Here is a 70,781-nt window from a genome sequence, read left to right as displayed (position 1 = left end):
TATTTGAAAAAAGGAAAAGAGTTATATGTGATAACACTGTACTTTTTCACATTACTGAAGCAACAGACAGTAATAAAAATGTGCTTCTGTGATTTACAGCTAGTAAGTTAACTGAGTGTGTACTGTCATGAAATAACAAAAAAGTGAATAAAAATATAAGTCATGTTGAGGTATTATTTCAGTTTTTTTTAGATTAGAGATTAGCGATTAGAGGATCATCAGGGGGTCCTTTTGTCCCTCTGTGGGGGGATACTCCCACTAGGTTTAAATCTGGGACTCCTCACCATTTGACCTTAGAACTGAAGAAGCTTCTCGGATGAGAGGTGAAACGTCTTCAAGTAACTTAAAGAAGTCCAGACGCTTTTCTTTGCAAGCTCCTTTGACTACGATGACCTGGATGACTGAGAACCTTCACAGACATATTCAGTATTTTTGTTTTATGTCATTTTATATCTTGGCCTCTATATTGTTTTCAAGTTTTGCACGATTACTGACCACTTCAGTCACTTTATGGACCAAGACTATCAGTACAGCTAAATGACTTATGATTATGAAATTAATTAGCTATATAAAATTCTTTAAGCAGGCCACAGAGTTCTGTCAGTATGTTCCTGAAACACATCGTTTAAGACAGTTGATTTTGAGATTGCTAATTTAAGGTCATTTTAGGTCTTTAGGTGGAAGTAGGGGAAAAAAGGCCTTAAAACAATGCTAAACTGGGGGATTTTTTGTTTATTCTTTGTTTTTATTATTGTTCTTGTTAATACATCTTTGTCTGTCTCCCATTTTCACCTAGAGCCAGCTTAAAATCAACAAGACTTCTGGAAGGTTTGAATCTGCTTTAAGTGACAGGGCTAAACCCAGCACCAATTCGCTGCACATATACAGTACAGAAATAATGGGAATACAGTGTGCCCAGGAGGCACATGACAACAGGAATGTATCAAATGTGTAAATGTGAAAATCCAACAGACAAAAAAAAAATTTCAAAGAAAAAAAAAGTTTAGCATAGGCTGTCTTCTGTTGTCCCCCCTTAAAAATATAGAAGAAACTGCAGAAAGGCTACTTTTAATTACACATATGTATCTTTTGGCTTTTGAAAAGCCACACACACAATATTCAAGGAAGAATGTATTTGTAGGTACAGACTCTACATCCGTTACTCAAAAAATAAATAGTTAATTATAAAAAGTTGTCATCAAATATACAAATAAAGACAAAATTCTTGGGAATTTCCCCATTGCATTATTTGCAATAATGATATTTTAAAAACTTTGATATAGGATTGCCCAAGAACGTGTCTTTGAAAAAATACAAAGACAGCCTCTGAAATTGCAAAGCCCTGATTTTATATATTGTAAAAAAAATTCACGCCCTTCAAAGTACTTACTGTGCTATCTAATCTGCTGACCCATGGGTGCTTCTTTACCCAGACATTCAATCTAATCAGATTTAATTACTGAGGATGGAAACAAACGTTCAAAGTCTGACCACCCTTAAGGCAGCCTCTGTTTTTTTTAAATCTTATTTTACCCCAGAGTGCAATTTCCCGAAGGCCGTCCTGGACCCAAAGCTCCAGGGACGCTCTAACAAGCTCCCGATTAGGGCTGGATTTGCAGCTTGCTGAGTTACTGTCAGATTGGCATAAAGAGTGCACATGGGACCAGTGCAAGTGTGGTTCTGAAGGCCTAAATTTGTGAGCCCTCCTCGCCTGCCAAGGATAATTGCTTAATGAAAGTGAACAGCGACCCAAATCCTGGCAGAGAGGGCAAATGAGAGCTCGAGGTCTGTTTGCAGGGAAAAGTGCTGCAGAGATCCTTGAGAGTTTACCGCCCTGCAGAATGAACACCGGTTTCACTAAGTAGCTGACAATGGTGCAACGTAACTGCATATGGTTCCTCCACCTTTTTTCAACTGGAAGGTCTCGGCACCTGTTAGTTTAGGCAAACACAAACAAGCACCTTTTTAAAGGTTCAGATTGAAGAACATTTAATGTTGCATTTAACAGTTACAATGCAAAATGATGCAGTACTGCCATGCTTTATTTCTGTACAATCACGTTTAATAGAGCTGGAGTCAGGACTTTATAACTATAGTCAAACCAGGCCACAAAAATGTACTTTTAACAGATTTTTCCCTCTAATATAATTAATTATTCTAAGTAACGTGATTAGTTATGTAATTAGTTGTTTTCTTCTTTTATATATCAGCTATATTTTTAAGAGTTACTGTACATGGTTAGGAGTTCATTTTATTTGTATTCATCTCTAAGTATATGTGTGTGTATATACCTTTAAGTCCTAGGGTATTTAAAAATAACAGAGTAATACATTGTTGGTATTTCAAGTGCATTTTTTCCTGGTAATTAATTCTCAAAGACTTTTGTATTTTCTCTATTTTCACAAGAGTGGATGTCCCAGCAGATTCGCTCCAAAATATGACTCCCAGAAAGTGCAATTAACCCAAAAGGTACCTCGTGTCTGTGAAGGTTTGAAATAAAAGTGTCTGGAATTCTTTATGTTTCCTTGAAGACGTTTCACCTCTCATCCGAGAAGCTTCTTCAGTTCTACGAGCAACTGGGGGAAAGTCCCAGATTTTAAGCCCTGTGGGAGTTTTCCCTGGAGGGTCATGGACCCCCTGTTGATCCACTACCCAATCACACGAGCCAAGGCGTGAAAATGGGTGTAGGTCACAATCAGCCAAGGTTTCGGGTGAACCCATTGTGAAACCTAGCCCCACCCTATCATGTGATTTGCTGAGATCAAATGACCGAAGATGTGAGTGGGTGTTAAGGCACCTGGGAATGAATCTCATCTATAATCCAGTCTGGGAAGGGATCTCAAAATTGGATTATAGATGCCATTTATAACAGAGCAAATCAGCGCAAACACCTCATACTATGAAGCACGGTGGTGGTGCAGTCATTGAGTTGACCACGAATTCCTCTGTATACCAAAGTATTCTAGAGTAAAATGTGAGGCCATCTGTCCAACAGCTGAGCTTCGCTGAGGTCATCAACAGGACAACGATCGCAAGCACAACAGCATATTTGCAACAGAAGGACTGAAAAGGGAAAGAATCTGTTCTTCATTGGCTCAGTCAAGACATCAACTAGATTTAAATGCTGTGATAGGACCTTAAGAGAGGTGTGCATGCGTGAATACACACAAACCTCAATGAACAGAAGCAACATTAAAAAGAAAAGCAGGTCAAAATCGCTCCCCAACGATGTGAGACACTGATGAAGTCATACAGAAAACAATTATTTGAAGTTTATCGAGCTGATAAAGGCGGTTGTACAAACTGCTGAATCATGGGGTGCATTTAGTTTTTCACAGGACTGCAAAGTCCAGTAAATTTTTTCTTCTTTTTTCCACTGACTGTACTTTGTAGTCATTATACAGATTATTTTCTCACACATGTTCAACATGGAGCTTCTTGGTGGATCAGAAATGCTGAACTTTTTAAAAAACAAAACATTTATTTATTGGTTTTAACCGGTTTTACATGGTGCACCGTGAACATTTAAAATAAATAAATAAATAAATTAATTAAAAAAAACAAAAAAGACAAAAAAAAACCACAAACAAAAACAAAAACAAAGCAAACCATAACAGAAGGGAAGGACAGATATACAAATCAAGTTAGAGTTTAAGGCTGTTAAGTCCACAGTGTGCACGCTGCAGTTCTCCAGAAAGTTGTAGAATTTTGACCATATAGCCCAAAACTTGTCCAGTTTATTTCTTAATGTATAAGTTATTTTCTCCATAGATAGTATAGATGTCAGTCCATTAAGCCATTGAGATAGTCCACATATTTTTGGATTTCTCCAACACATAGCAATACAGCGCTTGGCTTCCAAAAGTCCAATCGTTAACAGAGCTCTATTGTTTGCAGCAGTTATAAAATTATTCACGTATATATTTAAAATACATATTTTAGGATTAAGTGGAATCACATCACCAATAATTTGACTCAACAGATTTATTACCTTTTCCCAAAAGATTTTCACATGTGGACACTCCCATATACAGTGAAATAAAGTGCCCCTGTCCACTCGACACTTAATACAGGTGTCTGGGATGTTTGAATTAAAATAATGCATTTTTGACGAATAAGATATTGTCTTGTTAACCATTTATATTGAAGTAGTCGAGATTGCACATTAATTGTCTGACTCTTGGCCAAGGAGCATGATTTATACCACTCATCATCAGATGCTTTATAACTGTGTTCTCTAGAGAGGAGTAGGTGGGGATTTCTAAGCTGTGTGGTTAAGATAAAATTTCTTAATTGAAGAAATTTTAAAAAATGTTTGACAGGAATAGAAAAAGTACTTCTAAGTTGTTCAAAAGACATAAGAGTATTATTCCAAATTGAAAAACCAAAATTGAAAACCTGCATTCGCCCTACAAGGAAGAAAGTTATTTCCAAATATCTGAGTAAACCTAGACAGTTGTATCATTTCTCCCAAGTAGTTATGTATTTCAAACCAGATCATTATAGTGTTTTTTAAAAGAGGGTTCTTAGTTTGTTTAATTAGTAAGGAAGGGGGAATTTTGATTTCTGTAGACTCCATAGAAACCCACACTGGAATTTGCTCATTAACAAAATAAAGCATTGCCGCTCTGATTTGAGCAGCCCAGAAGTACCACTTTAAATTTGGAAGTTGTAAACCCCCTCTTTCATAATGAAGGTATAATAATGAGATTCTGAGTCTTGGTCTTCTGTTATTCCAAATAAAGTTTCGGAATAGTTTTTGCAAATTTAAAAAGAAAGAGTTTGGTGGAGAGAGAGGTATTGATTGAAAAGGGTAAAGATATTTTGGCAAAATTGACATTTTTAGTATATTGATACGATCAATTAAAGATTTAGGTAGTTTCGTCCATCTGTTTAGAAGTGTAGTAACTGACGTCGTTAAGGAATTATAATTGGATGCCAGAATATTTTCAATTGAGTGAGTTAATTTCACACCCAGATAAGTAAACCCATGTTCAGATAGCAGAAAGGGAGTGTTGATTGGAGGATTTTGTCGTTCATTGTTATTCAAAAATAATATTTCGGATTTATCAAAATTTCTTTTATAACCCGAAAATGTACTAAATGTATTAATGAGACTTAATATGGATGGTATTGATTTGTTTAAATTAGGGCAGAACAGGATCACATCATCTGCATATAGGGCAATAAGGTGGTCAACATTGCTTTAATTCCTGATATGTTTTTATGATTCTGAATTGCCATTGCAAGGTGAACAAGAGAGGTAACAAGGGGCACCCTTTTCTAGTTCCACGATATAATCTGAATGGTGTGGAAAAAAGACCATTAGTTAAAATCTCTGCTTGAGGGTTGAAGTATATCAATTGAATCCATTTAAAAAATCTGTTTCCAATACCAAACTTTTTCAAAACTTCAAATAAGAATGGCCATTCGATCCTGTCGAAGGCTTTTTCCGCATCCACTGAGATTAACGCATTGTCTCTGGTCTCTTTTTTCTCATAAATGATATTCATGACCCTCCATATATTGTGAAACCCCTGCCTCCCCTGGATAAAGCCGTTCTGGTCTGAATGAATCATTTTAGGCAAGAGTGTCTCTAATCTCATAGCTAATAGTTTGCAAAGTATCTTGCAATCATAATTCAACAGTGAGATTGGTCTGTAAGAACTACAATGTGTTGCTGGCTTATTAGGTTTCAGTAACAAAGTAATTGTTGAAACATTAAGTGAAATGGGGAGAGACCCAGATTCAAATGATTCCTGATACATATCCAATAAAGGCTGGATTCATTTATCTTTAAATATTTTAAATATTTCTATTGGTATTGCGTCAGGTCCAGGAGTTTTGCCCCCTTTCATGTTCCTTATAGCATTAGTAAATTCTTCTACTGTTATATTAACCTCTAGTTCATCCATATCGTTTTCTGGTAGACTAGGAAAAAGCAGCTGATCCAAAAAAAAAGTTTGTTTTGATGAAAATGACTTTAAATGCTCAGTTTTGTATAGCTGTTTATAAAAAGTACAAAAGGAGTCATTAATATGTTTAGGATCAGCTGTGATCTGTCCTTCATCTGTAGTTATAGAGTTTATTGTTCTTTCAGCCTGAGCCTGTTTAATACACCAAGCCAGTATTTTACTTGCTTTTTCACCCTGTTCATAATATGACTGTTTCAGTCTTAGTAAACTTTTAGTAGCTTTATTTAATGACAAAATATTAAATTTAGCTCTGAGTTTATTTAACTCTAGAATTAGAGCATTAGATTTGGATATAAATATCTCTTCCTCAATATCTTTTATCTTTTTCTCCAAATGAACCAGTTCCATCCTAGATGCTTTATGTTTAAAGCTTGTAAAACTGATCATTTTCCCTCTCAGGAAAGCTTTAAAGGCCTCCCATTTTATAGTCGCCGTAGTCTGAGTAGTGTTATAAGCAAAGTAATAATCTATTTGCTTTCCAATGTATTCTAAGAATTCTGGATCCTTTAACCAGAAAGATTGCAATCGCCATCTAGTGGTAAATAATGGTAAGTTAGGTAAATTTAGTTGAAACGAAATGCTGAACTAAGAGCAGCAGAAACATGCCTGTCTGATCTCGTCTGACCAGGGCTGATATCTGACATGTGGCCCTGAGGCCTGAGAGAAACATGATGATGAATTTTTTCACAAGAAGATGTCCAACCTATATACACACTCCCTCTCTCCCCCCTCTTTGACGTTACATGAGCAGCTGAGTGACATTTTTCTTCATCATCACAGCTGAAATGGGGCTCTCGACCCGAAAACAAAGCTCAGCGTGCTCGTCACGTGCTGACACAGGCAAAAATGCAGAAAATGGAAAAAACTAATAGCAAAATATTGATGTTTAATCTCTTTGCAGAAGATGCTTTAGAAAATACTGAAGTATTTTTTTTCACGAGACAGTTGACAAACAGGAGAGCCAAGTATTCCCAGGAATTCTTAGATGAACACGAGAAGAGGAAATTTCCATTTGAAACTGCAAACATTCAAACAAGTCGAGGGCCCATTTAAAAAAAATTCTTTTTAATGTAACAATGGATCATAACACAGTTTTGCCCAGCTGTTTCAGTGCAGTTATTAAATTTAAGACTGTTGAATGGGAAAACCGGAGTAACGTTAGTGAGAACTTCAACATTATGCACTCCATACTGCACATAAATGCCACTTGTTTTGCACAATATCCAACTGCTGACCTCTGTATATTTTGTTTTTATTTAATTTTATATATATGTACACACACACACACACACACACACACACACACACACACACACACACACATGTATATATACATATTTAGTATACATACACTCTTATATTTGTACAGGTACATATATTTATTCTTATAATTCTCTGATTTTTTCCTTATTAGATAAAAAGGAAGGTTATCTGATGCCAGCCACATGAAAGGATGTAGGCATGACAAACACAAAGAATAAGAAAAAAGTTTATCAAGTTTAGTAATGCTGTACTAAAAGTAAAAATAAAATTAAAAACCTCCAAATACCTCAAACAAGTTTAAGTCATTTGGAGTTTTTTAATTTTGAGTGAGCTGAGTGAGCGTTTTGACATGCTCCATACAAAGCCATGGGTTCATCATAGGCCTACTAGTATAAAAAACAATTTTTTCCTCCTTACATGAAGCAACACTTTGGTGGACTTGCTCTCTGCCTAAAATCCTGACCGTCTTGAAAAATCTACTTCACGTTCATGTGGGGGTTATATCCCAGCTGTAAGAGTGTGAGATGCAGTGCACACCCTGAGTGGGTCACTAGTTTATTGCTGTGCACTCTCCCTCTAGCATCTGCAGGAAAAAAAATCTCAGTGGGTCCAGAAAGTGATTTTAAAAAGATTTTAACAACAATCGGAAACACATAACAAAGAAGGAAGAAGGAAAGCTGGATCAGGTGGCTCTGTCCTGTCCCAGAAGTTATGCTCAGGCTGCTGATGTCCTTCCCATGATGCACTAAGCATTTCATGTACACCTCCCATATGTTTTACTACTTCATGTTATTAACTTTCTCCTTTTTCTCCCCCAGAGTGGGAACATTCCTCTTCTTTTTCCTCTCACCCACCCCCCTGGTCCCCGATTATGATGGAGGTTTCTTCCTGTTAAAGGGGAGTTCTTCTTTTCCACTGTTACCAAGCCCTGCCCAGTGGGGGGATCATCAGATTGTTGCAGTTTTCTCTCTATTTGTAGGGTATTTATCTTACAATATAAATTGCCTTGAGGCAGCTATTGTTGTGAATTGGTGCTATATAAACAAAACCAAATTGAAACGGAGTACCGTGCTTTGGCACCAACAGTTGCAAGGTTTACACATGCATCCTGGGATGAATGTTGGTGCTTCTTGGAGACGTTGTTTTATACTGAAAATTTGTTCTTTTTCTGACATTTCTTTAGTTTTAGTTGAAAATTGTAATTATTCCTTTCCCAGTAATAGAACGACTTATTTAAAATAATTGGATTATTTGAAAAATGTATCTTACAGACCCAGAAACAGCCATGACCTTCTGTCTAAATGTCTTAAAGAACTATTTTAGGACATGTGGAAAAACTGGCAAAAAATCTTGAAACCTTGAATCTATTTTTTAAGGATTTGATAAAAGGAAGTGATAAAAAGATCTGTTCATCAGTAAAAACAGATAAGGGTTCTTTAAAGCTCAAATATTTGCTTGTCCAAGTAATGTTGACATTATTTTTTTTTCTTTAATTTCCATTGGATTTATGTAGCCACATGCTTTGTAATATAACACCAATAAGGAAAATCTGACTTTAGATGAAAAAAGGCAAATCTGCAGCTCCTCTAACTTTAAGAGGGACGTATATTATCAATTTCAGCACATTCTTTAGCTGCTGTTCACTCTCATTACCTCCATAGTGTTTTCAGCTGTAATTAGAAAGAAATAAGAAAATAAAATCTGCTCAGTGATAAATAAATAAATAAATAACAGAGTTGGGAAGTCTGTGGTAAATGGTGGAGCAAACATCAACCCTTGTGTATTTTATACTGGGCCTTGTCACATTCTCTTGGTCTGAAACAAGTTGTTGTTGCGCCTCTCCCTTTACATACTTTCTTCTGTTTGAACAGTAGAAAGTGGGTAAAGGCTACAGCAGCTGGGTGGAGCTTCTTTGCTTCTGTGTGCCTGAGATAAACGTATTCCCTTACAGTTAATAATCTACAGAGCCAAGAGTGGAAACACTGAAACTCTGGAGTGTTTAGAGCTGTCTACAGCTGAGGCTCACATGGCTGTACACACAGCTTCAAATGAAATTTCTACCATGTTTGAATTCAAATATTCACCATTGTATGCTTTTTTATATTTTAGAATATACTGACAAGCACAATAGTTTCACTATAGAGGTTTTATATTGTGGTGTTCACAACACAGTGACAAGGAGAAAGCACAACAGCTAACTTCTTCTGCGTCAGCTGCTTATGAATTGGCCCTTTGATTTTCTGGATTCACATGGTTATCAGCTGCTATGAGTGGAGTCATTGTGTTGATTCAGTCTTAGAGTGCGACCTTTGTGAGCGTCGAGCAGTGCAGGGCTGTTTTTATTGTTGCAGCAAAGCAGACATGATGATGAACAGGCAGAGGAAGCTGCTGAATTTGCCCAGGAGCACAAGCACATACGTGTGCTGAGAGAGTTCAGGGGCATCTTCTCGGTCATGTTTTCTTTGGTTTCATCTTTCTACATCTATTCTTTCTTTGTTTTGTCTCTTTGTTCCTTCTGTTCTTATAGCTGCTTTTGTGTCTTTCTCCTTTCAGGAGTTTTGTATCTCCCCCTGTGATCTGTGGGCTTTGTATGTCTTTGTGCTCATTTCACATTAACATTTTGGATGCTTAAATCTCTTTCTAGGAAATTTTGGTAGGCCTTGGGTTTGGTACACCTTTTCAGTTATCTAACTAAATAATAATGATTATGCTAACCAGTACTGGACATGGAGATGGACAGGGGCATGCCCAGAGGGGGGCGTAAAATATGATTGGTTCCTACTTATGCCCTGCTCAAGGAATGCTTTTGGACTGGAGTACTGCTAAATGTGCAGTATCCAGTGCCCACTAGATGACAGCATAGATAGAATCATATTGAAATTTAATGAGAACATTTAGTTAGGTTATTTTACTGAACTACAGATTTAACGTACTTCAGTATTCTGCATCTACTTCTCTAAAATTTGGATGCAAATGTTTTACTTTATACCCCATACACCATTTAATTTAAAGCTGTAGCTAGTAATTTATTATTTGCACATTTGAAAGTAAAAAACTCTAATAATTAATTATGATGTATATAAGTAGTATTTACATTAATGAATCCAATATTAAGGAGGATTATGGCTTTTACTCACCCGCTTCTTTCACCACTTTGCAAAACAGTGTTGTTCACATGTATAACACTATTTGTGGGAGTGTAAAAGGTCGCATATGAGCTCAGAAATCATGACCAGTGTTTGACATACCGGTTTCGTTCTCTTGATGTTAAATAGTGTTATTCTTCACCCCCCCCCCCCCCCCCACACAAAAAACCCCGCAGGATGTGGCAGGATGGGTTAGTTTCGATTATGCATGTACATCCGTCTCCCCCGTACTTTGAGGTGGTGTGTTCGAGTTCATTTGGAAGGGAAACGTGGATAAAAAAAAGAGAAAGAAAAAGAAATCTGATAAATACTTGGCTGAAAATTGGGGCATTTTCAGGAAAACACGGTGTACAATAAACACTGTATCATAAAATTCTTTACGATTTAAGGGGGAACATGTTTGTTGTGTTTTCATTAAGAAAAGTCCTTTCAGTCACCACTTTTATTTTCCGATAACACTTGAAGGCAGCATCAGGAAACCAGTTGATCAAGACGAGCAAGTTGTTGTTGTTGCCTGAACGTCAAATGTCGCTACTAAACTTTTTCACCCTCCTTAACAAACAAAAGTCAGCTGACTGTCGATGATCCAAGGTGTTACACAAACAGGTGTGGCTCATAATGTGGAGAAATGAAAACGAAACTTAACATTTGTGACCGGGCAGTTTAATTACTGAGTGGGTACGCAGTTATTTCAGCAGGTCCACTCGAGGCGTGGTATTGGGAGCTTGTTAATTTCTACAACAGCTGGACTGCGGGCTTCAGATCCATCCTGTTCTTGTTTCCTTTGCGCAGATAAAGGTGAGACCTCCGCGAGGACCTGAACACAACACACAGAGAAGAAGAAGATGTCTGAGGCAAGGTAAGGCGGCTCATGGTGCACGGAAAACTTTTAGAGTGCATGTAGTAAAATACATATATGTACTGATTAAGTGACAGACTAGAACAAAACACGGAAGAAACTATTTTAAAGACACACCCAGCGACTTTAAAAGAATCGTTGGAGGAACAGGACCACTTTACTTCTACGTATCTACTCTTTCACTTTAATCAGCTGCAGTTCCGGTTACATCCAAGTTTTCATGTTAGATTTAATTTTAAAAACTTGTGATGGGACTGCTGGTTTTTACACGAAAACGTGTCTCTTTGTTAGCAGTTAGACTTTTAGTCTTTTTTCATATTTTAATCTTTTAAACCTAAAAAATGTACAAATATGCAATGTCCCCTCCCAAAAAACATATCTTTGCTTTTTTCTTTCTTTTCATCACAATGACTCCTTACATAAACGTTTGGAGGGGCTATAGAAAAAATTTATACAGAGATGTATTAAAGGACAAAGTTTGTGGTTAAGTCATAAACACTGCAACTGTAACAGACATGATACATGAGCACTGTTGCATTAATATTAACAATCTGCTAATGAGTGTGCTGCTAATTAATATCCCAGGTGTTTTTCTACCACTCTAAACATTGAGGCCTGAAGAAAATACCTCTAGGGCAAAATGACTTAGTCACATTAATGTTACCTGCTTATGCATGTCTGAAGTCGGGCTTTATAATAAGTAATAAAAGTCCCATCAGGACAGGAATTGGGTGACAAATATTCAAGTTTAAATAAATTTGAAACGGATGAAACAGAATATCCACAGTACACACCCAAAGAAGAAGAAGAGCTATATCTTCTGTTGGTGTACAGCAACAGCACCAGGACAAAACAGAGGAAATGTATAAAAAAGAGAAACCACAGAATTGCAGTACACCATTTTATTAAAACCTGTCCTAATAACTCCATTTACTGACCCATAGCCTTTTGTAATTTGGCGCCATCTAGTGGTTATATTATAAAAAAACAGCTACTAAAATACAAAATAGGGACTTTCAGGCCTTTGTTGGTACAAAACCAGTTTGTGTATCTGAGCTAATAAAAGTCCACAACTGGGAGACCCTTTGTTAATCAAACAATGACAAACCCTTGCTGAGGTTTAGTTGCATGTTATTTAAAAATCTCTGTAATAATAGTGCATTTTTAGAATAAAGACAAGAACTAGAACAATAGACACAATATAACAAACCCCAACTGTGTAATAGTATACCTACTAAAAATGGTTCAAAAAGTTTTCAAGTACTTAAATTACAAAACAAACATATAAATGTTTAAAGGGTACATTAATACCAAATCTACATTTTTACCATCAGTCTTAAGCAGGAGTAGGACTGTCCTTTGGTGCCAAAGAGTGCTGACACTTGTTGTCATCTTTTGCTTTCCCCTGGGCACTGTTATCACTTAAAACCCCCCCAAAAAAACAACCCCGTTATCGTTACTTCAAACTGACTATGAAGAAAGTCTATATGATTATTTTGGATCCTGCATCAAATCCACAGTGAGACATCTGTGTAGGTGTAGGCTCTCAGTCATCCAGGTCATGGTAGTGGAAGGATTTTTTTTTTTTTTTTTTTTTTTTTTTTTTTTTGCCTGTCCCATTTGGTTCTTTAGCCGTCAGAATTGTTGTCTGAAGACCAACAAGGATACCCAATGGATTTACTTTGCCAAATGGTCATCACGGCCTTGCCGTATGGGTCCATTTGATTAACCTTTGTTGTTATTATTTATTTTATTTTATTTTCAGTTGTTACAGATGGGACAGACATGACTGAGGGATAGGAAAGGGAGAGGAAGGAAAAGAAAAACAGAAGGGAAGAGGGACAGTGCGAAAGGGCACTTAAAAAGAGAAAGACAATCCTGTGAGATGTTAGCCCAAGATTAAACAAAGATTCTTCCACAAATTGAATTTTTGGTACAAAATCTCTAATATTAGCTATTGTGGACAAAGTGCCTACCCACTTAGCACTACTAGCAAAACAAAATCTGAAGTATTTTTTGGTTTGTGTTGGACTCTGTGCTGTGCTGTACATTTTAAATAAAAGTGTTTAAACTATTAAAGTTGTTATGTAGTGCACTTTATACTGAGCTCTGCGACCGAGCTGTCATGTACAAGTTTTGTTTGAATTCCCCTAGAAACCTCACAAACAGATGATGCTTTGTGTTACAGAAAGGAGCTACAGGAGGCCTTGTGCCGCTACACCACAGACACCCTCACCTACATCCACACAGTGAGAGCATTCTGTGAGATGTTCTCTAAATGGATGCTCTGGAGAGACACCGAGGTAGAAATGATGAGGGATATCAAAGATAGACTTGAAGCACTTGACCTAAACGTCAACCATGTTACTAAATCAGAGGAAAAAGGTAAAGCCTTTGTGGAGTATATGAAGAGCAAGGTGACTGTGAATGTAGACAGCAAGCGTGTAGAGCTGGAGAATGAGCTGACTGAAGTGTTGAATGACACTGCAAGTGGCCTGGAGAGTCTCAGCAGCTTCCTGGATGCAGTGGAGAAGCTGGCAGTGACCTCGCTGCATGTGTTCACGGAGAACCAGGTGTTACAACTTCCAGAAGGGATCAGTCCTGAGTATGTTCAGGCTGTCATCTTGGCTGCACGAGTGATCTGTCCTCTGCTGCTGGAGTTTAAAAGAGACGACAACGTCTTCTTCCTTCCCAAACTCCAGAATGTGGAAGTGCTGGCATATCAGCTGGACAGATACATACAGACCTCCAAGACAATCTGTGAGAAGTTGGACAAAAGGTAAACAAATAAATGATATACAAAATATTAAGGAATTTTGCACATTAAGTATCATCTATTGTATAAAATAAGTTGACCTGCGTTCTTCACAGCTGCTTCAGTGACTTTGGTCTGAAGATGGCTGTAGAAACTGTGGTTGATCTTGATGTGGATTTGTCTGAGGATGACGTACAGAGAATGCTTGATCACGTAAATCAGCTCGATGAGATCAGGTAAGTTTTTCTGTTCCCAAATATGTGTCAGTGCAGAACTTGTTTTTTCTTTTTTTTTCTTCATCTCAGGGCTCAGATACTGCTGGTGTCCTACAGGCCTGCATAAGATGTCCTTTGATGTTGGTGCTGTGACGTAGACATTGCCGCTGCAGTGAGACCGGTTTCACTCCTAGTGCATCAGGGGTCTTGAACTCCAGGCCTCGATGGCCAGTGTCCTGCAGGTTTTAGATCTCACCCTGGGCCAACACACCTGAAACAAATGATGAGTTCATTACCAGGCCTCCAGAGAACTTCAAGACAAGTTGAGGAGATAATTTTGCCATTTAAATCAGCTGTGTTGGATCAAGGACACATCTAAAACCTGCAGGACACTGCCCCTCGAGGCCTGGAGTTCGAGACCCCTGATAAACATGCTTGCCTGGACACTACACTATACAAAAAACGATGTAGCTTCTGGATCTGAAAAGTGAAGCCATTGTAGATGTTTCTTAACCTCCTAGGACCTGGCGTCCACATATGTGGACATAACAATTTGGGTTGTCTAGACCAAAATACAAAATTTTGCTCTACAAGGTCCTGATATCCACTTACGAGGACATTATACTGCCACTGCTCTATCAAAATTTAAAACGAATGTCCTCATATGTGGATCTCATTTCTCTCAGAAACAAAAATCAGGTAAAAAAAAAAAAAAAAATCAAGTAATTCTTTGTTTTTTACATTCACCAGGTCCCAATCAGCCCAAATAGCAAAGAGAAATTAAAAATGCATGACTTGAAAGAGTTTGGGTCGTAGGAGGTTAAACCTCTAGTCTTGTTCATGGGCTGCAGGGAGGACTTATATCCCTGCAACCAAAAAAATGTTTTGCAGGACACGTGACATGTTTTTGTTGGTCATGTAACCTTAAAAACTAAACCTAAATATTGTTAATATTGCAATAACATGGTGACATTTTAAAATGTGTCACCCCACTAATTCTTTTTAAATTTCTTCTCTCAGGATGAACGAGCAGTTCCGAATGGTGTTCTTGTTCCAGGAGGAACCGTGCCATGGGTTCATTAGTGAGTTCGACAAGCGACAGCCCACCATGCTGCAGTTTCTAAAGGAGCTGGAGGAGACAGCTGTTCAGTTAGACAAAATGAATAAGGGGGCAAAGATTTCCAGTGTGGCAGGCAGCTCCGTGGGGGCAGTTGGAGGTGTGCTGTCCATTGTTGGTTTGGCATTAATTCCTTTCACAGCAGGAGTTTCTCTAGCTTTGACAATGACTGGAGTCGGGCTGGGAATCACCAGTGGAGTCAACAGTGTTGTGACCACTGCAACAGAGGTTGGAGTAAATGCTACACAACGAAAGAAAGCCTCTGAAGTCTTCAAGAACTTTATGGAGGATGTACAGAGTCTCCAGAGTTGTCTGGAGGAGGTTACCAGTCAAACCATCGCCAAACTGGACGCACTTGACATAAATATAGTTGTGGGAGTTGGCAAGATTGCCAAAAACGCTGGTGCTATTGGAAAGGGTATTGATGCACTTGTTGATAGCGCTTCTGCTGTTAAGATGTTACAAACTGAAGAGCTGCTCACGAGTGCTGGGAAAGTTGTGGCTCAAGAAGGACAAGCCTTACGTAATGCACCCAGGGTTGCTTCAGATATCCCAGATATTGGTCAGGCAGCAGCCAAAGGGACCCTTGCACTCTCCAAGTCAGCAAGAGCAGGTCTCATTGCAGTTAATGCTCTCTTCCTCGGCATGGATATTTTCTTCATCTGTAAAGACAGCATCAGTCTGGCTAAAGGCAGCGAGACTGAAGTCTCACAATTTATCAGAGCCAGAGCTGCACTTTGGAGTTCAGAGATCGACTCATGGCAGAAGATGCATGACTCTCTGAATGAAGGTTTGCCAACATCAGAAAAAAAGAAGGCTGTTCTGGAGATTCCAATTTATCTGGAGATGGAGGTGAAGAAACAGAGTGAAGCAGAAAGGGTAGAACCATCTGCTGAATGATTAAAAAAAAAACTGCAATGAAACAGTTGTAAATTACTGATCACTGAAGTGCTCGACTCATGCTGATTGAAACTATGATCAGATCATAGAGCCGTTTAATGTGGAAAATGTTTGAAAGCAATCGTCAGACTGTAGGTCTTTTCAGTAACAGCACGCAGCGAGGCATCCTCATGCTGTAATTACATTAATTGCCAATAAGCCAACTGAAAAAAAATGTATATTCTAGAGTTGTGATTACTGCAATATCAAGTATCAGAGAAAATATCTGTCAATGCCAAATTTGAATAATATATGTGATTTGTACATAATTCTGCTGAACATTTTATTTGCACAGTGAAATATAAAACCGTATTAATAACATTATTTAATCAAGTATGCAATAAAATAAAAAAAATAATTACTTCCAGATATAAACTTTTTTTGTAATAGTTCTGTTATTACACAGTAATTACACGAAGTTCTGGTGCATAGATTTTAGAACAGATGAAATATTCTTGTACCAGTCTGACCAGTCTGCTGTGTGTGTACTGCACTGGTAATTTAACAGCAGCACTAATCACATGTAATGATCATAATGTAAATGTAATCTGTTTCTTTTTGTATAAATACTTGTATCCTTAAATTGTCCCTCTGTTGATATATAAACTTTTAACTGATCCAATGAAATGTGTTAATATCCAGAATTGTTTTAGTGAATATGATTAAAAAGCTATGCCTGTGGTCGATGATAGGCAGCAGATACTAGATGAAAACTCTAAAACAAAAAACAAAACAAAAAATAGATGTTGTAGTTTTTCTTGTTTAAGAATCAATATTTTACATAAAAATAGAATTTAAATTGTTGTCAGAACATTTAGTTGGACTCTCTGGTAATGTGATAAACATGGATACCTTTTCCAGTGGCCTCTTACACATTTGCAAGCTTCACTTATAAAACATGTCACAGTTGTAATTACAGTTTCAAAAGCAAATATATGATGATGAAATCTTCCAGATGAAGCAAAACAAAATTCCCACAACTGTGATGCTCTTAATTTTATTGCTACAGTATTTAACAAGGTCATTATTGGTATATGTGCATATTGTCCTTAAAGTAAAACAAACAGACAAATAAACGTACAAGTAAAACCCACTTTTAGTCAGTAATTTGATGTGACAGTTGAAAATGTAAATTCCAACAACCAAAAACTCAGCAGTCATTGTTCTTGCTGAACGTGGTGCTGAGATAAAAGTACAAGGAAAAACAGAGTGAACAGAAAGTGAGTCAAAGAAAAAGAAATACAAAGACAGAGGTTATCAGAAGCAGATGTGGTTGTGGTGGGTGAAGAAACTGCTGCAAGATGCTGAAGCAACAATTTCAAGTAATGCAAGTATTGCAATATGTAACAACAACAAATGTTTCTCAGTTGAAAGCAAAGATTTCTTTTAAGATTTGAAATAAATTCATAAACTAATATATTTGCATGTATGCACAGTTCTGGTTGGATCCCAGCTGCTGTATCATCAGTAATGCAATAAGTTGCACTGTTCCTCCTCTTATGTTAGGTGTTTTACAGGATAATCAATGTTTCACGTAATTCAGTCAGTCATATGATAAAGGAACAGGAGCGCAAAATGCAAACAGGGATTAGATGGTTTACAGTTGGCTGACATCATAGAAGTAGACACCTTTTTAAATCTGTTCTCACACCTAAAGCAACCTGTTACACTTTTGTTTGGTTTGCAAGCTTCAGATTAAAATCTTCCCACAGCTGTGGTTACAGCCCGAGAGGCAGAGATCTGATATAGGCACATCCTGCTGAAGATAAAGTAAATTCAAACAATGGTGAAAGTAAATTTTTTTATCACATCGTGTTTAACATGACTATTACTGATATAACCTCACAGGTACACCTTGTTGTTACTACGTTGGACCCCTCTTGCCTTCAAAACTGCCTTAATTTTTGTAAAAAAGTAAAGAGGTTTTGTAAGCCACACATTGCTTTAATCAAGTACATGTACATTTAAACATGGTTTTAGCTGTCAAAGAGCAAAACAAAGAACTGAATAACAATAAAAATTCACAGATTTTATTACTTAAAATATATATATGAAAAAATGAAAAAACATTGTTTTATTATGTTATATATTTATATCTCCCCAGTGGAATCAACAGTGCTGTGACCACTGCAGCAGAGATTGGAGTTAAACGCACACAGAAAAGCAAAGTCAATGATGTCCTCCCGAAGTTCATGGAAGATGTGCAAAGTATTCAGGATTGTCTGGGAGAGGTAATCAATCAACCAACTGCTGACAAAGAAGTGGGTTTTTATAAAGATATGTGCATTGGCTTTAAACAAGTTGGGTCAGTTGGACTGAGGATTCGATCACTGGTTAGAGATGCTTCAGATGTTAAATTGATAAAATCTAAAAACCTGATTACAGGTTGTGGTAAGATGGTGGCCCAGGAAAGTAAAGCCCCCAAGATGGCCTCAGAAATCCCAGAAGTGGGTCTGGCAGCATTCAAAGGGTCACTTGCTCTCTCAAAGACAGCCAGAGCAGCTCTCATTGCACTCAATGCTTTCTTTCTTGGATTAGATATCTTTTTCATCTGTAAAGACAGCATCAGTCTGGCTAAAGGCAGCAAAACTAAGATCTCACAATTCATCAGAGCAAAAGCTGCACTTTGGAGCTCAGAAATAGACTCATGGCAAAAGATCTGTAACTCTCTGAATGAAGGTCTGAAGACAGAAGACAAAAAGAAAGCTTTCCTAGAGATTCCATTTTATACAGCAATGAAGAGACAAGTACAGAAAAAAAAACAGTCTGTGTCTTTTGAGAACAAACAAAGGGACAGAGAACTGAAATTCCAATTTTTTTTTTATTTAATTATGGTGGTTCTAGGAGGCTTATTAGGGTTTGCTACATGGGTCTGTGATGCATTTAGCAATTAGACATGAGAGTACTTAAGGTGAGGCCAAAGAGTATAAAAGTGTGCCACTTTGTCTTTGGTCTTAGTGGCTAGTGTGTGGACCTATGTGGAAATTCTGACTGATTCCTTGAGCTATACTCTCTTTCTTGGTCAGGACCAAAGCTTTGCTAACATCTTTCTTGTTGCTCTCAGAAATAGCAGCGTAGCAATATTAATTTAGACTTTGTAATAATTTGTTTTGTTTCTGATTCTGATTAAGACAGCCCATATAAAAGAAATAGTAAAAACTTATATGATTTACTCATGAAAGTGTCCACTTTCTCATTACTTTCATATATTGTTTTAGTAAATATCCAAAACATACAAGTTTCATTATATAATTTTTCAAGGGATCTTATATCTGTTTTCACTCTTGTATGCTTTTCATACAAGTTTCACACAAGACAGATACAAACTTTATAAGATTTATATATATCTTTTCCATATGGGAGACAAGTTCACTTATAACTTGTCTTTCTCTTAAATATTTACCCACCAATAAAAGCAAAAACAAATAACAAATATTTTATTTCAACAAATATATAAATCTCTTTTCCACCAAGGATGGACCCACTGGGACAGTTTGGCAGTATCCTTTGCGTGTCTTTAGACTTGGACTAGTGTCCAAAACACTAGATCAGCAAAAATGTCAGAATATACACTCTTTTCCTCATTAATGATGCCTAATGATGAAAAACTAAGGATTCTACACTTGCCATTTTATCCTTTTATAAAGAGTTAGATTTTTAGAGAAAAACAAATTAAACTTTCATCTGATCAAAGTGAAACATAAATTTGAGTTATAGGGTAATCGATCAGTAAACAGACAGGACTGCATTAGATGGGAAAACTGAACCACAGTGTGCTCCACTGTTTTCTAAATGTATGCTATAGTGCAAACGTCATGCAGCAATACATTTTATTAATAATATTACGGAGATATAAATGATATAAATGTGACAATGAGAAGATGAATCATATCAGAATTTTTTCCCTTTTTCTTTTGTGAATTCTGTGATTAAGTTTAAAAACTGGAATCTGCTTTTCAAAGCTTTGGTCTTAACTGATTACAGGCTGTTTACGAGCTGTGATTTTTGGTCATTAGTTTGTTTCTTTTTTTGAAATTGTATTCGCAATGTGTTTTATGCTTTACTATTTTCATTATATAGCAAGTAACATTAAGTAAAATTCAAATTATCTGTACGGTACGCGGATTCTAAATTTAATACAGATAAATCTTATAAATTTTGGAAAATTATTTTTTTCATTAGATTAACGGAATTAAGACTGGACTTCGGTCTTCAGTACTGTTTGGAGGGCTGCGTGTGCCCCAAGACTCCTGGGTCCTCTGTCTGCCTCTGGCACCTGAGGAGCATTATTGAGTACAAACACAAACACTAATGCACATGTTTACCATATTTTTTTCATTTCTTTTTCAGGTATTGCTTGTTTTTTGTAGTAATCGTGAGCGAGATTAAAGAGATCAGCAATAAGGTCGTCATCATACTCAATCATATCCATGCCGTGCCATATCGCACCATCGGCCCCTCTGGCCAACACCAGTAGGTGGTAGAGTAAAGTGTCTTGCCCAGGGACACAACGACCAGGACAGAGAGCCCTTCCGGTTACAGATGTGCTTCCCAACCCCCTGAGCCACGGTTGCCCCATCATATAAGGCTTATAATAATATAAGGCTTACGTGATTTACTCATGAAAGTGGACACTTTCATATATTGTTTTAGTAAGTATCCAAAACACACAAGTTTCATTTATATAATTTTTCTAGGGATCTTATATCTGTTTTCACTCTTGTATGCTTTTCATACAAGTTTCACACAAGACAGATACAAACTTTATGAGATTTATATATATCTTTTCCATATGGGAGGTAGTGAAGCAGTGACGTGCTGAATGAAGCTTCGGAGGTCATTTATCATGTGACTCTGTTCAGACGAACCAAGTCTTGGCGCAGTGTTTCTGAAGCAGTGTGTTAATTTTTTTTACACATGCTCCTGAGCTTCAGCTATAAACGGGCCATCACTATATGGCGCAATAACACTACTTTTAGAAGTAAATTTTTCCAAACACTTACATTTACATGCATTTATTTAAATTTCCTTTTGTAGGGTTAGGAGTCGCCACCTCAGCATGCAGACAAGTTCTGTCGAGTCTTGCTGATGTCCTACTAATTTAATTCAGGTGTGTTGCAGCAGGGACACATTTAAACGTTTCTGGACACCGGCCCTCAAGGACTGGAGTTTGACACCTGTGCCTTACAGAGGAGCCACACCTTGAGATGTGGGCATGGTTTATATGTGGTTTTATCATTTTTAAGGTGAAAGCAAAACCAACCAAGTTGTAGCAATAACAGAAGCCACAAGCGCCAAGTGAAGAAAGTAGGAAGCTGGGGAAAAGGTAAAGACTCTTTACACTATTTAAAACTGGCAAGTTTATTTACAGCAAGGAATGAATAAAATAAAACCTGTACAATAATTTTGGCATGTAATACGTGTTCATAAATTATGTAAAGTATGTTCAAAGGACTGCACGGTGGTTAACACTGTTGCCTCACAGCAAGACGTTTCTGAGTTCAATTCCACCACATTTCCCGTGACCTGACACTGAGTGCACTGTTTAAATTTAAGACCAAAGGGAACATATGGTTAATCTTTGCAGTAGAGTCTTGTAAATAAACATCATACAGTGCTGTTGCTTTTGAAGCATTAGGAACAACATCACAAGTTTTCATTCAAAATATGGTTAGTTAGCCTCAATTTAGATCAAGGTGGTATACAGTTTAAAATACTGTTTGCGTCAAAATGTCCATAACAATTTTGGGCATCACAGGACAGTCTGAGGTGCAACCTGGTGGTGTCGGATGGACAGAAACATATTTTATGACTATTTTTTATTTAACCGTAGGTAATTCCATTGGGACTCAGTGTGTAATCTACAAGAGAGACCTGCTTCATAAACATAATGACCCAGAGATCTTCTTTTGATTAAGGTTAAGCGAATGTGGAGCCTGTCAGTGGTATCAGTTCCTTCATCTTACAGGAACTGCCTCCATACTCTCGCCCCATAAGGCCAGTCATTGTCGTGCAGCAGGAGAACCCTAGGATCCATATGGATACATAATGGCTGCCAGGGTGTCATTTTTGAGCCTGTGGAGGTGTTAGAAAAATGACAAATGACAAATGGAGACCAAGCAGAGGTGTAAAGCTTTACTTTACCTTGCAAGAGGAGTAACAGCATATATAGAGTCTATGCAGTATATACAGAAACATAAATTAGTCTGTCCGTCCCTCTTTATACACAGTGTTGGGAAGGTTACTTTTAAAATGTATTCCACTACAGATTACAGAATACATGCCCGAAAATGTATTTTGTAACATATTCCATTACATTACTTAATGAGAGTAACGTATTCTGAATACTTGGGATTACTTAATATGTTATCATGATTTTTATAACTACATGAATGTACTATTGCTGTGTGATTTATTACTATTACTTAAGGTTACTCGCCATACCAATTATTCTGCACGTATATAAAACAGGTCCGCGGCTCCGAATCATAGTAAACCGACCTCTGGCTAATACATCGGGCTCGTAGCCGAAAACTAGCTTTACTTTGTTGTCTGGGTCGACTTTGCTAGTGACAGACAGAGAGAGGCGTTGAAAGGCTTTGGAGGAAAACACGAACACAGCGTACAGTCGAGTCTTAATAGCTTACTTACAACTGGGCTCATCAGGCTCTCTTTTTGGCTGCAGTGGTTATTATTATATTTGCATGCTTCCATCTCAGGTTTCTGCTCGGTGACAGCTCGTACTTTTCGACTGTCCTTTTTCTTCCTCCTTCACGCTCACAGACACATAACGGGTATGGCAGTCCATTCTCCCTGCAGCACTGACTACACTGCCCATGAGGCTACATTCTGTAGGGCTATGCCTGTAACACTCTGGCTATTATCTTCATATTAGATCATTTTTTGAATAATCATTTAAAACCAATTTTTCACGTCATTATGCGGGCCACAAATAGAGCTGACATGGGCCGCGAGATTGAGACACAGGCATTAGAGCCTCTTAATGCGTGTTTTGTTTGGGTTTCCACAGGCGTGGACTTACCAAAAATAGAGAGGGCATAGCCTAACATATGAAGCAGGAAAAGGCCGCTGTGTAATCCATTTATTTCAACAAAGTAACTGTATTCTGAATGCCACCTTTTTAAACGGTAACTGTAACAGAATACAGTTACTCATATTTTGTATTTTAAATACGTAACGCTGCTACATGTATTCCATTACTCCCCAACACTGTTTATACACTTAGCCCCGCTCCCTAGTGACACAACATAAAGAATTCCTTCCCCATATGAGGAGATGTTTAAACAAGAGAAACTAGTGGGAGAAAATGTGTTTGCGACGAGTGTTAGCTATGTTTAGCTGGTTCATCATGTATTGTATAGCACAACTGATTGAAAATCAAATATTGCATAACTCTTCCAGCATTTTTCATCAAAAGGTCTGTGTATCCCTCCATGGATATGCCTCCCCAGACCCACCACCAAACTGGTCATGCTGAACAATGCTCTCCAAGGCTTCTCCAGACCCTTTCATGTTTGTCACATGAGCTCTAATCTATGAAAAGCATAGGATACCAATGGTGGACCTGCAATTTCTGGTATTAAATGGCAAATGGCAGTAAGGCTCCATGGTACCAGGCAATGAGTACAGGGCCCACCAGAGAACTTCAGGCTCTTAGGCCCCCCTCATGAGGTCTGTTTCTGATTGTTTGATCAGAGAAATTCACGCTTGTCTCCTGTTAAAGGTCATATTGGGGATCTAACTGGGCTTGTCCGATTCCTACTTGCAAAAAGGAACATATACCAGTCCTGCTGATGGGTTGAGGGCAGTTAGAAAAGATGAGGAGGGTAAAGATTTTATCTTTATCAGAAAAGAAATTATGAAATCTACATTGATTATTTATTTACTTGTTTTTTTCATTCATTCATTTTGTAAATACTCTGCAGTTGGTTTTTATTACGGTAAATCTTAACTGGATCTAATGTTTTCATTGGGTTAGGGTTAAATTTAAAATACAAATGGCAAATTCAGTTAAGATGTTATTAATATTAACTAAAATCTTGTAGCAACATTGTGATGCCTAAAATATGCTTCTAGTGATAACTTTAGATAAATGGATATATTCCCCTAACTAAACTACTATTACATTGTCTAGATCATAGGTGTTAAACTCCACTCCTCGAGGGATCGTGTCCTGAAACTTTTCTGTGTGTCCCTGCTGCAACACACCTTAATAAAATTAGTAGGTCATTAACAAGACTCGATAGAACTTGACTGCATGCTAAGGTGGCAGTTCAGCCATTTGATTCATGTTACAGCAGCTCATGAGTGAATGAACATGGTGCAATAACAGTACTTTTAGAAGTACAATTTTCCAAACACTTACATTTACTTAAATTTATTTAACATTACTTGAGTAGGGTAAGATTTGCCACTTCTGCATGCAGTCGAGTCCTATAGAGTCTTGCTAATGACCAGGTGTGTTGCAGTGGGGTCACATTTAAAAGTTTCAGGACAGCAGCCGTCAAGGACTGGAGTTCGACACCTCTAGTCTAGATGGTCATTTATCACACCAATGCAAAAAAACCAAAAGAAAAACAAAACCATTTTAGTACTTTTTGGCAACTGGAGAGCAATAGATCAACAGATCAATGCCTGTGAAGTACTTTAAATCTTAGTAGAGTCTCTACTCCCATAAAATCTGTAATTCATATGTTTATTTTCTTAATCACTTGTCTAGGTAAGGATTTAAAATTCATTAATTATTCACACAAAACCCAGTATTACATATATCAACACTCAAAATTTGACATTTATTAAATATGTTGAAATGTCATCTTTACAACCATGTTTTATTGTGGAATTTTAGTTCAGAGCCTCATCATAAATTCTGCTAGTATGCTTATCTTATCTGCTCTCTGCTCTGCTCAACCCCATGCTCTTCCTGCATACCTGTTGAAGTTATCACGTGTATGTGGGATGACCCTATCAGAGCGTTAGGTGTTTGTTCAGATAAGTGGCTGTAGCCAGAGCAAAAAAATTATGCAACACATATCTAATGAGAAAAATATCTGAACAGTACTTACTATTACCTTTGGAGACACTGTTAATGGTTATGTGACCTTAACCCAACTGTATTAACGTAAAACTTCATGAAATTGAGTAAAATGCTTTTCATTGAGGGTTTAAATTTTTTTTTTAAGTTTTAAAAAAAACTTTTATCTTTGCAGATTATATATAACAAGCAGGAAATAAAACCATATTTAGGTGGGTAGGAACTCTAACCATACCATTTCTTTTTTTGAATTTTTTCATTGTCAATTATGTAAATTCTGTGTTTGTTGGTCATCATAAATCCATTTACATGAGGACATGGTCTTGGAAACACCGTGTGGAGTTAGCATGTTCTCCCTGTGTTTGCATGCGCTTTCTTCAGATACTCTGGCTTCCTCCCAGAGTCCAAAGACATGCAGTCAGTGGGGTTAGGTTAATTGGTAACTCTAAATTGTTCATAAGTGTGAATGGCTGCCTGTTCCTATGTGTTAGCCCTGCAACAGGCTGGTGAACTGTCTAGTGTGTATTATGCTGCGGTAGGCTCCAGCCCCCCGATAAAGGATAAGTGGAAGAGATAGATTTATTATGTACTACCAAGTACGGAGAGTTATAACATGATAAAAACAAAGTTAAAAGAAAGCAGCAAAGGGTATGTTCTGGTATGTGATATGATAAGTTTTTCTTAGCCATTCCTTTAAAATGTGATTTTTAAAAAAGAAACCATAAAAAAAACTCTGGATTTTTTTCTTTTTCCAGCTGATAATTGAAGTCAACAAAAACCTCAGGATGTCAGAAACAAGGTAAAGTAAAAAACAAAACAGTTATGCTGAAGTATTAGCAAAAATGGTAATACTTAAATCTACTATATTAACAAAAATAATCACAGTCATATTCTAAGGATATTCAAATATGGAACAAGTCCAGATGTTTTTTCTACTGTCAACACATAACACATATACATAGGGAAATCAAAGACTGCAATGAATTATATGTATTTATTGTAGCTTCATACACTGTAATCACAACACTATACCACAAGAGGACAGTATTTGAAAGACTTCCAGATCCTTTATCTTACACCCCAGCAGCTTTTACCTAATGCTGTCAAAGGAAACCTATATAAGAAATCAAATGCATATCTCACCTTGGACAACACAGGGACAGCGTTAAAAACAGAGGTGTGACTGTCAGCATTTTTACACACCAGAGAAGGAGAAAGGACGGTCTGTAAGGGATACAAGTTACAATTTACACTTTCACTACTATCACTTTTAGATAAATCTGTGTTTTAAATATGCAGACATCCGTCTTATTATCATGAATCAAGGAAGAGCATTTCAATTTCATTGCTGAATTTGCATTAGCAATTATAAAGTCATATTACTGGCAGTGGCTGAATCATATCATAGAATACTTTGAATTCAATTCAATTCAATTTTATTTATATAGCGCCAAATCACAACAACGGTCGCCTCAAGGCGCTTTATATTGCACAGTAGATTGTACAAAAATAGATACAGAGAAAAACCCAACAATCATATGACCCCCTATGAGCAAGCAATTTGGTGGCAGTGGGAAGGAAAAACTCCCTTTTAACAGGAAAAAACCTCCGGCAGAACCAGGCTCAGGGAGGGGCGGGGCCATCTGCTGCGACCGGTTGGGGTGAGAGAACCCTTTTAGCACCCTGAGTTCTATTAGTAATTTAAATTTGGTTATTACTGCTCTTTGGGACCTTGGGGGTGCCTGTTGATATATCAGTCAATAAATAAGAGTATTCAGAAAGCGCAACTCCTCCCGATGGGCAAGAGCTATACTAAAACTTTTTTTTAATACAGTGGGATCAAGGTCAAGATTTAGTGAAAAAAGGAAACTGAAATCTGTCTTTAAACAACAACAAAAATTCTTCTTCAGATATTCATGTACATGCAGATGATGTTTTAAAACATACTTATTGCAATTCAAACATGTATAAAAGTAGCATTATTCTTCCATTGCCCTGTGTCCCATTCAGATTTAGTTAATAGAGGAATTTGTTAACTAGCCCTAAGGTCTAAGGGTAAACCGTCTTTTACGCTTCATTTTACTGAACATAAAATAAATTAAATGTCCAAATTAAATAAAGAGTAGAGGAAAACCCAGGAGTACAGGAGTTCAATACTTCCGGCTGTCACTGTCAGTATAGGGTTTTCAACCATGTATTAGAAATAACCATTTTATTTACAGTTATTTATTTGTCCAATTGTCCTGTTTGAAAAAAACGAAAGAAAAAAGAAATTCAAATTATTCTGATGGTAAATGTTAAAAATTCTGATTCACTGAAATACATAGCAGTAAACAATTTACTGTGCATGTTTCAGTAAATGAGGCAAATTGTTGTTTTGTGTTACAGCAAAAGGTTCAACGAGGCCTTGTGCACATACATCACAGAAACATTAGGCCACATTGAGACAGTAGGAACTTTCTGCAAGACATTCCCTAAATGGATGGAAGCAAGGAAGACTGAGTTGGAAAAGCTCAACAAGATGTTGAGTCCAGAGAGCAAAGGTGCAGAGTTGGAGAAGGAGCTGGACGAAGTGTTAAAAAACACTTTGGATGGTCTGGAGAAGCTTGACCTCTTCTTGGATGCAGTGGAGAAGCTTGCAGTGACCTCACTGAATGTGTTCACTCAAAACCAGGTGGTACAGCTGCCCAAACACAGTGAACATGTTCAAATTGTCATCATACATGCAAAACTGATCTGCCCTCTGCTACTGGAGTTTAAAAGAGATGCAAAAGTCTTCTTCCTTCCCAAACTTCAGAATTTGGAGGTGCTGAAATATCAGTTTGACAGATACGTACAAGTCTCCAAGATAATCTGTGACAGATTTGAAAAAAGGTAAACGACATCATGAACAACAGAATTCCTCTGATTCAAATAAAAAAGAAACTATGCACTTTATATAAAACATTAACATATTTCATATTGTGTCTCTAAAATCAGCATCAGTGCCTTTCCCTTGATGATGAATGAAGTTCACGTAGACATCAACACTGATTTGCCTGAAAGTGACATACAAGACATGCTTTGTCGTATTAACCAGCTCAATGAAATCCGGTAGGAATGTCTTAATTACGTTGTTAGACCTCCCTCATGTTTGCTAGAAAGTACATTTTATAAGAAATATGTCATTTTCTTCTTTTCAACAGCCTTGATTTTGTAGGCCATAATGACAAAGTGAAAAGATGCTTTTAGACAGTGTTGTGAAGGTTACTTTTAAAATATATTCCACTACAGATTATAGAATACATGCCCCAAAATGTATATTGTAACCTATTCCGGTAAGTTATTCAATGTGAGTAACATATTCTGAATACTTTGGATTACTTAATATATTGTCATGCTTTTTACAACTACATGAGTGTATTATTGCTGTGTGATTTTATTACTATTACTGAAGGCTACTTGCCACTGAGCTAACATTGTTAACTGGCGTTAGTTCATAGACTTTCAGAACTGCACATGATTATTTGCAGCTAGCAGGTTGTTAATGCTGTCCATCAAGTCTATGAACTAACCTCAGCTAACGCCAGCTATCAATTTTAGCTTGGTGGCGAGTAGCCTTCAGTAATAGTAATAACTCACACAGCAATAGCACATCGAAAACCCTGAAGTGGCACATAACCCAGGTAGCTACCACAACTAAAACAAGGTAGCTGCAGTAGGCTAACGTAAGTAAACAACTTACTTAGATGTTTCTTTAGGTTGGAGTCTTTTGACGCTGAGAGCAGCTTGGTTTCTGGCAAACAGAGTTTGCATTGAACGGTCAGATTTTGCCCACCGCTTTTTTGTTTAAATATGAAATGGTGTCGGAATTTCCGTGTAAGAAATGCATTCCTGTTCATGCACTGCTGGCTCCTTTGTGCTAGTTAGGGTTTTGCCAATGTGTGGAATTACCAAAATTAGAGAGGGGATAGCTGAACATATGAAACAGGAAAAGACCTCTGTATAATCCATTTATTTCAACAAAGTAACTGTATACTAATTATCACCTTTTTAAACGGTAACTGTAACGGAATACAGTTACTCATATTTTGTATTTTAAATACCTAACACCAGTACATGTATTCTGTTACTCCCCAATGCTGCTTTTAGATATATTTTTCTATTTACCTATAACCTCAGGTTTCAACAGTCTACTTGTGTCTGCCACTGAGAAGCTATCGTTGTTTTTTGTTTTATTGAGCCAGGAAGTCTTTCCACTGTTCTAGGGAATGTTTGAAGCTTTTGAAATTTATTTGAAGCTCGATCTGTATTTCACTTTAAATTTATCATGGATATCTACAGAGATTTTGCTACTGTTGATTTTCTGAGCTGGACTCATGTTCTTGATATATCTCAATCATCTTTATAGACAAAAGGACATATTTGAACCACATGCAAATCTATCCATCCATTTTCCTCCACTTATCTAATTCAGTTTAGCAGGGGGATTGGAGCCTATCCCAGCTACCATAGGGCAAGTGCAGGGTACACCCTCGACAAATCGCCAGTCTGTCACATTGTTTTCAAATTTAAAAAATAAATATTTTAATTTTATGAGAATATTTTATTTTTATTTTAAATGTAAATATTTTGTTTTTATTTTCTTTTACATTGTTCTTGTCTATCTTTTAACTAATCACTCTCAATTAACAGAATAAAATGAAGTTTAAAACTTTCCTCTTCTTTACTAAGGATGGACACAAACTTCCGGATGGTGTTTTTATTCCAGGAAAAGTCCTGTTCTGACTTCATCAAAGAGGTCCAAAACCGACAGCCGAGGATGCTGAAGTTTCTAGAAGACCTGGAGCAGTGTGCTGTTCAGTTAGATAGAATGAATAAGGGAGCAAAAATCTCTAGCATAACAGGCAGCTCAGTGGGAGCAGTTGGAGGTGTGCTGTCCATTGTTGGTTTGGCGTTAAGTCCTGTAACAGCAGGCGCATCTCTGGGTCTGTTAATAGGTGGGACAGTAATGGGAATCTTGAGTGGAACCAACAGTGCTGTGACCACATTCACAGAGATTGGAGTTAATCACCAGCAGAGAAACAAAGCCAATGATGCACTCCAAAAGTTCAGGAAAGATGTGCAAAGTATTCAGGATTGTCTGGGAGAGGTAATCAATCAATCAACTGCTGACAAAGAAGTGGGTTTTTATAAAGATATGTGCTTTGGCTTTGAAAAAGTTGGGTCAGTTGGACTGAGCATTCGATCACTGGTTAAAGATGCTTCAGATGTTAAATTGATAAAATCTAAAAACCTGATTGCAGGTTCTGGCAAGATGGTGGCCCAGGAAAGTAAAGCATTAAGTAATGCACCCAAGATGGCTTCGGAAATCCAGGAAATGAGTCAGGCATCATTCAAAGGGTCCCTTGCTCTCTCTAAGACAGCCAGAGCTGGTGCAATTGCACTAAATGCTTTATTTCTTGGGATGGACATCTACTCCATCTGTAAAGACAGCATCAGTCTGGCTAAAGCCAACAAAACTGAAATCTCACAATTCATCAGAGCGAGAGCTTCACTTTGGAGCTCAGAGATGAACTCATGGGAAAACATCTATAACTCTCTGAATGAAGGTCTGAAGACAGAAGACAAAAAGAAAGCTTTCCTAGAGATTCCATTTTATACAGCGATGAAGTGATAAGTACAGAAAAAACAGTCTGTGTCTTTTGAGAACAAACAAAGGGACAGAGAACTGAAATTCCAAAAAGAATTTTATTTAATTATGGTGGTTCTAGGAGGCTTATTAGGGTTTGCTACATGGGTCTGTGGTGCATTTAGCAATTAGACATGAGAGTACTTAAGGTGAGGCCAAAGAGTATAAAAGTGTGCCACTTTGTCTTTGGTCTTAGTGGCTAGTGTGTGGACCTATGTGGAAATTCTGACTGATTTCTTGAGCTATACTCTCTTTCTTGGTCAGGACCAAAGTTTTGCTAACATCTTTCTTGAAATAGCAGCGTAGCAATATTAATTTAGACTTTGTAATAATTTCTTTTGTTTCTGATTAAGACAGACAAGTTCACTTATAACTTGTCTTTCTCTTAAATATTTACCCACCAATAAAAGCAAAAACAAATAACAAATATTTTACTTCAACAAATATATAAATCTCTTTTCCACCAAGGATGGACCCAAACTTGGATGCTGCTTTTGTTCCAGGAAATGCCATGTTCTCTCATTAGATTAACGGAATTAAGACTGGACTTCGGTCTTCAGTACTGTTTGGAGGGCTGGTGAAAATTAAATTAAATTAAAATTCCACCTGGTCTCATCTCTGTGTTTCTGTAACATAAATAACAAGCCTACATTTTCCTCATGACACCAGCAATCAGGTCGACGGAACCTCGGTGTACCTGCATTCATCTTGCTCACCTGTTTAACCCCTGCTGCTGATTCAGGAAACATGCCCACGTTACCTGGTGATATTAATGTGGGCTACTGCTGCTCAATATAATGTTACGCCATTGCAATATTGTGCACAAAATATGCAAATGTAGTTTGTTTCCTGAGCACAGAGCTGTTGGAGCTTGTGTTTCCCTTCAGAGAGACCAATCTGGGTTAAAAAGGATAAACAGGCATTAAAAGAATCAGAATCAGAATCAGAATACTTTATTGATCCCTGGGGGAAATTATTTTTTGTTACAGTGCTCCATTTTAAACCAACATTAAGACAAGACAGACAATACGCTAACTAAGAATAGTACAATATATACATATATATACATACATACATACATAAGTCACTTATAAATAAATATTTGGAAAAGAAACATGTGTAGTTGTAGCAGCAAACAGTGTGTTAAGTGGATGCGTTGTACAAAGGAGCGATGGACACTGAGAAAACTAAAAAAGCACTTTATAAACGAACCCACTTTATCAGCAGGTGATATCTGGTCACCGACAAACAGCTTTCAAAGCCTCTGCTGAGTTTTAGTTCTCAGTGGATGGTTAAACCCTGGGTGTAATTAACTAATGTAACTGTAAAAGGCTTGTTAGAAACCATGAAACACATACCAACTTCTTGATGTTAGAGAACTAAAAATGCTCAAGAATAAGACTATAAAGGCAAGGAGGTGTCCTTTATAAAACCTGTTAATAGCACCTCTAGATTTATGTCATAGTTTATAATAGAACACTTGTATTTCAGTAATAGTCTATTTATTTGAATATAGTGGTGTAAAGTTCTTACCGCTTTTTCCATGGAAACTCCACACGAGTCCAGATTTCCGAGGACACAGCTCACATGGGAGTTATCTATGGTACTCCAACACGTTCTCACTCCCAACTCGTCAAATGTGCGACGCATGGTCAGGGTCCCTCTGCTTCACTTCACTTCACTACTCCCCTCGTGTCAAGAATTAACGTGCAGGGCACTCCTATTGAATACTGTTTTGCTCACCTAAACGTTGTTTATTGACGACAACAGATTGCCACGGAAGAGCCTGTTGTCGTTATATTTATATAGGCTATTTTCAAAATCACAGATTAAATTATATAATGTAAACAACTACCTGAGAGAAAATTATAGCAGATAAAATGAATTACAGATTATTACTTTTGTATATTGCATTGATGTTGTGAGTGATGTATGCTGGGTAATGTTACTGCTAGCACTTAGGTGACTTTATTGGACCAGTTTTATAAACTGTTCCTTTTCATAGTTGGAAATCCTTGTACATTTTTAACCTGTGGTTCTTTCTGTTACAGCTTTAACATATCTTCTCCAACTTCTCTCAATACATGCAGTCATTTTACTGTCTGCTTTGGATAATCACGCTCTTACGTATTAAAAAAATAAAAATAAAAAAATCAATAAAACAGAACAACTGTAATATTAGGCAAAACATTTTCGGTGCTTTTAAAGAATACACAGCGACTCCCTTTTTTTGAGAAAGTGTTGTTTCATATTAGATCAGCGGCAGTGATGTCACCGTACTCGATCATATCACAGGTAACTAAGAATGTGAATCTGTAGATTTTTTTCTTTTATTTTTGTAATTTAAAACAAAAACTACAGAAAGAGTGAGCTCACAAGGTTGCTTTTAGCAGTTCTATGGGTGAAGATTACTAATTTCGTGCAACAGCAAATGACTTAACATTTAAGTGCATATATCTTGCCACACCACATGTGCGGTAAGCTAGCTAAATTAGTTTCTGTTAGCCAATTCAAGAGAACGTGTTGTTATGAGATAACAACAGAAGTGGGCGTGGTTTCTCTGTAGCGTTTATTAGGAGTGAAAGCAAAACCAACCAAACTTATCTGTATGTGACGACATCAACCTGCATCTGAACACAGCCAAGACCAAGGAGATGGTAATCGACTTCAGAAGAACAAAGCGATCTGAGCACTCTACCCTCTACATTGATGGAGAGGAGGTAGAAAGGGTAGAAAGCTTTAAATTCACATCTCGGCCGACCTTACCCGGTCCACAAACATTTCCCACCAGGTAGGGAAAGCACAACAAAGGCTGTACTTCCTCAGGAAACTACGCCAGGCCCAATTACCCCAGAGACTGCTAGTAAACTTCTACTGCTCCACCATTGAGAGCCTTCTGCTGCACACTATGGTTCAACTGCTGCACTGTGGAGGACAAGAGGAAACTGCAGCGGGTGGTGAGAGCAGCAGAGCAGGCAATTAGCACTTCACTAACCCCCCTCAGAGACATTTATACTGGCAGACTTCAGCAGATATCGAGTATCATCATCAAAGACCCCTCGCACCCTGGACACTCCCCCCCCCCCACCCTTCCCTTTGGTAAACGCTACAGGTCCATCAGGTCGAATACAAACTCAACAGAAGTTTTTACCCACAGGCTGTTAAACATGGCCTACCTCCTGATTGGAGGTTAACTGCACTGCCAATACTCATGGACATTACATCTTATTTATAATCCGTATTTCTATTTATACTTTAATGCAACCAACATTCCTACCTCTTTAAACTGTATTTATTATAACTTTATTTAGTATAGTGGCAACAGCACCCCCCCAACACACACACACTCAATGTGCAATACCACTGATCACACTGCACCTCTCAATGCACCTGCTCCTCAGATGGCATGTAAATGTATGTGTATATATATGTAAGCCTGAATGTGGAAATATGTGTGTGTATGTATGTATGCATACATATATGTATATATGCATATATGTATGTATGTGCGTGTATGTTTGTATGGGTGTATCCATATGTTTGCAGGTGTAACTCGTACATATCTTTCTTGTGTAAATATAAATTTGTCTGTGTTATTGTGTAGATACTTACGCTATTGTGTAGTTCACACACATGGAGAAATGCCAAACTGCGTTTCACTGTTCTTGTAACAGTGACAATAAAAAGCTATTCTATTCTATTCTCTTACGTATTAAAAAAAAAAACTAATAATAAAATCAATAAAAAGAACAACTGTAATATTAGGTAAAACATTTTCGGTGCTGTTCAAGATTACACGGTGACACCCTTTTTTTTTTTTTGTGTTTTTTCATATTAGATCAGCGGCAGTGTCTGCAGAATTTTTTCTTTTATTTTTGTAATTTAAAACACAAAAAATACAGAAAGAGTGAGCTCACAAAGTTGATTTTAGCAGTTCTATGGGTTAAGATGAGCAATTTCGTGGAACAGCGAATGACTTGACATTTAAGTGCATATATCTTGCCACACCACATGTGCGGTAAGCTAGCTAAATTAGTTTTTTGTTAGCCAATTCAAGAGAACGTATTGTTATGAGATAACAACAGAAGTGGGCGTGGTTTCTTTGTAGCGTTTATTAGGAGTGAAAGCAAAACCAACCAAACTTACCTGAATGAAGGTTTTAAAATAAGCTCCTCAACCATACCAACTGATATCTCTGCTTAACTTAAAACAATTTTAAATCTTTTTTTCTGTCAAACAACATAAACCAGAGGAAAACAGTGCTCGTGAAGACGTGAAGGCAAAGGATGTCGGGGAAAAGGTAAAGTGAAAACTATCTGTGCTACAGCTGGCCATATTATATACTGCAAAAACACAAGTATGATCTGCACAAGTAATTATATTTAATGAAAAGCCAGAAAATATGTTTGTCTTATTCAGTTTTTGTATGCAAATAATAAGAATGAAGAATGAAGTTAAATATTTTCAGCATAATCATAGAATGAGGAAAAATAATTTTTGTCTGTTTTGTTTTGACTCCGTATCAGCCGAGATAAATCAACATACAGACAATATTGTTTTGTCTTATAGAAAGGAGCTACAGACAGCCTTATGCCGCTACATCACAGACACCCTGACCTACATCCACACGGTGACAGGATTCTGTGAGGGGTTCTCTAAATGGCTGCTGTGGACGGAGACTGAGTTAGACACCTTGATGGATATCAAAGATGGCATTGACGCACTAGACCTGAAAATCACACATGTTTGCAATTCAGAGGAAAAATGCAAGACCTTCTTGAAATTCATGAAGAACAAAGTAAGTGCAGATAGCAGGCGGGAAAAGCTGGAGAAGGAGCTGACTGAAGTGTTGGAGTACGTTTTGAGAGGCCAGGAGAAACTCCAGCCTTTCTTGGATGCAGTGGAGAAGCTGGCAGTCACCTCACTGCAGGTATTTGGAGAGAACCAGGAGTTACACCTGCCTGAAGGGATCAGACTTGAACATATTCAGTCTGTCATCAGTGCTGCACAACAAATCTGCCCTCTGCTGCTGGAGTTTAAAAGAGATTCAAAAGTCTTCTTTCTCCCCAAACTTGAGAATGTGGATGTGCTGGCATATCAGCTGGACAGATACATAGTGACCTCCCAGAAAATCCATGAGAAGCTGGAGGAAAGGTAACATCTAATAAAGAGCACATTTTGTTTTGAAGCAAGAACACATAAGAAGTGTAACTGTTTCTTCCACAGTGCCATAAATGATATCTGGCTGAAGAGCACAAAGGCCGTGGTAGACTTGAATGTGGATTCGTCTGAGGCTGGCATACAAAGTATGCTTCATCATATTTATCTGCTTGAAGAAATCAGGTAAGTCTATCAGTGTACAGCATCACTCACTAATCTTTATCTGTCAGAATAATATCTGAAATTCCATATCTCTAAAGTGAGGCGTTTATGATGCTATTTATGGTCATGTGAGAGATTTAAAGAAACCATTGTGAATCAGTGGGTCAGCAAAATAAATAGATTGTTTTTAAGTTTAATAAGGATTTTTGTCAAAACATTACCAGGTTAATTTTGTACCTCAAAAAATTGAAAAAAGAAAAGATTGTAGAACATTAACAAATTCACCATAAATGAACAGCTGGATGTTTTCACTAATACTAGTGGTCCAACTAGAACTTAGCTCACAATAAAAGAATCTATCAAATTATTGCAATTAAAGAAGAAAATGCAGTTCTCTTTGTTTGTTTGTTTTTAAACTTTGGAATTATTTTTCAAAAAAGACTACAAATGGATGGTTGTTGACTAACACCTACTGGAAAGGTTGTTACCATCAGATGTCAACTGCACACTCTCAGTGAAGGGGTGATTCTTCGGGCGTTTTAGTTGCTCCAACCTCTTTTGGTGCACTTGCTTGGGATGTGAGCCAGTAGTGCCTTCTTTTCACATCGCATTGTTTCCATCCTTTACTAAAATAAGGTTTTTAGTCTAACTTTAATTTTGGCATTTTCAGGATGGACCCAAACTTCCGAATGGTGTTCATGTTCATGGAAAAGGCTGGTGAGGATTTCATCAGTAAGTTTGAAGAACACCAGCCCAGGATGTTGAAGTTCCTAGATGAGCTGGAGCAGTGTGCTGTTCAGCTAGACAAGATGAGTAAGGGTTCAAAGATCTCCAGTGTGGCAGGCAGTTCAGCAGGGGCGATTGGTGGTGTGCTGTCCATTGTTGGCTTGGCGTTAATTCCTGTAACAGCAGGAGCATCACTAGCATTGACAATGACTGGTGTTGGGCTGGGAATCACCAGTGGTCTTAACAGTGCTGTGACCACTGGAGCAGAGATGAAAGTTAATCATAAGCATCAAACAAAAGCTGGTGAAGTTTTCAAGAACTTCATGGAAGATGTACAGAGTCTTCAAGATTGTCTGCAAAAAGTGACCGATCAACGAGTGTGTGGAATAGAAACAAGTAAGGTAGAGATGGCTGTGGGAGTAAGCAGGATTGCATCTAAAGTTTGGACTGTTGGAAAGGGCATTTTTGACTTAGTTACTGATGCTACCTCTGCTGCCAAAGTGTTTCCGAGTGCTGGTAAAGTTTTGGCTCAGGAAGGAAAAGCATTACGTAATGCAAGCAGGCTGGCCTCAGATATCCCAGATATTGGTGAGGCAGCTCTCAAAGGATCTCTTGCTCTCTCTCAAAGACATCAAGGGCTGGGTTCATCGCTCTCAATGCTCTCTTCCTTGGCATGGATATTTTCTTCATCTACAGAGACGGCACCAGTCTGGCAAAAGGCTGTGAGGCAAAAGTTTCCCAGGTCATCCGAGCCAGAGCTGCACTTTGGAGCTCAGAGATCGACTCATGGCAGAAGATTTGTGACTCTCTGAAGAAAGGTCTTCGAAAATCAGAGAAAAACAAAGGCATCCTGGAAAGTCCATTTTATCCTGAGACAACAAGCTAAATCTCCATAGAAACAGAAAGTATAATCTCTGAGTACAGAGATTACTGCATTGTATGTACTAATGAAATTCCTTATTGTTTACTACAATTAATGCACAAAGGAAGTGAGATCAAATTTCAGAATTCATTATGCTTTACCATATAAACAGTTACTGTTTCAATTTTTATATATATATATATATATATATATATATATATATATATATATATATATATATATATATATATATATATATATATATATATGAGGTTTTCTCTCCATTACTTACCTTACATTATACTTACTACACTTTAACGAAAATATCTGTTCTTTCTAATCCTTACTGTTTCAAAAAAGAAAAGAAAAGAAAAAGACTTGTTATTTGGTGTTTTTGGTGAAGATGTAGTAGATTTAGTTTAGATGCAGCTGTGAAGGAAAAATTAAAAAAAAAAAAAAGAAAGAAAGAAAAAGCTTTTGATTGTACTAATATTATTTTATTATTACATTAATATACCCTTTACTTTTTCACTTTTATTCAAAGTACAGATGCATTTTTTGGAGTAGTAAAGTATTTTAGCACAAACATCTGTACTTCTGTTTAAGTAAAGAATATCTGTACTTTTGCCACACCTGCCTGTGGATAGTCGCCCCTTCTCTCTCTAACTTTGAAGCTATCAGTCTCCCTCATTTATTCTGTGATTAATGTTAATTTTAGCATGTAAATTTGTTTTATATAAAGAGGTGTGTTGTGTTCTTAATTTGTTGTAGTTTATTCTTGTACAAGTGCATAGTAAAAAGACAACATATAGATAAAACACATGTTAATATGGATATAAACATGGATAATCTTTATCAATTGAATTACATTTTTCTCAAATTAAGACACATTTTGTTTGTAACAAAAAAAGTGGACAATAAAGTTATTTTGACAACTGAATCTGAATCTCTTGTCTGTGTTTTTAATCTTCAGTGACTTATCTGAGAAAATAAGGAAACGGTAGATATATTAATCCTTTACTTCATCACCCTGCATCTAGAGAGCACACTGGTGAGTTTCCTGCTCCTGCTTCTCATTCGTTACAGACACCTTAAGCATTTTAGATCAGGAACCTTATTTGTTGTGTAACTGTCTCAAACCTCGAGCTGTTAGCACCGCTATGATCACAGCTGGTTTAACAACATTGTTGCTGCTGTTGGCTGGTACCATCTTATCCACAATATGGGATAATGTCACTGAGTCACCATTCGGATATTTACAGATTCAAATACATGCTTATGTATTAGTGATGGGATTTCCGGCTCTTTTTAGAGAACGGCTCTTTCAATTCAATTCAATTCAATTCAATTTTATTTATATAGCGCCAAATCACAACAAAAGTCGCCTCAAGGCGCTTCATAGATACAGAGAAAAACCCAACAATCATATGACCCCCTATGAGCAGCACTTTGGCGACAGTGGGAAGGAAAAACTCCTTTTTAACAGAAAGAAACCTCCGGCAGAACCAGGCTCAGGGAGGGGCGGCCATCTGCTGCGACCGGTTGGGGTGAGAGAAGGAAGACAGGATAAAGACATGCTGTGGAAGAGAGACAGAGGTTAATAACAGATATGATTCAATGCAGAGAGGTCTATTAATACATAGTGAGTGAGAAAGGTGACTGGAAAGGAAAAACTCAATGCATCATGGGAATCCCGCGGCAGCCTACATCTATTGCAGCATAACTAAGGGAGGATTCAGGGTCACCTGGTCCAGCCCTAACTATATGCTTTAGCAAAAAGGAAAGTTTTAAGCCTAATCTTAAAAGTAGAGATAGTGTCTGTCTCCCGAATCCAAACTGGAAGCTGGTTCCACAGAAGAGGGGCCTGAAAACTGAAGGCTCTCCCTCCCATTCTACTCTACTTTCGGCTCCGAACCGGCTCTTCAGGTTGTTTTGTTGCTTTAATTAATTTATTATTAACAATAATATAAAATTATGCACAAAATGAATTACTAATGTAAAAAAAGGGGTTTTATTTATATATGTTTATATATAAATATATGCGGTGGCCCCTAGAGACAAAACACGTACAAACTCCAAAACACATTTCTAGCATGAACTGAACTTCCAAAACAGAGCTACCTAGATCACTTAAATTACACAATTGAAAGCATGACAGCATATGTGTATTGTTTGTGTATTTATACACAAGCACTCATATATATTCAAATAATTTAAAAAAAAAGTTGATTTACCTGTTACTACCACACACCAAATCCGGTCGTTGGTACTTGCTGGCTTGTGTAGCCACTAGGTAACAAAAGCTCAATACTGCGCCTAGCATCCTGGAGCACTTGTGTTGTGTTTTGTACGTGTTTTGAGTTTTTATGTGCTTCTGAGTTTTTACGTGTTTTGGAGTTTTTACGTGCTTTGTCTCTAGGGGCCACCGTAAATATACTTTTATTTATTCACTCCACAGAAAATGTAATAAATCATATAATACAAAAACCAACTATTCACATTTCAACTTTTAACTATTTAAATTTTCAGCTTTTTCCCTTTAAATAAATTTAAAGTGAAACAACACAAAACACTGCAAACCACAGTGAAGCGGAAAAAAGTGCGAGAGGGTGCGAGAAAGAAAAAAAACACCCCACGGCTCGCGATAAGAAGTCGGCTCACGTCGTTCACGTCAAAGATCCGGTTCTAAGAGCCATTTTGCTGTGATATAATGAGTGGTCACGGTCACATAGCTTTCTGTTGACCTGGAGGTCCACCCATTTGTAGTTGGGCCCCAGTAGCTTTTGTAGTAGCTTTTGTAATAGCTTTAGCCCGGTCGGATTGGGCAGCGAAGGGCTGCTTAAATGCCGCAAACTCCTCTGCTCCTCCACTTGGACCGCCAGCGCTGGCCATAACTATCGCTTGACAGACTGACTATGCGCACCATACACATGCTTTTTTTCCTTCTTTTTCGAATCTTCGGATCACGTGCGTGCCGATCCGTGGAGTGGGATCGGTTCGGGTTACGGATAAACCGTGATCCGTTGCACCACTATTTATATGATTCAGTGAAATAATTTACTCCAAATCCTCCTTGGCCATGCCTCTGCTTAAAATTGATCTGAAATGGTAAAACACTTACTCCCATTCTTTAAACCAAATTCTCAGTGTCCTGAGCTTTTTAATAAATCACTCTTTTTGCAAAACATTGAACAGCTTTTGCTAAATTTGACACAATTTAGTAACTCAGTAACTCAGTGTAAATCATTAAAACCACTGTGACTCATTAAAGGACATGTGCACAGTGACAGCCAGGTTGAGTCAAAGGTTGAAACCAACAAAGCATAGAAACAATCTGAAAATACAGTGGCTTGCAAAAGCATTCGGCCCCCTTGAACTTTTCCACATTTTGTCACATTACAGCCACAAACATGAATCAGTTTTATTGGAATTCCACGTGAAAGACCAACACAAAGTGGTGTACACGTGAGAAGTGGAAGGAAAATCATACATGATTCAAAATTTTTTTACAAATAAATAACTGAAGAGTGGTGTGTGCGTAATTATTCAGCCCCCTGAGTCAATACTTTGTAGAACCACCTTTTGCTGCAATTAGAGCTGCCAGTCTTTTAGGGCAGCGGTCCCCAACCTTTTTTGCGCCACGGACCGGTTTATGCCCGACAATATTTTCATGGACTGGCCTTTAAGGTGTCGCGGATAAATACAACAAAATAAAACTAGTACCGGTACCGAAAAAAAGAAGATTTATTCATAACACACTTGAAAAGACCCAGGAAAACAGAGTTAACGATAAAAACGATAACAAAATAACGCTGAAAACCGATAAAAACCCTGAAAACCATACATTTCACACCTGAGCCTCAACTCTCGGTCCGAGGCCTGGGGGTTGGTGACCGCTGCTTTAGACAGTGCACCTGAAGATCAGGAAGGCCAAGGGACTCAGCGTCTCTGTTGTGTAAACACGCCAGGGATTGGGGTAATGTGGGTGACTGTGTAGTGTAGTTGGTGTAATAGTTTTCTATTCCAAACAAACTCACTGCCTTGCTGTGGTCCTGCAGTGTATCCAGTAATGGTGACATGGGATAGGACAACGGCGGTAGGTCATCTGGGTTTCCACTCCACTTCCTTATTTCATACGGGTCCACATTACCGATGCACACAATTTTTTCAAAGTACCGTCTCTTGGCGTCTGGGCGCCACAATGCACTGCGGCGTGACGTCAACTCCAAAGCCCTATTCCTCTCCAACATCAACTGAACTATCGAAGGCTGAAGGTATCTCCCGTCTAACCTATGCTGCCCAGTCACAACCTGTAAGTCAATTAACAAATTATTATACAATTTTTTATGGAAAAATAAAACTCACTACTTGCGTAAATCAGTAGCTTTAAATTCATATGATAAAGGAGGTATAATTTTTTTTGATTTCGGTGCTCTTAACAACACCTTTAAAATAAACTGGATTAAAAAGTATTTAAAAAAATCCCACTTCTATCTGGAACTTTATCTCACATCATGTGTTCTCTAATTTAGGCGGCCTTAACTTCCTACTGCTCTGCAATTATAGTATTCCAAAAATACCACTGAAACTTTCTCACTTTCATCAACAAATTCTTTTGGCATGGGTGCTGATTTACAAACACAATTTCTCTCCACAAAACTGTTTTATTTGGAATAACTGCAATATTATTAATAAAAATAAAACTCTTTTTTAAAATAACTGGTTTAATAATGGAATAATCTTGGTTAGTCAGTTATTTAGAGAAGATGGACTCTTATATAATTACTCTGAGTTCCTCAGGAGATGTACCGATAACGCCTAAAGAATTCTCAATAGTGTTCGATGCCATTCCATCTGGTCTGTCCATGTTACACAGATGCTCCCACAGTGCTCCACTACAGGTTACTCCCCCGGATGTGTTACATTCTTCTCTTGGCAATGTTTGCTTTTCCTCTCATAAGTCTATAAATACCAAAATAAGATCTCTCTTTCAGGATGCAATGGTCTCTGTTCCATCAACCATATTTTATTGGGCCAATTTTGTAACAGATATTGAATGGAAAAAAGTTTGGACTTTACCACAAAGGTTTTTCTTAACAAACAAAATTAAAGAGATTTCCTTTAAGTTGATTCATAAGTTTTACCCTACCAAACAATATTTGTCCAAAATTTATGGCTGAAATAAATGTAAATTGTACCTTCTGTCAAGAGCAACCTGAAACAGTTTCTCATCTGTTTCGGTCATGTAAATTTACATGTAAATTCTGGAAGGATTTCCACAAGTTTATTACTGACTTTGTTCTCCCTAATCTTCAACTATACTATAAGGATGTTATCTTTGGCTATTATAATTTTAAAGACAAGGACAATGATGCTTTCTTCTTTATAAATTTGGTTTTATTTTTGGCAAAATTTCATATACACAAAAGCAAAGTCCTCGGCAGAAAGCCTGAACTTCTTGTATTAAAAATGGAACTTGCACAATATATAAGGACAATCTCCTCATCAAAAAACACTAAGGCTCTCAAGACTGTTAACATCTATAACCGACTGAAAGTGCTAACTTGATTTTGGCTCTTGCAAACTTTTGTTTATTTATGTTCCCCTTAATTTATTTTATTTTTTGTACTCACTTTTGTCTCACTGTCCTTTTCCCTCTCTCTGTTCCTCATTGTACTACCACAATGTCATCTTTTATGTGATTCCTGTTTTACTTGACTGTATGTCTAAAATGTGATAAATAAAGTTAAGAAAAAAGAAAGAAAAAAAAAACATCAACTGAACACATCGCGCCACAAAACACAGCAACACACTTCCTCCACACTGGGTGTGAGTGAAGCCCTCTAGTGGGCTACTTAATAAACACTCATAATTGCAATTATCATAGTCACATTAGGAGCAATGTTAGACTGTTTTTGGGTGCTAAGTGTAATTTACATTAAATAGCAATTAATATGAATTACTGAAATAATTTACTCCAAATCCTCCTTAGCCACAGTTTATCTGAAATGTTAAAACACTTCCCATTCTCTGAACCACATTCTCAGTGTCCTAAGCTTTTTTAATAAATCACTCTTTTTTGCAAAACATTGAACAGTTTTAATCATGTCTGTGAAGGTTCTCAGTCATCCATGTTAAACACAATTTACAATTTAGTAACTCAGTGTAAATCATTAAAACCACTGTGACTCATTAAAGGACATGTGCACAGTGACAGCCAGGTTGAGTCAAAGGTTGAAACCAACAAAGCATAGAAACAATCTGAAAATACAGTGGCTTGCAAAAGCATTCGGCCCCCTTGAACTTTTCCACATTTTGTCACATTACAGCCACAAACATGAATCAGTTTTATTGGAAGTCCACGTGAAAGACCAATACAAAGTGGTGTACACGTGAGAAGTGGAAGGAAAATCATACATGATTCAAAACATTTTTTACAAATAAATAACTGAAGAGTGGTGTGTGCGTAATTATTCAGCCCCCTGAGTCAGTACTTTGTAGAACCACCTTTTGCTGCAATTAGAGCTGCCAGTCTTTTAGGGCAGCGGTCCTCAACCTTTTTTGCGCCACGGACCGGTTTATGCCCGACAATATTTTCATGGACCGGCCTTTAAGGTGTCGCGGATAAATACAACAAAATAAAACTAGTACCGGTACCGGAAAAAAAGAAGATTTATTTATGACACACTTGAAAAGACCCAGGGACACCGAGTTAACGATAAAAACGATAACAAAATAACTCTGAATAAGGATAAAAACCCTGAAAACCATACATTTCACAACTGAGCCTCAACTCTCGCGGACCGGCACCTTTCCGAGGCCCGGGGGTTGGGGACCGCTGCATTAGACAGTGCACCTGAAGATCAGGGTCTGAGTGGAGCCCTCTAGTGGGCCACCACACAATTAACCTGACAAATGTCACAGATTAAATATTAACTGTTTATTTCCTGGTTTGTTATCTACTACACATCTGTTTAACCGTCACCAGTTAATCTGTGACACCAGTTAATCTGGAACACCAGCACATGAGTTTGCACTCTTCCGTGAGAGTAATATTCCAGCGTGCAAAGTAAAGACAGCAGACAGTGTGAGGAGAGGTTCTGGTTCGGTTGTTTTGGAAAATCACTCAAGATAAGGTAAGGTTCGTTCATTTAAATTCGATTCTAAGCTTGATAAAAGTCTGATAAAACCAATGCCTGCAATTACTGTCATGAAAGGTCCCTGGAAGGCAGAATTTCCAAGGTTGCAGGCCAAAACCGCAAGAATTACATCTTATATTAAACCGGCTGCAGCCTCTGCACCTGTTACATGAGTTACATGTGCAAAATGCCTGATGATGTTTTGTTAATTCCTGCTGTTTGGGATGCTATAGTCCTCTTATTAGGGATGTTTTTGTTTTCTTCAATGTGGAGCAGTGGCTTTACTCTGAGCCCTTCCTGGATGGCTGAACTCCTCACCCTATGTCTAAGGGAAAAAGCTCATTTATGCTGTTTGAGTCAGTATTCTCATTCTTTTGGTCACTACCCAAAGCTTGTGGCTATAGGTGAGGGTAGGAATGTTGATCGGTTGGTAAATTTATCTTCACCACAGCTGACCAGTACAGTGTCTGTATCCCTGCAGCCCCAGCACCAATCCGTCTGTTGATCTCCCACTCATTTTCTCCACTCACTTGTGAACAAGACCTCGATATACCTAAACCACTGCAACATCTGCAATATATAGAAACAGAACCATGAGCTATGTGCAGTGGTGGTCCTAGCCTGTTTGGCGCCCTGGGCGAACACCCCCCCCCCCCCCTCCTCCTACACACACACACACAAAACCTATTAAGGATTGTAACATAAAACTGGTGTATACACACACACACACACACACACACATGAAGAGAGAGAGAGTATGCATAGTATGCAAACGGCTATCAAACAGCCATCATAATTCGTCATACAATGAGAACAGGACAAATCAACAATTGACAATGACTAATTAATATTAAAATCTGTAACATAATGTATTGTTTAGAGTTTAGTCTGTTACTGTTGCTATTTTTACCATTTCTTCTTGGAGCAACTGTAACCCACATAATAGATGCTGCCCTCTCCTCTCTGCGCCGCAATCAGCAGGCGCACCTCGCAAACGAAGGGCGCCCTTACTCCCAGCAAATGGGCGATAGAAAACCGATCGGTGCTTATGCCATTCCCAATATGCGCTGGCATGACGTCGGGGCAGCATGAGTACGAGTATTTTATTTTATTTTTTGCCGATGCCTGTGATGCCGCCCCCCACCACGATGCCACCTCGGGCAACCGCCCGTGTCGCCCGTATCTAAAACCGCTACTGGCTATGTGTGTTGTGCATCTGCTAGGGCAGATCTCTACCGAAAAAAAAAAGCAGAGTGCATGCCATTAACAAAATACCGCAGCAATTTCTTTCACACTGAACGAGTCAGATATCAAACAGACCAAAAGAGGGCAATTTGGTCTTACAGGTTAGGAAACCTATTAGCTGAGAGCAGCACATATTTTCCCCATAAAACTATGAAAATAATCAGTGACAAAACGCAGCTGTGGCAGAGTCAAACAGCCACCGGAACAAGTCTGACTTATTGCCAGTTGTTACCTCCCCCCCTCACCACCATGGTGGGGGCAACATCAGACAACCTAAGCTAATGAACGAGAGGGACAACAGCGAGGTTAATAGTCAGACAGGATTTATTCATCATTTACCATGCCTTGACAATAAAATACTTGACAAAAGAAAAAATGCGGGGGCGGAGGACCAGGCGGTTGAGCCAAATCAAAGAAATTCACAAAATGAAATGAGGCCAACACTCTCCCTAAAGTCTAAATAGAACAATAAACAAAACAAAAGGCCTGCCTAGCTGCTTGACAAAAAGGTCTGCCGCCCCATGCCAATAGACACGTGCCATTTTACTTTGAATTGGCCAATAGGTGGGGGCAGGGATAGCTCAGTAGGTAAAGTGGTCGCCCCATGATCGGAAGGTCGGCGGTTCGAATCCACTTAACGGCTACCCTGAGGTACCCCTGAGCAAGGTACCGTCCCTACACACTGCTCCCCGGGCGCCTGCTTAGTGGGCTGCCCACTGCTTCACTGAGTGAATGGGTCAAATGCAGAGGAAAAACAAGTAATTTCCCCATGGGGATCAATAAAGTATCCATTATTATTATTAGGTGGAGGCCTGACACCTGAAAGATAAGAGCTACAGAAAAACAACAGGGCTGCGTATCATGGCATGTAACACAGTGAAGCTCTTGCAATGGTTGCATAAGGATCGAATAAGGACCGAATGGCTCGTATGACAGCTCACATTCAAATTAAAATACATACACAGTACAACATGAAGTGAAATGTTTATTGCTGTGCAATTCCGGATCACTAAAAATACAAAAATAAAGTAAAATTCAAAATTAAGTATAAAATTAAAATGTAGAAAATGCAAAATTAAAAGGGTGTATGAATCAGTGGTGTGCAAATTGATAATAAACAGTCAAAAACAGTTATTGAGGTATATTATTGCTCTTCGTCTGGTTCCTCACCCACAGTGTTGGGAAGGTTACTTTTAAAATGTATTCCACTACAGATTACAGAATACATGCCCCAAAATGTATTTTGTAAGGTATTCTGTTGTTACTCAATGAGAGTAACATATTCTGAATACTTTGGATTACTTAATATATCGTTATGTTTTTTACAACTACACTGAACTATTGCTATGTGATTTTTTTTTTTTTTTACTTTTACTGAAGGCCACTCACCATATCAATACTAACTCGATTTTTTTCAAAATCTTAATATAAAATGAGTAACAGTATGGTGGACACATTAGGCAAGGCTGCACTTTTTGCAGTGATCTCGTATAGAAACTATTTCTGTATCAGTAATATGTTTTCTTTTTCTCTGTTGATAATCATGTGGAACTGCACATGATTATTTGTAGCTAGCAGGTTGCTTTCCATCAAGTCTATGCAGTCTATGAACTAACGCCAGCTAACGCCAGCTAACAATGTTAGCTTGGTGGCGAGTAGCATTCAGTAATTGTAATAAAAATCACACAGCAATAATACATCAAAGATACTGAGGTTTCGCCCATCCCTTTCTTTTTATGAAGTGGTGTTTTAGTTTCCAAGTAAGAAAACCATTCATGCCCGTTCACTGCTGGCCCTGTTATTCTGGCTCTGGGTCCATTGTGTAACTGACGCCACCAACATTAACATGACGCTTACATTAGAGCTTCTTATTGCACGTTTTGTCTGGGTTTCCAGCAATCAAAATCAGAGTATTCCCTTACTCCCCAACACTGCTCACCCAGCATCAACAAACACCATGTGACTCACAGATTTTTCGTTCCTGTGTATATTTTTTTATCTGTCTTATGTAGAACCAGTATGGAGCAGATCAGAGACCGTGTTTTCAAGCATAAAAACTACAATTTTGTGGTCAGTCTTACAACTCCAGAGTACATAGACTCTCTTGAGAGTTTTGAAATAAAAGACAGTGATGTCTTCCTTGTCACTTATCCAAAATCAGGTTGGTGAAAAATTTCATACATTATTTATATTTGCTGTTTTGTGCTGGCCAGACTGATCCACTGATCACCTCTAATGTCTTTCCCCACATCAGGCACTGTATGGGCTCAGCAGATCATCATTTCCATCCACGAACTGGATGGGAATCAGACTAAATATTCAAACAACAAGGAGAGGATGCCGTGGCTGGAGTACAAGATGGCTGAATACACTCTTCTTCCCTCTCCACGACTCTTCGCCTCGCATCTCCCTGAACACATCATGCCTCCAGGAGTGAAGGAGAAGAAGGCAAAAGTCAGTACCTGTAACATAATGTATTGTTTAGAGTTTAGTCTGTTACTGTTGCTATTTTTACCATTTCTTCTTCTGTTTTTTTTTTTGCAAAAATAGAGCAAATTAAATTAGATTTGTACTTGCTAAGTTTAATTACATTTTTGTGATGTTACCTATTGGTCACTGAAGTCCAGTTTTTTGGGACTTGCACTTTGACACTTGGTAGCTTTTACAAACCAGCAAATCCTAGCAAATGAAAATAGAGTGGTTGATCTTTAATTATTTTCAAAACAAATGTTGTTTGACAGTGTATAGGGTGCCCCAAGCAAGTGAGACTTAAAACAATGAGCCTCTAACACAATTTTGTAATGGGATCATAAATCAAGGAATCTGAGGGTCATTTTTATCATAGACTTCTGCACAAACACGTGGTTCCAGGTCCAAAAAGCTAGCACTAGCATTTGTTTTATTTTAAATAATTCTGTGTTTTTCCATCCGTCCATTTTCTTCTGCTTATCCGGGGTCCGGGTCGCGAGGGCAGCAGAACAAGCAGAGAAGCCCAGACCTCCCTCTCCCCAGCCATTTCCTCTAGCTTGTCCGGGGGAAAACCAAGGCCGAGAGATATAATCTCTCCAGCGTGTCCTGGGTCTACCCCGGGGCCTCCTCCCGGTGCGACATGCCCACGAATCGCCACCTTATCGTGGTAAATGGTAAATGGCCTGCATTTGTATAGCGCTTTTACTAGTCCCCCCTAGGGGACCAAAGTGCTTTACACACTCAGTCATCCACCCATTCACACACACACTCTCACACACTGGTGGAGGCAAGCTAAAGTTGTACCCACAGCAGACTGACAGAAGCGAGGCTGCCATATCGCACCATCGGCCCTTCTGGCCAACACCAGTAGGCGGTAGGTCTTGCCCAAGGACACAACGACCGAGACTGTCCGGGCCGGGACTCGAACTGGCAACCTTCCGATTACAAGGCGAACTCCCAACTCTCAACTCTTGAGCCACGATCGCCCCATGGTGGTGGGCTTCCGGTGGTGGAGGGGTTTGTGTGTCCCAAGGATCCCAGGGCTATCCCTGGTAGGGTCTCCCATGGCAAATTGGTTCTGGGTGAGGGACCAGACAAAGAGCGATTCAGAAGTCCCCTATGAAAAAACCAGAGAGGGAGCAGTTCACCCTGCCCGGGATAGGGTTACCTGGGCCCTGCCCTGGAGCCAGGCCCTGGGGAGGGACATGGGCCCATCTTCCTGCGGGCCCACCACCCGCAGGATTCACCGTAGGGGTCGGGTGCAGTGTGAGCCGGGCTGCGGACCAATCTCCGTCTACCAAGACTGGCAATTCTGTGTTTTTATTTCAGTATATTTTTTTTGTCCTTTTCCTTTCGTACAATGAGGTCATTGCAGAGTAAGGCTATGTTCACACTGCAGGCGAAAGCGCATCAAATCCGACTTTTTTGACCCTATGCGACCCATATCCGTTCATGGTATGACAGTGTGAACAGCAGAAGTCCGACATTTTCAAATCCGACCTAAGTTACTTTCGTATGTGGTACTGAATCCGATACATATCTGATGTTTTAGAAAGCGACTGCTGTTTGAATGGTCATGTCGCATTAAATCCGTCTTTTACGTCACTGACACAAGACAGATGCCAATTATCAGCGCCCAAGAAGACATTGTGAACGCTTCCTGGCCATCCAGTGAAACTTTTGGGAATACAACGTTGGAGAAACGTGAACATTTTATTTGTACTGTATAATCTGCAGATTCTGACAGAAATCTGCAACTATCCTTTGAAGCATTGCTCCTCTCTAAAACAGCAATAAGGATCATTATTAGGCCATTTGTAAATAACAAAATAACTTTATAACTTAAAGCAAAATTGGGAAACGTAAAGTCCGAAACAAGTCTTTATATTAAGGACCATCTGTCAAACAATACTGTTTGGTCTGGGTCTAAACAGAGCGTGTTGTGTGTGATGTCTTCTTTTGCGCATGCAGGCCCCTTTGAGGGTTCACACTAGAGCGCATTTGCTGTCACATTTTATTTGTAGTGTGAACAAGCAGACAAAAAAAATCAGATTTGATCAAAAAATTGGAATTGTGCACTAAGACCTGCAGTGTGAACGTAGCCTAAGAGGTTCATCAAATCAAGTAGAAATAGGAGAAAAAGAGCTATAAAAATGTACAGGCTTTAAAACATATTTTAAAAGATATTATTTGAAATCAAATTTTGACCCTAAATTTTAAATTGTTTTTTTTTTAAACTATTGACTTTTATAATTTTTACATTTAAGTAACTAACTGTTAATATTCTGAATTTTTTTTTAAATATATATCAGATCGTGTATTTGATGAGGAATCCAAAGGACAACATGGTGTCTTTTTATCACTTCAGCAAAGCCCTGGCAGACCTGGAAACTCCCGAGAGCTTTGACCAGTTTTTTGAGTGGTACATAACAGGAAACGGTAAGTTTCCTCACTTTATAGTAATCAGTAATTGATTCATCATTATGTGTGGACCCTCTGTTAGAGGGCCTGCGCTTTAGTACCCAGTGATTTTGTGGTGCTGTGCTAGTATTTAGCACCGACTCCAGTTTTGTGTGTGTGTGTGTGTGTGTGTGTGTGTCATGTGCGGATTGAGCACATTGACAAAATCTGTACTACATTCGGAGGCACACTACCACTGCATGATTAGCATGGGGGACTGATCATGCCTGCAGTCATGCTGTAGGTAACTACAGAGCTTACACTTGAGCTCCTCCTCTGACATGAGGGTTGTATGTGAACTCAATTAAATGACAATGCCAAATGACTGGATGCATTATGCCACTACACAGTTTTTGCGTCATCCTGGTTTGACCACGTCAGCGAGTGGTATTTAAACAGAGACCAGTACAACATCCTCTTCCTGACCTACGAGGAAATGATTTTGGTAAGATGTTTCTTCGCATTTTTTGTTGTTCCTAAGGAAACTCAAATAAAATATCTGGCAGAGTTTAAGGTTCTTTTTCTGTTGTGTTCCTGCTTTTCTTTCAGGACCTGAAAGGATCAGTGAAGAAGATCTGCAACTTCTTAGGGAAAAACCTGACTGAAGCTGCTATCAGTCAAGTTGTGGAAAAAGCTACATTTCAGAACATGAAGAATGACTCGAAAGCAAATTATCAGCATTTTCCGCCAGAGCAGTTCAGTGGAATATTCCTGCGCAAAGGTAGCATAACAGACCTGCAGCTGCTGTGCAGGTAAATGTGACTTCAGGGTATCAGGTTTTGTGCTTTTCTCTTCATTACAGGTCAGATTGGAGACTGGAAGAACACACTGACTGTTGCACAGAGTGAAAGAGTGGATCAAGTCCTTCGGGAGAAACTTGGTGATTTGCCTTTAAAGTTCATCTGGGAATAAGCAGAGAAACCCGTCTCCCAGGAGTTTTTAAAGCATTGATCATTAAGTGCATTAATCAGAAAACCATAAAAATGTGTTTTTCTGCTATTTAAATAATAAAAAAAACATCAACAAAAGATTAATGTTTGTTCACCCAAGATGGATTCATGTCATGTAGATCATGATTCCAGAAATCAACAACGTTCATTAATAAAATGTTTATCAGTCAGTACACGGTGCTTTGGATTCTCATAATGTCTGAATAGTCACTAACTATTAATTGTGTTTTTGAATTACATTGCTTTTGAAAGTAGCCTTGACCTTCAAATATAAGAAATGTTTTTACATAAATTGTCACGGCTCGGGTCAGCGGCCGTGTGAAGGGTGGAAAGGAGGACTCAAATGCAGCACTTATTCAGACGTGAGGGTGATTTATTAACAATACCAAACATAAAGTGGAGATGGCAAACAGAACTAAGGATGAACTAAACTGGGAGAAACTAAGCCAAGGAGTAGCAAACCTGAACATCGAAGTGAGAAACAGCAGGGAGAGCACGCAGGGAATTTCACAGGGTATGAACACAGACAACGCGACGAGGAACAGAGGTAACACACACCATAAGTTCACAGAGAGACACTGGGAAATTACACACAGGTGGGAGACACAGCTGGACCCGATTAACCTGACGAGACAGGGGAACACTAACACCAGGGACCAATAGAGGGAGCACAAACCCAGAACCCAGTATCTAAAATCCCAAAACACAAACCATCCCAAAACAGCCCATGAATAATAAAGAGAATAATAACAATAAAGAACACAAACACAAAGTCACTGAGTCATGGTCGCAGGACCATGACATAAATGTACTTTTGCCATGAAGACAGTCTTTCGTTATTTAATCTGATACAGAATCAAACCTCAGACCTGCAAACAGCATCCACTGGATATCATGTAATTAATATGTGCAATACAGGTTCTTAACACGTAATTTATTGCAAGATAATAGTCTATTAAAAAATAATAATAATAATATAAAATAATCTTATTTCTTTAATGGTACTTACATTTGTGAGGTTAAGCTGAAAAGAATGATACCAAGCGAGGCAAGATAAAAATAAATAAATAAAATAATTTAAAGGTGAAATACAAATGTAACATCAAAAGTAGTCAGAAATGGCCAATTGTATTTTGGACCCCATAGGGTTAACCCAACAAAACATTTAAAACTTAGGTTTAAATTTTAGTTCATAACAGTGCAGGATTCTGACATTTTGTGTAAATTTAAGCATGTAGCAATTTGATTTTTTCTAACAAAAAGGTGTGAAACTTAAGTTGTTTGTTGTTTAAGACTTGTGTTTGTAACACCCCCCCCCCCCCCCACACACACACACACACATGTTGTGTAGCTTTCTGGAATTTATACTTATTGGGTTACATATTTATTTATTATACAGGCTATACAGTACATAAAATCTAAATTCACATATTTTATGTAACTGAAATGTTTAATTATGTGGGTTACAGAAAATAATTAAGTTATAGACTATATATGTATGAAACATTGTATACTTACTGCATTTGAATCATTTTAACCATTTGTAACACCAGCATATATGCTTAAAAACAAAGGCTTTGATTTTGCCACCCAATTTGATTTCCAAGCCACCCTCATAAAAGTTCTCTAGATCCACCCCTGGCCATGTGACAGTTTGACAGTATCTTTTGTGTGGTTTTAGACTTGGATGAGTTTCTAAAACACTAGATCAACAAAAACATCAGAACATACACTCTTTTGCCCATTAATCATGCCTACTTATGGGGCACCGTTTGTAAAGTGACGCATTTCGGGCAATTTGTCCAAAGTTTGTTGATTGCGTTAAAAATTTTAATTGCGTTAATCGTGATCGTTGACAGCCTTAGTTTGTTGGCGTGTTCGCCCAGGGCACCAAACAGGCTAGGACCACCCCTGCTGACATGCAACAATATTTTATTGAAATCAACAACGGTCCTAGATATTGTACAATGTACTTTTTCCAGAATGTATATAAAAGATGCAGAAATGACTTTACATTATATGCCTGGTTAGGAATAATTAAATGGCCTATTTACTGCATACAAACCTAACAGGTTTCTAAAGTCTGCAAGATCTGGTCACCTTGTAGTGCACAGTTAAGGAACTAAGAATGATATATATATATATATATATATATATATATATATATATATATATATATATATATATATATACATATATGTGTGTGTGTGTGTGTGTGTGTGTGTGTGTGTGTGTGTGTGTGTGTGTGTGTGTGTGTGTGTGTATATATATATATATATGTATATATATAAACACCCAGCACGCCCCTGCGGGCGGTTTATCCTTCAAGCTCGGGTCCTCTACCAGAGGCCTGGGAGCTTGAGGGTCCTGCGCAGTATCTTAGCTGTTCCCAGGACTGCGCTCTTCTGGACAGAGATCTCTGATGTTATTCCCGGGATCTGTTGGAGCCACTCGCCTAGCTTGGGAGTCACCGCACCTAGTGCTCCGATTACCACGGGGACCACCGTTACCTTCACCCTCCACATCCTCTCGAGCTCTTCTCTGAGCCCTTGGTATTTCTCCAGCTTCTCGTGTTCCTTCTTCCTGATATTGCTGTCATTCGGAACCTCTACATCGATCACTACGGCCGTCTTCTTCTGTTTGTCTACCACCACTATGTCCGGTTGGTTAGCCACCACCATTTTGTCCGTCTGTATCTGGAAGTCCCACAGGATCTTAGCTCGGTCATTCTCCACCACCCTTGGGGGCATCTCCCATTTTGACCTCGGGACTTCCAGATTATACTCGGCACAGATGTTCCTGTACACTATGCTGGCCACTTGGTTGTGGTGTTCCATGTATGCCTTGCCTGCTAGCATCTTGCACCCTGCTGTTATGTGCTGGATTGTCTCTGGGGCATCTTTACACAGCCTGCACCTGGGGTCTTGCCTGGTGTGATAGACCCCAGCCTCTATGGATCTTGTACTCAGAGCTTGTTCTTGTGCTGCCATGATTAGTGCCTCTGTGCTGTCTTTCAGTCCAGCTTTGTCCAGCCACTGGTAGGATTTCTGGATATCAGCCACCTCCTCTATCTGCCGGTGGTACATACCGTGCAGGGGCCTGTCCTTCCATGACGGTTCCTCGTCTCCCTCCTCTTTCTTGGGTTTCTGCTGCCTGAGGTATTCACTGAGCACTCGGTCAGTTGGGGCCATCTTCCCAATGTATTCTTGGATGTTCCTTGTCTCATCCTGGACTGTGGTGCTGACACTCACCAGTCCCCGGCCCCCTTCCTTCCGCTTAGCGTACAGCCTCAGGGTGCTGGACTTGGGGTGAAACCCTCCATGCATGGTAAGGAGCTTTCTTGTCTTTATGTCAGTGGCTTCTATCTCCTCCTTTGGCCAGCCTATTACCCCAGCAGGGTACCTGATCACGGGCAGGGCGTACGTGTTGATGGCCCAGATCTTGTTCTTACCATTCAGCTGACTCCTCAGGACTTGCCTGACCCTCTGCAGGTACTTGGTGGTTGCAGCCTTTCTAGCGGCCTCTTCATGGTTCCCATTTGCCTGCGGGATCCCCAGGTACTTGTAACTGTCCTCTATGTCTGCAATGTTGCCTTCTGGTAGTTCAATCCCCTCAGTTCTGACTACCTTCCCTCTCTTTGTTACCATCCGACTACACTTCTCCAGTCCGAACGACATTCCAATGTCATTGCTGTATAGCCTGGTAGTGTGGATCAGTGAATCGATGTCTCGTTCATTCTTGGCATACAGCTTGATGTCATCCATGTACAGGAGGTGGCTGACAACTGCTCCGTTCCGTAGTCGGTATCCGTAGCCAGTCTTGTTAATGATCTCACTGAGGGGGTTCAGGCCTATGCAGAACAGCAGTGGGGACAGAGCATCTCCTTGGTAGATCCCGCACTTGATGGTGACTTGTGCTATGGGCTTGGAGTTGGCCTCTAGTGTTGTACGCCACATCCCCATTGAGTTCCTGATGAAGGCTCTTAGGGTCCCATTGATCTTGTACAATTCTAGGCATTCCAGTATCCAGCTGTGGGGCATTGAGTCATAGGCCTTCTTGTAATCAATCCAGGCAGTGCACAGGTTGGTCAGTCTGGTCTTGCAGTCTCGGCTGACTGTTCTGTCTACCAGTAGCTGGTGTTTTGCGCCTCTGGTATTCTTGCCAATTCCTTTCTGTGTCCCACTCATGTATTGACCCATTTGCCTGTTCATCTTAGCCGATATGATGCCTGACAGGAGCTTCCATGTAGTACTGAGGCAGGTTATTGGTCGGTAGTTGGAGGGGACCGGTCCCTTCTTGGGGTCCTTGGGGATCAGGACCGTCCGACCTTCGGTTAGCCATTCCGGGTGTCTCTCGTTAACTAGCAGCTGGTTCATTTGTGCTGCCAGACGCTCGTGGAGTGCAGTCAGCTTCTTTAGCCAGTAGGCGTGAACCATGTCGGGCCCTGGTGCTGTCCAACTCTTCATACTGGAGACCCTTTCTTGGATATCTGCCACTGTGATGGTTACTGGACCCTGTTCAGGGAGGTCGCTGTGGTCTGCCCTCAGATCCACTAGCCACTGAGCATTGCCGTTATGGGTTGCGTCCTTCTCCCATATGCTCTTCCAGTATTGCTCCGTCTCCAGCCTTGGTGGTGCTGTTCTCTTATTATTGTTCCCTTGCCACTGAGAGTACACCTTTGCTGGTTCTGTGGAGAACAGCTGGTTTATTCTCCTGCCTTCTATCTCTCTGGTGTACCTCCTCAAGCGGCTGGCCAAGGCTGTGAGTCTTTGCTTGGCAGTTTCCAAGGCCTCAGGTATGGACATCTTGCTGTATTTCTTATGCGCCTTCTTTGTCGCACCTTTCTATATATATATATATATATATATATTAGGGGTGCAACGATATTCGTATCGATATTGAACCGTTCGATACAGTGCTTTCGGTTCGGTACGCATATGTATCGAACAATACAAAATTTGTAATTTATTTTATCAACTTTCCTTCTGACTATGCTGTGTGTGTTGAGCGCTCAGTGAATCTGCGTTCGACTACTCCGCCTAGGCTCGACAGGGCAGCCTAGGCGGAGTAGTCGAACGCAGATTCACTGAGCGCTCAACACAGACAGCATCGTCAGAAGGAAGAGCGCAGGGCAAGCTAGCGAGACAGAAGTTAAGCTCTCCTTGCAACATGGACCTCCCGCACCCTCATTCAGATCTGGCGTTTGGAATTATTTTGGTTTTCATGTGACGTATGACCCTGAAGGTAAGCGAGTCATGGACTAAAGTAAAACAGTATGTTGGATGTGCCATGCAATGCTCAATTACATGGGTGGGAACTAGTGTGTTAGCGCAGTTAGCTCGTTAACGTGTTGGCCGTCTAGGCCCATGCACGGGGCAATCGGCAGTAGCTCGTTAACGGAGATTTGCCGTGTTGTGGCGTTAAGGTCATTTCAACGAGATTAACCTGAAAGCACTAGTGGGAACACAACGAATATGACTGCACATTTACGCCGACATCATCCTAGTGCAAAGACAAGTGGAAGCAGAAAAAAAACAAGCAAGCATGCTACTAACTTTAGCCGAGTCATTTAGACAGCTGTTAGCACATGATTCTCCTTATATGTTTAATATGCTATTGAGAATATAGCCCAGAAGAAGCGAATAGTATAGCTTTTATTTTGGAAAGAGACATTTCTCTATAATAAACTCTCTTTTCCAAAGATGAGTGATTCCTCAATCAGATACAGGGCTCGCAATATCGCTAGCCCGACGTCCCGGGGCTAGCGATTTTTTTCAGTCGGGCTACCAAAATCTATCTCTGCCCTGCCCGTCGGGCTATTATAGGAAGGAAAAATATATGTCAATGCTTTTGCATTCTTTCAGAAATGTAGCTGGGTAATTATGTCATTGGCATCGGTGAGCCGCTGTCAATATGTGACATATTGAAGTCGCGTTTGAATTTGCGCTTGTTTTTTTGCTTTCACTTTGCAATCGCGCGAACTGTGTATAGAGAGCGACAGCACTGATCTGTGAGTGATGATAATTTGTGCACCAATTCCTCTGACATCGTCTTATTAATTGTTAGCTTACTATGCAAACATGACAAGTGAAATCTCACGCAGCAAGCTTAAACATGTGAGAGGTTGATCGCGCAGAGAATCGCTGAGCTTATGTGAGTGCGTGTGTAAAAGCAGCAGGATATATATTTGACTACGATGACCTGGATGACTGAGAACCTTCACACACAGATATATATTTTAGTTCTGCTGAGCCAAATAAAACAGGTCAGGGTGAAGAAGTGACAGCCAAAGAAAAGCTTACCACAAAACGGAGAAGTTATGACAAATCAGACTATAAGGCAAAAAGAAAGTGCAGCTTTATGGTTTCATGGGCAAAATAATTTCTGTGGCTGCAATATGATGAGCTATATAACCAGGGGTGCACATAAGTGGTCCGCAGGTGCGCATTCGCTGTCAAAATAAAAAACACGCACAAGGGTTAGGGTTAAATTTAAAAACTGTACTTTTGAGTTAAAATATATATTTATAATTTTAATAAATGACAAATTAAAAAGGCATGAAAATTTTTTTGTATCGAAAAAATATCGAACCGTGACACCAAAGTATCGAACCGAACCGTGAATTATGTGTATCGTTGCACCCCTAATATATTAAAAAAAAATGGGGCGGTTTATCCTTCAAGCTCGGGTCCTCTACCAGAAGCCTGGGAGCTTGAGGGTCCTGCGCAGTATCTTAGCTGTTCCCAGGACTGCGCTCTTCTGGACAGAGATCTCCGATGTTATTCCCGGGATCTGCTGGAGCCACTCGCCTAGCTTGGGAGTCACCGCACCTAGTGCTCCGATTACCACGGGGACCACCGTTACCTTCACCCTCCACATCCTCTCAAGCTCTTCTCTGAGCCCTTGGTATTTCTCCAGCTTCTCGTGTTCCTTCTTCCTGATATTGCTGTCATTCGGAACCGCTACATCGATCACTACGGCCGTCTTCTTCTGTTTGTCTACCACCACTATGTCCAGTTGGTTAGCCACCACCATTTTGTCCGTCTGTATCTGGAAGTCCCACAGGATCTTAGCTCGGTCATTCTCCACCACCCTTGGGGGCATCTCCCATTTTGACCTCGGGACTTCCAGGTTATACGCGGCACAGATGTTCCTGTACACTATGCTGGCCACTTGGTTATGGCGTTCCATGTATGCCTTGCCTGCTAGCATCTTGCACCCTGCTGTTATGTGCTGGATTGTCTCTGGGGCATCTTTACACAGCCTGCACCTGGGGTCTTGCCTGGTGTGATAGACCCCAGCCTCTATGGATCTTGTGCTCAGAGCTTGTTCTTGTGCTGCCATGATTAGTGCCTCTGTGCTGTCTTTCAGTCCAGCTTTGTCCAGCCACTGGTAGGATTTCTGGATATCAGCCACCCCCTCTATCTGCCGGTGGACTTGCCTGACACTCTGCAGGTACTTGGTGTTTGCAGCTTTTCTAGCGGCCTCTTCATATATATGTATATATATATATATATATACAGTGGGGCAAAAAAGTATTTAGTCAGCCACCGATTGTGCAAGTTCCCCCACTTAAAATGATGACAGAGGTCAGTAATTTGCACCAGAGGTACACTTCAACTGTGAGAGACAGAATGTGAAAAAAAAATCCATGAATCCACATGGTAGGATTTGTAAAGAATTTATTCGTAAATTAGGGTGAAAAATAAGTATTTGGTCACCTCAAACAAGGAAAATCTCTGGCTCTCACAGACCTGTAACGTCTTCTGTAAGAAGCTTTTCTGTCCCCCACTCGTTACCAGTATGAATGGCACCTGTTTGAACTCATCATCTGTATAAAAGACACCTGTCCACAGCCTCAAACAGTCAGACTCCAAACTCCGCCATGGCCAAGACCAAAGAGCTTTCGAAGGACACCAGGAAAAGTATTGTAGACCTGCACCAGACTGGGAAGAGTGAATCTACAATAGGCAAGCAGCTTGGTGTGAAAAAATCAACTGTGGGAGCAATCATCAGAAAATGGAAGACATACAAGACCACTGATAATCTCCCTCGATCTGGGGCTCCACGCAAGATCTCATCCCGTGGGGTCAAAATGATCATGAGAACGGTGAGCAAAGATCCCAGAACCACACGGGGGGACCTGGTGAATGACCTGCAGAGAGCTGGGACCAAAGTAACAAAGGTCATCATCAGTAACACACTACAACGGCAGGGAATCAAATCCCGCAGTGCCAGACGTGTTCCGCTGCTGAAGCCAGTGCATGTCCAGGCCCGTCTGAAGTTTGCCAGAGAGCACATGGATGATACAGCAGAGGATTGGGAGAATGTCATGTGGTCAGATGAAACCAAAGTAGAACTTTTTGGTATAAACTCAACTCGTCGTGTTTGGAGGAAGAAGAATACTGAGTTGCATCCCAAGAACACCATACCTACTGTGAAGCATGGGGGTGGAAACATCATGCTATGGGGCTGTTTTTCTGCCAAGGGGACAGGACGACTGATCCGTGTTAAGGACAGAATGAATGGGGCCATGTATCGTGAGATTTTGAGCCAAAACCTCCTTCCATCAGTGAGAACTTTGAAGATGAAACGAGGCTGGGTCTTGCAACATGACAATGATCCAAAACACACCGCCCGGGCAACAAAGGAGTGGCTCCGTAAGAAGCATTTGAAAGTCCTGGAGTGGCCTAGCCAGTCTCCAGACCTCAACCCCATAGAAAATCTGTGGCGGGAGTTGAAAGTCCGTGTTGCTCGGCGACAGCCCCAAAACATCACTGCTCTCAAGAAGATCTGCATGGAGGAATGGGCCAAAATACCAGCTACTGTGTGTGCAAACCTGGTAAAGACCTATAGTAAACGTTTGACCTCTGTTATTGCCAACAAAGGTTATGTTACAAAGTATTGAGTTGTATTTTTGTTATTGACCAAATACTTATTTTCCACCCTAATTTACGAATAAATTCTTTACAAATCCTACCATGTGGGTTCATGGATTTTTTTTCCACATTCTGTCTCTCACAGTTGAAGTGTACCTCTGGTGCAAATTACTGACCTCTGTCATCATTTTAGGTGGGGGAACTTGCACAATCGGTGGCTGACTAAATACTTTTTTGCCCCACTGTGTGTGTATATATATATATATATATATATATATATATATTATATATACATATATATATATATATATATATATATATATATATATATATATATATATATATATATGGGAACCATGAAGAGTTTCCCCACTTTCACAATGCTGAGGTGTCAAATCCACAACCCCCAACAAATGGTTTATTACACGTGGGTGTGAAGGGCAAATTTTACTTTCACAGCCTCACACACACTAGATTTTTACGGCTTATATTTCTAACATTTTGTGATGTAAAAGTGAACCATGTTTTTTTTTTTTATTATTTTCTGTTTGATGGAAGGACTTAAGACACGAGTTATTTAAACAATTCTAAATGACCGTGTGATGGCCATAGTACTTTATGTGGGCCAAATGTGTTAAGGATAATGTTTATCAATGTAAAATTGCAAAGAACCTTTGAATAGATTATAACATTTTGTAAACAGATACCTCAGAAGCTGTACTGGTAGATCTATGTATGTAAGGTAAAACTTTCCGCAGTACTTCCACTTAAGTAACTAAACACATAAAGTCACCCTTACCAATAATCCAGTGCTCCTTGAAAAAAAGTAGCACAAACAGACAACTGACTGAGCAATGATAAGTAGAGCTACCCGAGGCCGATACTCAAGCAGAAGAAAATTAAAAGTTGTTGTTTTTGTGGCTCGAAAAATTAAAGAAAGTATGTTTAATAATTCAACAAGACCCGCACCTTCAACACATGTAGATTCAAATTTTGGAACAGGCTCATCATTGCTGCTGTTCAATAGTTTTTATCCGTTTGAAAAAGTCATTTTACGGCTTTAATGTTTCCAGCTGATAAGGAGAATGTGTGCGTTTCAAATGAGCGTCCGAAGGCTTTAAACATCTGCTTTGTCTGTAACGACAGTATCAAACTACAGAGCATTGTTTTTACTAAAATTCAACATTTTCAGATGAAAATTTGGCTACTTTTTTTTTTTTTTACTGTAACACGCACCTCAATGCCATTTTTAGGATATTCTTGGTGATCACATTTTTTCATATTTATGCTTTTGGCACTGAGGGTATCTAATACGCATGTTATCGCTGTGTTTTGTACTACCAGCTGTGAGGGCTCTGCTTTTGCTTTGAGCAGTCTGTTTTTATTTTGTCTCATGAGTGTGTGTGTGTTTTTCAAACGAGATCCTCGTCAGTTTGATTTTGTTACCACAAACTTTGTGTGAAGTTCACAACAGAGGTAAAGAGATTTAAACACCCCAGTTTAAGGAGGCAGGCAGGGGTTGAACCAGCTGCACAGGGCTGGTGAAGCAGAGAGTGTCCGGGGAGATGTGCAACAGAAGCAGAGGGAACATTTTACAAGATGATAAATGGCAGATTTAGATGATTAAGGATTTGTTGACAAGATTAAAAGACACGTCCGTCAGAGTTCAACAACATTACAGTTTGATTAAATAAAAAAGTTTTTAGACTACACAAGGTTCATTTTCTCCTCTGATAGTAAGCATATTAAACATGTCAAGAAAGAAAGAGTATAAAGAAAATAGTAAATGTGTGTCTAATTAAACTCTTCCTGTGAACCTTACATCATCCTTTAATATGTTTGGTGTTACAAACTTGAAGAAGCACAGAAAAGATCATCAGACATTAATCTAATCAGTTTTCAGCCTTCATTCATATTGAAAAGTTGAAATCTTCACTGCTAGACCCAAGTGCAGCGTTTAACACTGTCGGCCATAACATTTTATTACAGCTATTATTAAATGGAGAGTCCTCTTCACACACTGAGGTTAATTATGAAGCTCCACAGGCTTCTGTGCAAAGACCAGTTCTGTTTACATTATACGTGCTTTAGAAGACATAGCATACCACAGGTCAGCTCAGCAACATTTCGACTTTGGCTTGTTTTTTCTGGTTAACGTTAATTACGTAATTTAGAATTAAAGTTTAGTGTTCTTAGCATTTAGGATGGCCGTGGCGAGTAACTCGAGTGCTGTAAACATTTCATGAAACCTCATCAAAAGTTATCTGAGTTGGAAGGGTGGCTGTTAATAAGCCATTCTTAAGGAAGGAGAACAGAGAAAAATAAGACTGAGGTGTGCCAAATTACACAAGAAATTGACTGGAAAAAGAAATCAGCTGTAATATGTCTTATGGAGTAATGAATCCAAATTTGAAATATGCATGGAAGAGGTCCGAAGAGAGATACAACAGTGAATGTCTATAGCCGTCTTTAACACAGCGTGGATACTCTACCGTGCTTTGAGGATGGATTTCAGCCAGTGTTGTTGGAGCTCTTATCCAAATTAATCAAATTATGAATGTAGAAAAGTTCCACCAGATTTTGATCGACCATGTAATACCACGTAGTGTCTGATTGGCAGCAACTTCATTTTTCAGTACGACAATGATCGCAAACATACTGCCAATGTAGTCAAAGTATGCCTGGATGAAACAACGCATCAGTCATGGATTGATCTCTCCAGGGTTCGAACCTCAAGATAATCGAAGCAGTGTGGGATCATCTTGACAGAAAACAAAACAAAAGGCAGCCAGCATCCAAAGAAGAGTCTCGGATGTCTTTCAAGAAGCCTGCAGAACTAAGAAATTACAAGAAAGCTTACCTATTAGAGTTTAAGCTGTGTTGAAGAATGAAAGGCAGCTTTAACTGAACAAAAGGGGAAAAAAATCCCACATTGACAGCTAACTCAAGAGACAAAAAGCATTAGAACTCAAGTCATTACCTTACTTAAGGATAAATAAGTTAATTAATTACATTAATGCATAAGCAGAAAATAACCTACAGTAACTGCTTTGCGACATGGAAGTGCAAAAGACAACTGAAAGGGAGGATAGTTTCTATATATGTGGTTTCTATTAAGGGACAGAGGAACGATAAGAAACGATAAGAAATCAAGGACAAGGAGTGTGGTGTAGATAAGTGAGGAAATCCGATCATTACTACAAATTTAGTTGAAATTTAAATATTTTAACTATGGTGTGTGAGGTGGGCCCCTGGGTGCCTCCTGTGAGGGCTGTCTGTTTTCCACATTCTGCAACGGTAAAATACGACTTAGAGGCGGATATTTGTTTTACTTTATGGGCAACAGTTGTCTGCCCTTGTTCTTGCTGTTGACAAAACTCGCCTCATGGTCGACTCTGAGAAAAAAACTCTTTCCCACAGAGGGGGGTGCTTTAATAATCTTATTCGAATATGAGCTTTTTTCCACTAAGGCTTATTTTATGGGGAGATGTACGAAATTATTTACTGGGTTACAAGCAATGATAATATCGGCTGTTGACTCCTCATTTTCATTTTCTGTCTATTGAGAAAACCCATTGTAAAAGTAATGAAGAAAAAAACTCTCTACTTTGGTCTGACAAGGAGCAGGCTGCGCAAAACCTACCTCATATAGATGTTTTAATAATAATATTTTTTTGGGGGGGCGCGTTATAAGCATTGAGAAAAAACTGATATCTGCTGTCTCACTCCTCCTTGACCCGCGGTGTGTGTGTGTGTGTGTGTGTGTGTGTGTGTGTGTGTGTGTGTGTGTGTGTGTGAAACAAGATCGCCTGTCGCGGCAATTATGGTTTGTTTTTCAGTCTCTCAAAAGGAAAAGTAGTATTCACTAAGGGATATTTATTCATTTTTTACACATAGGCAGCCTGTAGGTTACAAGCGGATAGAAAGTTCTTCTTTTCATCACAAGCTATGGTGTATCTTAAAGGTTTTTTACAGCGTCTGTATTATAGGAAAATAAAATACTATTGAAATCTCTACAGGAAGTCAGTCTTTATTCCCATTACAAACGCCGGTGCAGCTTAAGAAAGTAAAATTACACCCGCTATTGTAAAAAACTGAGAAAATTGTCATAATATCGAAACAGAATTCAAACTATGAGTTTGCGGAAAACTAACTGCCGTTCTGTCTCTCTATACATCACAGAATCATCTGCTGCATCACCGCTGTGCTTCAGGAACCATACCCCTCCCCTCATGCTTAGGGAACATGACGCATCAGGTCTGAAAATGACTAGACACTTCCGGAGTATTTCCGGTAGGGTCATAAGGTCTGGATCGAGGCCTTCCATAGTAAATATGCTGTATTTGAATATGTCATATTCAAAGCCTTCTTCTTTGGGAGAGCAGATCTCATCGGACACAGGAACGCTGCTGGGCTGCAGAATGAAAGGATCCATCTTGTGTCTGTGACTTAGAAATTGTGACGCCTCCTCTCTGCTTTTATTCCCCTCCCCTGCCGCAGTCCCTCCCTCTAAAAAACTTTTTTTCCCAACAACAGGTGGCGCGCTTCCGGAGGCTTCCCCTCCCTTCTCCGGATGCAATTCGACACGCTTAGCGACAGATGGCGCGCTTCCGGGGTTTCCCCCTCCCTTCTCCGGATGCAATTCGTCACGCTTAGGGGATCAAATTACACACTTCCGGGGGGGAGGGGGGAGGTCAAAAGGTCATGATTAGGGCCATCAATCAAATCGGATCAAATTTTGTCATAAACCGTATGGGAGTATCTCTCTCAAAACATATCCATGTGTTAGAATGGCCCAGTCAAAGTCCAGATCTAAATCCAATCGAGAATCTGTGGCAAGATCTGACAACTGCTGTTCACAAACGCTGTCCATCTAATCTGACTGAGCTGGAGCTGTTTTGCAAAGACGAATGGGCAAGAATTTCAGTCTCTAGATGTGCAAAGCTGGTAGAGACAGACCCTAAAAAACTGGCAGCTGTCATTGCAACAAAAGGTGGTTCTACAAAGTATTGAGTCAGGGGGCAGAATAATTACGCACACCCCACTTTTCAGTTATTTATTTGTAAAACATGTTTGGAATCATGTATGATTTTCCTTCCACTTCTCACGTGTACACCACTTTGTATCGGTCTCTCACGTGGAATTCCAATAAAATTGATTCATGTTTGTGGCTGTAATGTGACAAAATGTGGGGAAGTTCAAGGGGGCCGAATACTTTCGTAAGCCACTGTATGAGCTAGTTTTCATTCTCAGATGGGCCCATTTAAAGTTCACTTTTACATTTAAAAGTGGCCGTCTATTGCCAGGACCCCTCAACTTTGGATTGACCTGCCTGAGGAGATCAGGCTCGCCAAATCTATGACTTCCTTCAAGTCTCTTTGAAAACACATTTTTAAAAATGACTACTGATTGAAAAATGATTAATTGTTGTGGCTTTATCTGTATTGCTGTTTTTTTTTTAACTTTACAATATTAAGAGCTTTGAGGAGTTCATGTAAAAACATCTGTTTTTGTTGGGTCATGTGACTCAGAGGAAGCAGAGGAATTCTTGGCAGCTGTTTGTCATCAGGGCTGATTGTGACCCAGTTTAGATAAGGCACCGATGTTATGTCACCTTTTCACGCTGCATGGTAAGTAAGCTCCTTGGCTGATGGACTCAAGCCTTTCCGCTCACTCAACCAAGCATACACCTCATCACTGGTTTATTGATCTTTTTCTGTAAATATTAAATTCACACTAACAGCTATACAATGCAGTGACCTTTGGCAGCTTCGCAACTGAAGAACTGACTTTGTTGTAAAGACAAGATGAGCTAAGTTAACACAAACCTCAATTGGTCTCTAACCTTTGTAATAATACTTAAATAAAATAAAAAACTGGGGACAAGAGATGCCACAAAGGGCACATCCAATTAAGTAATAATATAATGGAGAATTTCCAGTAGCAAAATGTTGTAAAGACACAGGTGTAACCTATAAACCAGGTTTTAATGCATACGACAGCAAGAGTCAGCAGCATTATCTTGTTATTTTGAAAACCAGTGACAGGATTTCAGAAAAGACAGTTGCCAGGTGCAGTCATGTGTAAAGACTGGAGGTTCAAAGAGCAGTTGCATTTACTTGAATGAGAGAACAGTAAACAATCCATGCACATTTTCCTCATCTTGTGGGCAGGTGCAGAGCCACCAACACATCTTATGTGACTATCATATTGTGAAAATCCAAAAGGTAATGGTAGAATCAAAACCAGCAGGTAGAAAATGTTTATCGATATAATTATTGACTTGTTGTTACTGTAACCTGCACTAAATATTTGACATGTGCTGCCAAGAGTACCTTGCAGAGCAGCCACATTTTGAAAACGTGACAGGAGTGGGCATGGTTTATGTTAAGGTTATATTTGGTTTGGTGTGTTAGGTGAAAAAAAAGAAAGAAATCTTCCTAAACTTATCTGAGGGGTTTTACAAATCAAAGGTCCTCAGTCAGTACAACATCATAATAAATTAGAATGTAATGACCATTTCTATTGCTAAAAACAGAAGCAGACTGTGTTCCAGGCAAGGACAACAAACAGGATGTTGGGAAAAAGATAAAGAGTATTTATTCCATTTGCGATTGTCCAGTCTGAATACAGCAAAGACTGAAGTATAGGCATCATAATAAATGTGTTTATGATTTTCCTGTTGTTTTGTTTTACATAGACAGCAATAGGGTTTTTTTGTGTGTGTTTGTTTTACTGTCATACAAATGCCTTGCCTATTACAAAGGCAAAGAAAATGTATAATAATAAATGAGAGAACTATACAGAATTATACTTTTCAAAATCATATGCATTGAAATATCTATTCATTAATGTGTATATAATAATCATCATAATTTAACTTTAAGCGGACTTTAAACAAAAAGGAGAAATGGCAAAGATGAGAAAAATTGAAGAAGATTTGGAGGAGATTAAGCTGTCGCTTAACTCGTTGTCAACAGATGTCAAAAGAATAGTTAAGCAACAAGGACTGTTAACGAATTTAATGGACCAAATCAAAGAATTAAAAAGCTTGATTAACAAAAAGGATAAAACAATCCAGCTCTTAGAAAGGAGAGTGGAGGATTTAGAACAGCATGCTAGTGATGTGCGGATCGATCCTGAAATATCGATTCCACCGATACCAATCATTTATGGTTTAGAATTGATTCTCACATTAAAGTATCGATATTTTAGTAATTTCGGGTAAATTTGTAGTTTATCATTAACAGGAACACAGTGAAAAGAAACTATAACATTCGGATTGTCTACATTCAAAGGAACTACTTCCTCTTTCACCTTTCATAGTCATGTGTGAAATACGGCTGTATAAATGTCTCGCAGCCCCTTGGCGTGCGCACTCACAACAATGGCTGAGCGTAATTAACTTTTTGGCAGCTTGAAAATGGCATATTATCAGTGTTAATGTTCCTCTAAAAGTTATTAAATGGTTCTAAAGGAACTTTTTGGGATATAATATGTCACATATAGCCCTTCTGGGTGATATCCAACAAGTATGAAGCAGAAATGTTGTTTCAGTGACAAGATATAGGCGGCAATCACTTTTTGGCAGCTTGAAAATGACCAGAGGTGTGGACTCGAGTCACATGACTTGGACTCGAGTCAGACTCGAGTCATTAATTTTATGACTTTAGACTTGACTTGAAAAAATGTTCTAAGACTTGTGACTTGACTTGGACTTTTACACCAATGACTTGGGACTTGAATTGGACTTGAACTGGTTTACTTGAAAAGACTTGATATTTTACCCCAAATATAAAATTTAACATGCATATTATATAGAGATTGAAAATGTGACGTCATTCACGGGTAGAACCGCAAAGGATTCTGGGAACTCGTGGCAAGCGGTACTAGCGCACGCAGGCTTTCAATTAAAATCAGTCACACAGCGATAAAAAGAAACACAAAAATGTCAAGAAGCTGTTGTATCATTAACTGCAATAGCCGGTCGCATGACAGCCACGGGAAGCCGACGGGTAAAGAGATCGGTTGTTATCGGATTACGTCGTTGAAGAGAAATTGTTCGAGCCATGTTTCCGAAGTAACAAAGAGGCGACTGGATTGCAGCCATTCAAAGACCAAATATAACGTCCCAGAACACTCCAGCTCACAGGTTAGTCTGCTCCAAGCATTTACACAAAGGTCAGTCTGCTGTTGTAGTTAATGCGTCATTTTTCTTAACATAATTGGTGACATAGGTTACAAGCAAGTCTGGCGCTGAACAGAAATTGTCGCGCTATGCTCCTTTATTTATTGTGTTTATTGTGCATAAATAGTGAATTGTCCTGACACAATATTGCGTTTCGCTTCTGTTATTATGGTACATTGACAAAAACATATACTTTTATTCACAGGATAAAACAGTTGTTTTGTATCACTAATTGTCCAGTACGATTACAGCATACAGTATTATTGTCACTGCTACATTTCTGTGATGGGTACCAGAAATTATTTCTACTACTAATTAATTACCGTTGAGCTCAAAGGTCCTATTAATAAACGGTTAACGAATGTGTATTTATGACGACGATTTGTGAGACTGGTAAACTTATGATACGTACGATGGTCTTTACTTTCTACACGGTGCATTTCAAGGTCCTGTACCCATCCGTCGGTAAACTGTACCTGGGCTTGTTGCAGTGACCTGAAGTTACTAAACTTCATGAGTGTGTGCACTCACTCCAAGAACCGTATAATTATAAATATGCATATAAATATGCTAAGATGAGATAGTTGACTTCATCTAACTAGCAAATGTTGTCCAGGCTACGTTGGTGATGCAGTTTTTTTTAATATGTATGATATTTTTGTCATGCGATTTTAAAGCCGGTCCTACAACCGCATCCAAGAATAACATGCAGCTTATCTCAGAACTGTCGGTGAAAATTATTCTTGGAGCTAAGTTTAATTGAGCTGCATTTTAAAGAGGTGCAATTTCACAATTTGTGTATATTTTCTAAGTTCACTATTTGTCATGTGTTGAGAAAAACACAGATTTAAAAATTACATGGTCTAATATTTACATTTAGCATATAACTGCAACATTATTTTTTCGTTTTTTTTTAAAGACTCGAAAGGACTTGAAATTCAAAATTTCAGACTTGTGACTTTACTTGGACTTTTACACCAGTGACTTGAGACTCGACTCTGACTTGCCTGACATTACTTGAGACTTGACTTGAGACTTGAGGATAAAGATTTGAGACTTACTTGAGACTTGCAAAACAATGACTTGGTCCCACCTCTGAAAATGACTATTGTCGTTATAAATGTTCTTTTAAAAGTTATTCAGCAGTTCAAAGGGACTGTTTGTGATATAATGTGTCACATTTAACCCTTCTGGATGATTTCCAACAAGTTTGAAGCAGAAATGTTTCAGTGACAAGTTATAGGCCACAGTCATTTTTGGTAGCCCTAAAATGGCATGTTCTCAGCCGTTATTCTGAACAAACAAGAAAGAGTCATAGTGATACTGGCACAATAGGTCTTTATTGTTTTAACTACTGTTCGACAGTCTTACAAAAAATATGAACAACGCGAGTAAATATACTAAACCTGATGCGTGTAGTCATTCGTGACTGTGCCACACACTGAAAGCAACCTTCTGACAAGCGTCATAATTCGGTTAGAAGACACGTTAAAGTTCCACAAATGCGCATACATGTTTTTGGGTTTTTTATATCAGTTGCACGGAA

General features: G+C 39.0%; 3 protein-coding genes and 1 pseudogene across 4 annotated transcripts; all 4 read left to right on the top strand.

Moving 5' to 3' along the window:
- The first annotated feature begins 10,859 nt into the window (after positions 1 to 10,859).
- Positions 10,860 to 16,891, top strand: apol (apolipoprotein L). 2 transcript variants are annotated; one of them, XM_026164089.1, is made up of 5 exons: positions 10,860 to 10,990; positions 11,177 to 11,243; positions 13,432 to 14,022; positions 14,115 to 14,234; positions 15,234 to 16,891. In XM_026164089.1, the coding sequence occupies exons 2-5, from the start codon at positions 11,230 to 11,232 to the stop codon at positions 16,228 to 16,230; spliced, it is 1,722 nt and encodes a 573-aa protein (XP_026019874.1). In that variant the 5' UTR covers positions 10,860 to 10,990; positions 11,177 to 11,229; the 3' UTR covers positions 16,231 to 16,891. The 2 variants fall into 2 exon arrangements, with proteins under 2 accessions (XP_026019874.1, XP_026019875.1); XM_026164090.1 differs by lacking the exon at positions 10,860 to 10,990 and adding an exon at positions 11,007 to 11,062.
- Positions 16,892 to 29,999: 13,108 nt separating this feature from the next.
- Positions 30,000 to 30,980, top strand: LOC113021517 (apolipoprotein L3-like). The gene has a single exon (XM_026166279.1). It carries the CDS (start codon positions 30,039 to 30,041, stop codon positions 30,978 to 30,980), a length of 942 nt encoding a protein of 313 aa, XP_026022064.1. The 5' UTR covers positions 30,000 to 30,038.
- A 3,182-nt stretch (positions 30,981 to 34,162) lies between these two features.
- On the top strand, positions 34,163 to 37,958 carry LOC113021516 (uncharacterized; annotated as a pseudogene).
- A 10,205-nt stretch (positions 37,959 to 48,163) lies between these two features.
- On the top strand, positions 48,164 to 52,341 carry LOC113020276 (amine sulfotransferase-like). The gene is made up of 6 exons (XM_026164088.1): positions 48,164 to 48,450; positions 48,544 to 48,743; positions 51,071 to 51,197; positions 51,569 to 51,663; positions 51,768 to 51,939; positions 52,021 to 52,341. Exons 1-6 carry the CDS (start codon positions 48,309 to 48,311, stop codon positions 52,128 to 52,130), a joined length of 846 nt encoding a protein of 281 aa, XP_026019873.1. The 5' UTR covers positions 48,164 to 48,308; the 3' UTR covers positions 52,131 to 52,341.
- The last annotated feature ends 18,440 nt before the right edge of the window (positions 52,342 to 70,781 follow it).

This window comes from Astatotilapia calliptera, chromosome 4 (assembly GCF_900246225.1).
Source record: "Astatotilapia calliptera chromosome 4, fAstCal1.2, whole genome shotgun sequence".
Classification (NCBI taxonomy): domain Eukaryota; kingdom Metazoa; phylum Chordata; class Actinopteri; order Cichliformes; family Cichlidae; genus Astatotilapia; species Astatotilapia calliptera.
Note: the sequence above shows the minus strand (reverse complement) of the source record. Positions and strands in the feature narration are given on the sequence as shown.

Bases quoted from the DNA above. Each gene is read 5' to 3' on its own strand.
- apol (XM_026164089.1), top strand. The intron at 14,023-14,114 runs GTAAACAAATAA...CGTTCTTCACAG, and splicing joins TGTGAGAAGTTGGACAAAAG to CTGCTTCAGTGACTTTGGTC. The intron at 14,235-15,233 runs GTAAGTTTTTCT...TTCTTCTCTCAG, and splicing joins AATCAGCTCGATGAGATCAG to GATGAACGAGCAGTTCCGAA.
- LOC113021517 (XM_026166279.1), top strand. From the start codon at position 30,039: ATGGACACAAACTTCCGGATGGTGTTTTTATTCCAGGAAAAGTCCTGT.
- LOC113020276 (XM_026164088.1), top strand. From the start codon at position 48,309: ATGGAGCAGATCAGAGACCGTGTTTTCAAGCATAAAAACTACAATTTT. The intron at 48,451-48,543 runs GTTGGTGAAAAA...TCCCCACATCAG, and splicing joins TGTCACTTATCCAAAATCAG to GCACTGTATGGGCTCAGCAG. The intron at 48,744-51,070 runs GTCAGTACCTGT...AATATATATCAG, and splicing joins TGAAGGAGAAGAAGGCAAAA to ATCGTGTATTTGATGAGGAA.